This window comes from Corylus avellana, chromosome 9 (genome assembly GCF_965113065.1).
Source record: "Corylus avellana chromosome 9, dhCorAvel1.hap1.2, whole genome shotgun sequence".
NCBI lineage: Eukaryota > Viridiplantae > Streptophyta > Magnoliopsida > Fagales > Betulaceae > Corylus > Corylus avellana.
In genome coordinates, this window is record NC_142498.1 from 16,526,710 (window position 1) to 16,598,798 (window position 72,089).

General features: G+C 34.3%; 4 protein-coding genes, 1 long non-coding RNA gene and 3 pseudogenes across 8 annotated transcripts in view; 4 read left to right on the forward strand and 4 right to left on the reverse strand.

Moving 5' to 3' along the window:
- LOC132190317 (RING/U-box superfamily protein) overlaps positions 1-3,998 on the reverse strand; it is a 4,635-nt gene extending 637 nt beyond the window's left edge. The window contains exons 1-2 of one of the 2 annotated variants that reach the window (XM_088510500.1): positions 3,360-3,998; positions 1-1,039 (exon numbers count right to left, since the gene is read on the reverse strand). The exon at positions 1-1,039 is cut by the window's left edge and continues 637 nt beyond it. In XM_088510500.1, the coding sequence (XP_088366626.1) occupies positions 3,374-3,910 (537 nt within the window). In that variant the 5' untranslated portion in view covers positions 3,911-3,998 and the 3' untranslated portion in view covers positions 1-1,039; positions 3,360-3,373. Of the gene's footprint in view, positions 1,040-2,211; positions 2,533-3,359 lie in introns of those variants that run through there. The other variant, XM_088510499.1, reaches the window with a different exon arrangement.
- Positions 3,999-6,458: 2,460 nt separating this feature from the next.
- LOC132191127 (putative EG45-like domain containing protein 1 pseudogene) lies at positions 6,459-7,592 on the forward strand (annotated as a pseudogene).
- Positions 7,593-17,094: 9,502 nt separating this feature from the next.
- On the forward strand, positions 17,095-18,720 carry LOC148583867 (putative EG45-like domain containing protein 1 pseudogene; annotated as a pseudogene).
- Positions 18,721-24,407: 5,687 nt separating this feature from the next.
- Positions 24,408-25,774, forward strand: LOC132191141 (putative EG45-like domain containing protein 1). The gene is made up of 2 exons (XM_059606159.2): positions 24,408-24,507; positions 25,503-25,774. The coding sequence occupies exons 1-2, from the start codon at positions 24,408-24,410 to the stop codon at positions 25,772-25,774; spliced, it is 372 nt and encodes a 123-aa protein (XP_059462142.1).
- Positions 25,775-30,110: 4,336 nt separating this feature from the next.
- Positions 30,111-32,026, reverse strand: LOC132190446 (RING/U-box superfamily protein). Its single transcript, XM_059605436.2, has one exon. The coding sequence runs from the start codon at positions 31,781-31,783 to the stop codon at positions 30,308-30,310; it is 1,476 nt and encodes a 491-aa protein (XP_059461419.1). The 5' UTR covers positions 31,784-32,026; the 3' UTR covers positions 30,111-30,307.
- A 5,168-nt stretch (positions 32,027-37,194) lies between these two features.
- On the reverse strand, positions 37,195-40,124 carry LOC148583868 (protein FAR1-RELATED SEQUENCE 7-like; annotated as a pseudogene).
- A 5,082-nt stretch (positions 40,125-45,206) lies between these two features.
- LOC132189625 (putative E3 ubiquitin-protein ligase XBOS32) lies at positions 45,207-53,059 on the forward strand. Of its 3 annotated transcripts, none has more exons than XM_059604373.2 (11): positions 45,207-45,384; positions 45,457-46,474; positions 46,606-46,665; positions 46,876-46,947; positions 47,047-47,222; positions 47,312-47,472; positions 48,311-48,369; positions 48,451-48,497; positions 50,516-50,656; positions 51,414-51,505; positions 52,284-53,059. In XM_059604373.2, exons 2-11 carry the CDS (start codon positions 46,280-46,282, stop codon positions 52,796-52,798), a joined length of 1,518 nt encoding a protein of 505 aa, XP_059460356.2. In that variant the 5' UTR covers positions 45,207-45,384; positions 45,457-46,279; the 3' UTR covers positions 52,799-53,059. The 3 variants fall into 3 exon arrangements, with proteins under 3 accessions (XP_059460356.2, XP_059460358.2, XP_059460355.2); XM_059604375.2 differs by having other exon boundaries at positions 45,207-45,378; XM_059604372.2 differs by having other exon boundaries at positions 45,207-46,474.
- A 16,344-nt stretch (positions 53,060-69,403) lies between these two features.
- On the reverse strand, positions 69,404-70,937 carry LOC148583869 (uncharacterized). Its single transcript, XR_015909157.1, has 3 exons — positions 70,787-70,937; positions 70,094-70,122; positions 69,404-69,582 (listed from the first exon to the last, which is right to left on the reverse strand). It is a non-coding gene; the product is annotated as an uncharacterized LOC148583869 (long non-coding RNA).
- Between the last annotated feature and the right edge of the window lie 1,152 nt (positions 70,938-72,089).

Genomic DNA, 72,089 nt, shown 5'->3' on the forward strand with positions numbered 1-72,089 from the left:
ATTCTACCCTCCTGCCAACTCAACTAACTATACGCCCACCATGATGCCCCTCCTAAGAGATTGAGGAAAAGAATCTCCACGTTAGGTAACAATATTTTGGCAGGGGACCCTCAAACTCTAAGAGGACGTTAGCCTATATAAAGAGGCTAGGTGAACCTCTCAAGTATGCAATTTGACCCTTGGCTAAATTCTCCCAAAATACCCTTTTACCGTTCTCTAGCTAACTTGGGCTTGAGAGTGGTTTCACTTAATCCCACCGGTGAGCCCCTCTACCCCTTTCCCTTTCTTGCAAAACACTTCTCTAGAAGGTAGCCATGAAGTCATTGTAGATCCTTTTGCCAACAGCAGTATCCTAAAGAGTAAAGACCAAGTAATCTCTTGGAGCTTGGTGTGTTGCTTCTTTGTGCAATGATGGCCGCTCTTGACATCCGGAACGAATCTTGATTTCCTTTCACTGACTCGTTTGTGTGCCCCGCTGATATCACTCTGGTTGCCGACCTTTTTCATCCCCAATCCAAAAGCTGGAATGACAATCTGGTCTGTTCTCTGTTCGACCCTGCCTTTGCTGAGGGTATTGTTACCTTAACATTTATCTCACTACCCCTAATCTACCCATCTCATCTTGCAGACCACTTTCTCAATCAACACGGCAGTCTTAATTCAATAAAATTTTATTGAATCCAGGATCAGCTCAAGCTCTTGTTTTGGAAGATTGCTTGGTGCATCCTTCCCTAGTAAATACCCTTCTTGTGTCTCCCTAAAAATGATGTAACTTTAAAAATTACCATTGAATCAAAATTCAATAGTAATTTATCACAAAGCCACATCATTTTTTAGGGCCACAAGTTCCACCTTGGTCTCCATCACCTCCTGGGTTCCACAAAATTAATTTTGATACAGCTATTGTCGCAACGATCTGTTGGGACTCTGTGCAGATATGATGCAGACATGCACAACGCTAACCGTCCATGCTACCAAAGCTCAAAAATTCCACAAGCACAAAAACTTGACCGGTTCAGCATAAGCCATCATCTTCGACCTTAGAAAGAGTATCAATATTCTCACTCAGAAAATAGAAATCAGCATTCTTAAAAGATAAGGAGCCATTTAATGCAAATAAAACATTTTCTCAATTTCTACAATCCTTGGACAACCAAATCTTTCCAGCTTGAAAAATATCGAACATAAAGAAAGAAAATATTGTCCAGTATTTGTTCTTGTGCCAGAAGACAGTTTAAAAACAAGTACCACTGGTCGTCTGTGATTCAATGGAATAAAAAATTCAGCCAGTTAAGAGAAGCAATTAGAAAAGAGAAATCAAAAGATACCATCAACAAATACAAAGATCACACAAAGCTTAGTAATCCTTAATAAACTGGACTTGGTCCATCAATCTGGTCCTAATTCAACCCATTTACATATCTAAAACAACTACCATACATTCTATCCACACTAATGATCCAATATTCCTGCATTATAGGGCAACAAATGTTATGGCATTTCAAATCATTAGCAGTCTAGGAAAAGAAACTATCTAGGAACAGTACATTCTCTCTACTTAATGACACTGCATAATAACCAAAATTCCCACATCCAATATAGTTGGCTATTGTCTCATAACTTACCAAAAACAAACACAGAGTTCAGTATGTATTACTTATATACTGAATTCTTGAGAAAATACCAGAGTTCAGTATCCCATCAAAGAATCTGTGGACTTAATCAAATGAAAGCATTACAAAGAAAAACATGCTTAAACTACATATTCACAGATTCAATAAAATTCCAATGGCACGGAAAAATCACAAACTTTATCCACGTTTCAAATTGGCAGTCGAGAAAGAAAGTTTGGCAAGTTAATCTCTTCAGCCAGAGTTCCTAATCCTCACAAACTCCATGAACACATATATTCACTACTAACACCATATAAAGCCAGAAAACTACCAGGATAAATATTGGTTACTAGAATATCCTTAACTAAGCTCTTATCACATACACAACAAAAGAACAACATTGCAATTCAAATATATATTAGCTTTTGCAGACTAGTGTTTCTTTCAATCAATAGCAGGAGTAATGCACTATGCTTCTGTAGAAGAACGTTTTGCAAAGTTTATTTAGAAGAATAACTCATCATGCACAACGCTACTCCAAAAAAGGATCCCTACACTACACTGGACTAGCTTTATCTCATGGACAATGATATTGAATGTTTGTTAGCCATTCTTATTAAAAACCAGACTTACACTTGCAGAGATAAGTAAGTCAAATATATAAATACATGGATCAAAATTGCAATAACCTAAACTATAGGCTTTCAAAGTTTCTATTTTGGACAGTAAACTTCTCAAGTTAAGTTTCCTACTTCTGAGCAAATTACCCTCAGTCAAACCCATTACCCTGCCCAATGTGCCCATCTATTTTTGTCAACCTTAGTCATCGTACTTTAATTGGAACACATGATACACTTGAGAAGACTCACACCAATCATTTCCCCAGAAATGCTCAAGGAAAGACCTATGATGCTTGCACCTGGTTCACAGAAAACATGTAAGAACACCTTGAAGCCAATATCCGTAATCAAGCCAAGTAATTAATGTAACCGATCGACAAAGAACTTATTCTCCTTCTTTATTCTTTCCCTCAGCAAAATCTCATATATAAATGTAATTCCTATATAAATACTATGCAAAGCTTAAACATGTTTGATTAAACTTTGCCTTCCCTTTTCTTTTGTTTTCTTTAATAGTGAACCGAATATAAACGTAAAATGCCTCAATGTGGAAACAACAGTTTCAAAAAAGAACAAAAAAAATTCAGAGAAACAGACACTGGCAGTCATCAAACCAATTGCCCTCCGTTTGAATCCTCGTGACACGACGGAATAGAAAGAAAAATTGCAAACTTGCCCAAGAAAGGCACCCGATTTCTTAAGCCATACAAAACTTTCTTTTCACCTATTCTTTTCCTTGTGCTTTCCTAGATCCAAATACAGCTTTAAAGGCTCCAACGTGCAGCACCCAAGTTTTCCCCATGCATTCTACATGACAAAGGACTTGAGGAACATATGGCAAAAAGGAGTTCTTTCACCCTAATAGAGCTTTATAGCTTAACTTGGTGCTAAACAACGACAATCTAGTGATAAGAACTTAACTTTCTAATCTCAATTTGCATTTTCTCAGCAACCAAAGAAAACCCATCATAGGAAAAATTAAAAGAATCGAGCACAAAAGCAAATAAAAATCAAAACAAACATATCAACAAATTATATCTGAAACTATACATTAAGCGGAGGAAAAAAAAAAAAGCGAAAAAGAAATCACATTTGGTACAAAATCTCTTAAGTTTCCAGAACTTACAATAATTACAAGCCCTACCAAACCCCCCACGACTGCTTATCCTCGTCCTCCATACCCAACATCAAACCCTTAGTTGCCGCATTTAATCGAACACGAGCCCGGCAAATCGGGCAGGCGGCGACCTTGAGGAGCCACGAGTCCACGCACCTCTTGTGGAAGACGTGACCGCACGCGGCGAGCTGCCTGCAGCACTGGCCGTCCCTGAAGGCGTCGAGGCAGACCACGCATTCGTCTCCTTCTAGGGCGCCGTACTTCCGGACGTCCTTCTTCAATCTGAAGTGGGGGAGCGCGTTAAGGTCCTTGGGGGGGAGCCCAGAAGATGGGGTGGTGGAGGGAAGAGAAGAGCGGCGGTGGTTCTGGCGGTGGGAGGAGAGGGAGAGGTGGAGGAGGAGCAAGGCGGCGGAGGCGAGCCCTAGGAAGAGGAAGAAGAGGGAGGTGAGGAGGATCATGATGATGGCCTTCAGGAGGAGCGACAGGACCTTTGGATTTGCTTTTAATGGTGGTGGTACCACCGCCGGCGTTTGGTTGTTGTAGTCGTGATGAGGAGGCATTGAGATTCTCGGACGGTTAGAGATCAGAGAAAAATTAAGGAGAAAAAACAGGGGGCTGTCTGTGATATTTGTGAGAGAAGAGAGAGAGAAAGCATAGAGATGTGGACCAGATAGGAAAATATCTATCTCTTTAGACGCTATCGTCACCTTAATTTTTTCTGACCACTTCTTAATTACAGAATTTTGCTAATCAAAGCTTTAAAATGGAGTAATACTATTTAATGGGTTTTTTTTTTTTTTAATTATTATAAAGAAATAGAGGGATTATTATTGATAGCAAATCAACACTAAGCACAACCTTCTATAGAAATAATATCCGAGATAATTTCCAAAATACGATCAAAAATTTTCTCAATAGAACCTTTTTTCATGGTGAGAGATTACTATTTAATGATTATGATTTAAAGTTTAGGTACTTAATTAATGATGTATATAAATTTGACATTAATATGTTTTTAGAAATATTTAAATCATATATACGGTTAAATACATTAAATTTATATCTACAATAAAATGAACGTAATCGTATATCTTAAAAACGTGACGTCGTTTGAGAATTTGAATTTTGAAGAATGTAAATAATTAGAAATTCGATAGAATTTTTGGGTTTGGTTTATTTAAGGTATTTTGTAAAAATTATTGATTCTTTTCGAAAATATTCTTATATCTTTTCTGTTTTTTTTTTTTTTAAAAAAAAAAAAAAAAAAAAAGGAAAACTCTCCATTTTATAGGTAGAGCTAGATTTTGAATGGTTTGTATAACCATGAGGAAATTCACCTTTGAAGATTACATCAATAAATGTTTACGTTAAAAATTAGCTTGAAATAAATAATTCAACATATCATTCCTACCTAGCAACAACGTCAAATTTAGGAGGACTTTAAAAAGATTCTAGTTTTCCTTATAATATTACTTTTTGAGTAAAAAAAAGACAATCATGCTATATCTAGGAATTAATGACTTTGACCACCACTTTCAACAATATCTCATTTATGTAAAATGACAAAATTGCCCCCTTAAAAGTAACTAAATGGATCCCTTCCATTTCAATGGAAGAGGATCCGTCACCCTCATTTTTAGCCTCTTCCACACCTGGTCTTTTATATACTTTTTTTTTTATAAAAAAAAAAAAAAAAATTGACATGTCCACACAAAAGGGGGAGAGGGATTCGAATTAGTGACCTCTGCTTCAAAAGGCATGATCCTCAATCGATTGAGCTACCCCTTGAGAACATGTCTTTTGTACTCTTGAATGCCTTTGATTTTGATTTACCAACTAAAGCTAACAGTTCCAAATACTTACCATATCTTTGCCTTGTCGAGATACCAAAAATTTTGAATATTCAATCTCTATCCTCCCAATTTGTACTCTTGTTAAAAATGATTGAGGTTTTTGCTCTATTAAGTTTCTGTCAGGGACGGAGGAAGGTGGGGACTGGCTGGGGCCAGGGCCCCCCAAATGACAATTTTTTTTTTTTTTTTAAGGTAAAAACAATTTTTTTATGGTTAATTTTTTTTTGCTAATGGGCCCCTGCCCATTAAATTTTTTTCAGCCATGGCCCCTGCCCATTCTCAAGGCTGGCTCCGTCCCTGGTTTCTGTCCTGACGCATTTTCATACATCTTCAGCAACCCCTAAGGACGAAGGATAGAGAGTCTGCCTCATTGTAATATATTTGCGTTGAAAAAAAAAAAAAAAAAAACCAAGTAACTAACTATCATCAACGGAAGAAAAAAATGTGATCAAGTCTGGCCCCTTTTTGGAAGTAGGGACACCCATTGATTTTCATTTCCTATCTGCATGCTCAAGAAGAGAGCCCAAAGCTAGCTCATTGCCCACTAGTCCGCCATTTACAATAACAACATTGTGCACAATTCATAATAAGGCAAATCCATCTATAGGCAAACTCTATCATTCTCTTCAAATCCTCTAGAAAATCTCGCTCCACCCTATCGTAAGCTTTACTCATATTCTAGTTTACATAGAGTGAAGTGTCTCATATTTTCTCTTACATGTGATCATTAACATGTAAGATCATAGAACTTTATATATGTGCAATATGTGCATGGGTCATGTTGAACCTAGGTCTAGTTTGCCATATAAAACCTTGTCCAAAGACTAACGGTCAAAACAGTTAAAGAATTAAAACCCATGAAATTGTTAATGACTAACGGAGACAAACGGAAGAGTACGTCTACTTTTCCATTAAAACTCATGAAGATAGTTGAATTTCAAGTCATAAAATTTGATAATGATCCAACGGTAAAAAAATGTAAAGCTCGTGAATGTCTATAACAAATAGTAAGAAAGTTTTGAAGATTAGAAACCATAAAAATAGTATGACCATTAGTTAAAAAATAAAAGTATGTTGGTAACATCACAACAATTTTTCTAAAGCTAAATTAGTATGACCACCACTTATGATTTTTAAACATGTTATATATATAGGAGTTGCATATCACAAGTTCTATCAATATATTAACAGTAATATTCTAAAAGAAAGAGTAGAAATTAAGTAGTAGTTTTTGGTGCCACAAGATAGTGTGCTCATGGAGATGCATAGCTTCATTTTGGTAGGCATCATTGCAAGCTTTCTCTCGGCAGCTTCAGCAGTCCCTGGAATTGCCACCTTCTACACAAGCTATGTTCGTAAGTATTTTTAAATAGATTTGGTTAAGTTGCCCTATAAAACATTATACGAGATTTAAATACGTCATAATATAGTGATAAAGAAATGCATGTGTACATGTATTTAGCGAATTATCTAGTGTTTTTTTTTTGGTAATTGCCATATAATGGAGGAGTGGACATTGCAAAAAATTGTTTGGATTGTTTAGTTGATCAATAGTTGTTTTATTGGTTTACCATTTTCTTATATGTCCATATAAGATGAGGAGAGCAGATTCGAACTAGTGACTTCTATTTTATAAGGCATGGTTTCCAGCCGATTGGACTATCCCTTTAGGACTTTATTGGTTTACTATTGTAGTGTGGGTAAAAGCATATCTTTTTAACCATTGTTCATGTTAGATTATGTTTATCTCTTTTACGTTGTTTTTTGGGTAGGATTAAGTTTATCTCTTTTAGGAGTCTTCTTGACCTCGACAGCGAGTTAGGTTGTTGAGTCATGAGTTAGACCGATGTAAGTCCTATTCATGTGGGTTTCATTGTATTACGTTCTTTAAATATTGTATTACTATGGAATAAAATAAATCAGTCAAAAAATTATTCAACTCTTGTGTTTGTAAGCGTTGAGAGCACATCTAATTGCTCATACAACAATAAATCAATATTGTAAGGTAATTATAAAATAAAAATATAATTTAAAACCTTTCCCTTACTCAAATATGTAGAACATATGAATATTGCCACGCTAACCCAATTGTCATTATCATGTGTCTTTTTTGCCAGCTTCCGCATGCTACGGCAACCAATACAATGGGGTGATGATCGCGGCAGCCGGAGACGCTATATGGAATGGTGGGGCTGCATGTGGCAAATTTTACACCGTTAGATGTACGGGAGCCCGGAACGCTGTACCGCATCCTTGCAAGGGTGGCAGCGTGACTCTGAAGATTGTGGATCACTGTCCCGGATGCCCATCAACCCTCGATTTGTCACGAGAAGCGTTTTCCAAGATTGCTGATCCTGTGGCTGGAATTATCAACATTGATTATCGTTGATGTGCCTAACTTTCACTCTAGTGCTACCATAGCACAAAAGTGTGTACTTTTTTGCTATTCTATTAATGAAAAAAAAATAAAAGCAGTGGTCTGACAATGAATAAAAGAAATTGAAGGGACTTTTGGATTATTTTTAGTTATACAAAATACGTTTTTTTTAAAAAAATTAAAAAAGGTTATTGTTAGCTGAATCTATGCAATGCTAAATATAATTCAAAAAACATTTTTTTTGACATTTGGCTCGTAAAAGGTCGTCAAACATTTCTTATATTTTTATGTAATTTGAGGGAAGATAAAGATAAACGATGAAGATGAGCCGCAAAGAAAGAAAGGAAGTGTGTAAAAATAAACGGCTTTCAAGGGCAAGATTGAGATTTAGTATAATTGTTTATTCGGATTGCTTGTAATTTGGACATACAATTGTGAGAGGACCCAAATTATGAGTTCCACTAATTATCGGGTCTACCTACTTGGGGAAAATGTTCGGACAACCTAGATCTGTTAGGGCAAGTAAAAACATGTTTGAGATTGTATTTGAGAAATAGAACTTCTAAATCAAAAAGCGTGTTTTGGTAAAAGTTTTTATTTTTAAGCTTTTGCCAAAAGTGCGTTTTTTTTTTTTTTTTTTGACCCTTAAAAGCGCTTTCAATTTTTTTTACCAAACAAGTACTATTTTCTTCAAGCAAACTTTTTGGGTGTTAAACACATTTTCAAGTCCCTTAAACGCACACTCAAACATGCCCTAAGTCTCATAAGAAGTTTTTCCATAATTGACAATTTAGAAGTACAGGAGAGCGGCAAAAAATGATTTACACAAATGAAAAACGTAAATTACTTTACACCTCGTTAAAGTTATTTTTCTTAGTCAATGAAAAATATTTTAGGTATGACTAATATTTTAGGGTTAATTATACTTTACCCCTCAAAGTTTGAGCCGATTTTCAATTCGATCTCCAAAGTTTTAATTTTTATAATGCACCCCACCAAAGTTTAAACTTTTTTCAATTCAACCTATCCGTTAGTTACAGCCGTCTGACGAAAATGTGATCACGTGACGCGCACATGATCACTTATGCTTATTCCTTCCCAAAATGCCCCTAGTGGAGAAGCCACACGTGTGCAGCCTAAGATGCAGTTTATGAAGACTTATTATCTTCATAGGTGGAGATACTCAAAGCCGTAGTCCCGTGTTACAGGATCGCCGGCCTATTGCCGTTGCTATCCGACCGGTGCTTCAACAATATGAAGAATAATGGTGGGAATTAATTAAAAGCTGTTTGCTTATAGCGATTTTGAGAGAGTTGATAAGTAATTGTGAATTGTGATGGTCTTTTGGCAGTCTCTGCATGTTTCAGATACCAAGACGATGGTATCTTTGTAGATATGGCAAGCAATGCCATATGGAACAAAAGTGAAGTATGTGGGAAACAGATTATGTTGAAATGCTTTGGGTGTTTGAGAATATGTAAGTGGGATTGTCCCACATTTCTTAAAGTGTGAAGAGGGTATGGTTATTGGCATATAAATAAGCTTTTTATATAATTCTCAAATTAATTAAGAAAATATGAACGTATTAAGGCTTTAATGTGTAGATGTAAGTTATAAGCCGAACCAACTTAATCTTTATGATTATTTCCGTTATTTCTTATTATTACGTTTTATATTATGTGTTCTTACATTGGGGCTACAGACCTTGTGCCAAATCTGTGTAACTGATCTTCAAGCCTTTTCTGCTACAATCGTTGATTGTTGCCCATCATGTGGTGCAACCTGAAAATAAATGGATGCTCCCTTGAATATTTTGGAGGTCCATGTTGTCTTATTTATAATATACGATTATAGTGTTGGTCTTACATTATAAATGACAAGTGCTCATACATGGGAACTAGTTATGACCGTATATACATATGAAAAGAACGGATATATGTACATATGAATAGATATTGTGATGCGCATTGTGCAATATATGGAAGGAGCCATCAGGTAGAGCTCACAAGGAAATAAGTTCCATATAGCCGTTGGAGGAGAATCTCCTTATAGCTATTAGAGAAGAGTAACACGTTGAACATTATACAGTTGTCGTGGGATCCCGTGATTGGTGTTGTGTGTCTGGACCAGGAGTTGGTATCATAGTGTACTTGCTTACAGCCCCCCGCAAGCTGATGGGGGAGCTAAGCACCATAAGCTTGTCACGGAGAAAAAGGAAACGAGAGGAGGTGAGACCTTTGGTGAAGATATCAGCGAGTTGGTCATGAGTGGACAAGTAGCGCACTGAGATATCTTTATTGAGAACTTTCTCGCGGATAAAATGGTAATCCACTTCAATATGCTTTGTCTGGGCATGATAAACGGGATTGGAGGCAAGAGCTAAGGCACCAAGATTGTCACACCATATTTTAGGAACAGTTGGAAAGGGAACACGGAGTTCCTTAAAGAGCATACGGCGCCAATAAAGTTCGGCAGTGAGCATGGCCAAAGCTCTATATTCGGCTTCAGTAGAGGAACGAGACACGACAAGTTGCTTCTTTGCACACCAAGAGATCAAACACGAGCCAAAGAAAACACCAAAGCCGGTTGTGGATCAGCAATCATCTTGGTTACCAGCCCAATCAAAGTCACAAAAAGCCACTAAACAATGTGGGTCTTTTGAAAAACGAAGACCATGATTGGGCGTACCCTTCAGGTAGCGAAGGACCTGCTTTGCAGTTGTCCAATGTAGAGTGGTCGGGGAGTGTAAATGTTGACAGAGTTGATTAACAAAGTAGGCGATGTCAAGTTGAGTAAGAGTACAGTATTGTAAGGCACCGACTACCTGATGATAGATGCTGGGGTCGGGTAGAGGGTCGCCAGCTGAGGAAGAAAGCTGTGAGCCTGACACACATGGAGCTGAGTAAGGCTTTGCTCAAACCATTCCAATTTTGTGAAGGAGATCTGTGATGTACTTGGTCTGTCGTAGATGGATCTGAGTGGGAGTGCGAGCAGCCTCAATACCCAAGAAAAACGTTAAGTCACCAAGGTCCTTTAGAGGAAATTCTTGCTGTAGAGCATGGATGAGGGATAAAATGGCAGCCTTGTTATTTCCTGTGACTAAGATATCATCAACATAAACAAGTAAGAAAGTTACAACATTATGTGAGTGAAAAATAAAAAGCGAGGAATCAACCAAGGAGCCCACAAAACCAAGATGCTGCAAAGAAAGATATAGTCGATTGAACCATGCCCGAGGTGCTTGCTTAAGGCCATATAAAGCCTTATGGAGTTTACAAATAAAGGTAAGGTGATGGGGATCCACAAATCCTTGAGGTTGCTCCATAAAGACATCTTCATTGAGAGTACCATGCAAAAAGCCATTTAAGACATCGAGTTACTTGATGTTCCAGTCAAATTGAATAGCAAGAGTGAGTACAAGTCAGATAGTAGTTGGTTTAATCGCTGGACTAAATGTCTCAGTGTAGTCAATGCCACTTCTCTGATCAAATCCTTTAGCAACAAGACGGGCTTTAAATCTGCCAATAGTGCTATCAGGGTTTCTTTTAATTTTATAAACCCATTTATTGCGGATCACGTTTTGGTGTAGAGGTTTTGGACATAAAGTCCAGGTGCCATTTTTTATAAGGGCCTCATACTCTTGCTGCATAGCCAAACGCCATTCAAGTGCTAAGTTGGCTTGGTTGAAACGGGTGAGCTCAATCTCAGGAAAGACAACACTCAAGGCTTTGAGAGGATGTTTGGTACAATAGTGAAGGGTATAATCGGGGAAGGTCTTGGGTTTAATGGAGCCTGTGCGGGACCTAGTAGTCATGGGATGTAGGGGTTGAATTGAAGTAGGAGGAGGTATAAATGGTTGGGAGGGAGGTGTCTGATGTGGGGGTGGAATGTGAGTGGACGAGAGGTGGTATGGGATGGGGTCAACTGATGGGGAGCTTGAGGAAAAAGGATATGATGGGGACCTAGTAGGTGTGGATTGATGTATAGGAGTAATTGTGGCAGGTGGATTGGGTGGGGACCTAATAGGTGAATTTGGAGGATTTTGGGGAGATGATGTTTCGGGTTGGTGGATGGGAATAGGTGTGTCTGAGTGTGGTGAGGTGTTGAAATTTAAATTAAAGTCAGGGAGAGAGATCAGAGAAGGTACCTAGGTCGGAGCAATCCTAGAAGGAGACGGAGAAGTTGGTCGTGTATCCTTGGCTGGAAAAAATCCTTCATCAAACACAACATGTAATGACACATACACTCTTTTTGAAATAGGATCAAGGCACCTATAACCACGTTGGTTAGAGCTGTAGCCAAGAAAGATGCACATTTTGCTACGAAAGCTAAGTTTATGCGTGGAATATGGTCTTAGCAAGGGATAACATGCACACCCAAATACTCGTAAAATGGAATAATTAGGTTCATTTTGAAAAAATTTAAAATATGGAGACATGTGTTTAAGGATGGATGATGGTAACCGATTAATTAAATAAATGGCAGTTTGAAAAGCATCTATCCAAAAATGAGTATTTAGGGGGGATTGTGCTAAAAGAGAAAGACCAACTTGCATAATATGCATATGCTTGCATTCTAAAATACCATTTTGTTCAGGAGTGTGTGGACATGTCACCCTATGATAAATACCATGTGTGGTTAAAAAAGATGTAAATTGACGTGACATGTATTCACCACCCCCATCACTTTGAAATTGTTTGATTGTGCATGAAAATAAATTCTCAACAAGATTTTTAAATTGAACAAAATAATTAAAGACATCTGATTTCTGATGGAGAGGGTACATCCAACTAAATCGTGAATAATTATCAATAAAAATGACATAATATCGATAACCATTAGTGGATATAATTGGTGAGGACCATACATCAGAGTAAATGAGTTGAAGGGGTGAAATAGACTCACGGGTAGACTCAGTGAAAGGTAATTTCTTGCCTTTTCCTAATTGACATGAAGAGCAAATGTGAGTTTTAGCTAAAGTGCTAGAAATAGGGAGACTTTGAGATGTGACTAGGCGATGAACAATAGGATCAACCGGATGTCCAAGACGCGAGTACCACACATCAAATGTGGCATTTATTCCTAGAAAAGCGGTGAGACCACGACATTTATTCAATGCGGTTCTTTTCAATTAGATTGGATGCAAACCAGCTTCACTTGGTCCTTCCAAGAGTGTTGCTCCCGTTAGAATGTCCTTAATAAAATAAGAAGACCCAACTAGTATGAAATAACAATAATTATCAATGCAAAAACGATTAATTGATAATTGGTTGAGACTTTTGGGCAATGTAAAATATTTTTCAAGACAATATTTGAAAAAGGAGTTTGAAAAGTGGATGAACCTATGTTTTGGATTTGCAATCCATTACCATTACCTACTGCCACAGTTTCATCGTCTTGGAAAGGTTGTCGGATAGAAAGATTTTCAAGCTCAGAGGTAATGTAAGCATTAGCCCCACTATCTGCGAACCAAGGTTGCTCATCTTGATAAATATTGGATTGTGCTACCATAGCAGTTAATTGTGAAGGTGGATGCCTGCCTTGATAGGCATAGTCTATCCTATGGTAACAATCCAAGGCACGATGATTGGATTTGCCACAAATTTGACAAGGTGACATTGGAGAAGTACCATGGAAAAATTGTTGTTGGCTGGAAAATTGTTGTGGAGGTTTAATCTGCTACTGTGTAAATGGTGCTGCTGGTTCAAGACTTGTGAATGAGGGAAATTGATGGACTGCTACATATTTGAAGGATAGTGTCGTTGTGGATATCTTGGTCCATGAAATTGACTTTGAAAATTCCCTCTTGGAGGTTTTGGGCAGTATTGGGTGAACTTTGGGGCCCACCATATTTCTTTTTCCCATGGGATGAGATTGCTACTTCTTTTTGAGTGAAGAAAGCAAACTTGCTAGCGTCGGATGTTATGGTTGAATTTTGATTTTCAATCAAAATTTCATGGGTTAGCAACTCAGCCTGAAAATCTTCAAAAGTTAAGCTTTTATCCCTTGTAGCAAGGGAATGAAATGCGACAAAAGTATTATATGAAGAATTTAAACCATTAAGAATAAAAGAAATAAGATCCTCATCATCAATTTTATTTCCTATGATTGCCAATTGATCAGCCAAGGATTTGGCTGCACGAAGATATTCTGTCCAAGTTCGTGCACCCTGCTGCAAAGTTTGAAGTTCTCACTTCAGCTGGTTACCTCTTGATCGAGATTTAGAAGCACAGTTGTTGGCAAGATGAGTCCACACTTGGCACGCAGTGGTCAACCCATAGATTGTTGCCAACATGTTTTCTGCCAAGGTGGTGTTGATCCAACTGAGAATAAATTGATCCTTCTTTTCCCACAGAGCATGAGCTGGGTTGGCAATTTCCTTTTCCTTGTTTGTTGGGTCAGTGACAAAGGGAGGGGGTGATAGTTCTGAGCCATCAATTATTCCCATTAACTCATGGAATTTGAGCAAAGGAACAATTTGAGAAAGCCAACTCATATAATTGTTGGGACCTTCCACTTTGACTTGAACCATATGCATAATATTTGGTAGTGTAAAACTAGGAGCACTAGTGGAAGCCATAAAAAAAAAAAAATAAATAAGTAAATTTGCGTGAGCTCAATATGGCTCTGATACCATGAAAAATAAATGGATCCTCCCTTGAATATTTTGGAGGTCCATGTTGTCTTATTTATAATATACGATTACAATGTTGGTCTTACATTATACATGACAAGTGCTCATATATGAGAACTAGTTATGATCGTATATACATATGAAAAGAATGGATATCTATACATATGAATAGATATTGTGATGCGCGTTGTGCAATATATGGAAGGAGCCGATAGGTAGAGCTCACAAGGAAATAAGTTCCATATATATAGCCGTTGGAGGAGAATCTCCTTATAGCTGTTGGAGAAGAGTAACACCTTGAACATTATACAGTTGTCGTGGGATCCCGTGATTGGTGTTGTGTGTCTGGACCATGAGCTGGAATCATAGTGTACTTGCTTACACAACCATCAATCTTTCTCGAGGGGCTTTCTTTATAATTGCCGATCCAAATACTGGGGAAATCAAGATCCATTATTAGATATTTCCATTATGAAATTTATGGTTATTGTTGGGTATTTTGGGAGACTTTGGCGAAACAACATGTGTCATATCAGTTTTACTCTTAAGCACTAATATTGCTCTTTGATTTCAAATCACCTATTATGGGTCACATTGCTTGCATTCTTCGGGCTCATTTTCTTCTTGTGCAGTGTAATATGTAAGTTATATGCCCAAAACAATAGTAAAGACAGCTCAGAATCATCACCAATGGGCTATTCGTTTAGTAGTCTCAAGAAAATCTTCTTGAGATTGCGCACATACTAAGACATGGGTTTAATTCTCCGTGAAGAATAACTAACAAAAATCCGATTAATATTAGTTACCTTGAGAACCACTAATGTACTAGTGGAATTAGGTCAAGTTATAGTTCAATTGATTTTAAAAAAACGCCTACAATTTTCGCCGTCTAGATCCTCCTAATCAGTTCTCAGCGAACTAGTATTATTATGGTCATACTCAGACAGAGTAGTTAGAGTTGGCTTCTCCCCTTCCCCGATTAAAAAATTAAAAAAAAAAAAAAAAAAAAAAAGGTATAGCTTATGCTCACTTTCACTTTCACCAATAATTATATTATTACAATTTTTGATTTGTAATACTATGAAGAACAAAATTTTGACGTATCCAAAGTTTTTCCCGTTGATCGAAGAGTAAAGTGCATTTAAACCCCAAGGGGTTGGCCCAAGTGGTGAAGGCCTTGGTCTTGGAGGTTTGCTCCCTTCAAGGTCTAAAGTTCAACACCTCTTGAGTGCAAACAATCTCTTAGGGTCACATCCCCTGATGAAAACCAACGATTTACTCAATTCTGTGTAGGGAAACTTCTGAAGGTGCGGTTAATGAAACCGAGGTTTACTCTTCAGGAATGTGTCCAAAAGGTCATGCCTTGTAGAGCTTCCCCGACATATATTAAAATAATAATAATAATAATAATAAAAAGAAGAGTAAAGTGCATTTGAATTTTTTTTAGGAAAAAATCAGTAGAACATAATGATGATTTGTAGAACATAGACCATACTCACCATACAGCTTTTGTTTGAAAGATCTGTCTCTTCTCTTCGGGTTGCTTTTGCTTTGGTTGGTCAATGATGGCCACCATCTTACAAAATTCACTGGAAACCTAAAAGCAAAATAGACCCACTTTGCCAGAAACCAACTTGTGGAAGAAAATCAGTGGTCCTAAACTGACATGTCCCTTTCAAAAGCACCCTGCAAAATGTTGAACATAAATGCTATGAAATTTATTTGAATAAGAGCCACCAGTAGTAGGCTGCTTCTTTTATTGAATTTGTTTGAAGGTGGCCTATTGAAGAGATTTGTTATTTGGACGGTATTTGAAGCCATCAATCAATCATCTTGTTCCAGTATGTGAATGCATCATATATTGCAAAAAGTATTTTTAAAGCACCAAAAAGATAAAATGTTGGACATTAGTTCAAAGTATGAAATTAAATCACTATAAATTGAAAGAAAAAATATATATATTAATGCTTTGATATCAAAAGGTTAATAAGCTCCACTTGTTTCGGCATCAAATATATCCTAAAAACCGTGTTGTCTTTTTTAAGTGTATGACGAAGCATAAAATATTGGTCAACTGAAATTTGACCCTTTGCGAGGTGTAATATGGTTTACGCTTTTTATCTGCATAAAAAAATATATTGTCAGGCAACTGCATTGAATCTCATTCCCATCCACAAAGGCTTTTTATTTTAACACACTTTCTTCCTTAGCAAGGCGGAACTAGCCTATGCCTTGAGGCCACTAGCCTACAACTCTTTTTCATAGAAAACTTGAAATTAGAGTAATGCTACATACTCATCTCCTATTTCACTCCCATGTCACTTGACCCATGTGGCATTCCTCATCGGCCCTTGGTTTAGCCTTTATTAAAAAATGAAAAAAAATAAAATAAAATCAAGACCAATGATATGGGAGTGATATAGAAAATTAGTATTTATAATTTCTCTTAAAATTAAATCTGAATTTTAAAAAAAGTACTATTTAAAAAAAAAAATTTAAGCCAAATCCGACATGTGTAATGCATAACCCTTAGACTTTATATTAACTCATATTAAATTTGGGATTTTAGATGAAATAGAGAGGATCCTTGTGCAACGAAATGGGACGACAAAGGGGTGTGGCATAAATACTCCCATTTTGTTGGCATTTTGGGGGTAATATTAGGATTAGGGTGTTATGTACCAACCAATTAAGGAAATTAATAACCTTAAACTTTATCAAAAGCAGATATAACGACAGTTTGACATGACCTGGATTTTTTGGGTTTAGTCCTATTTATAAGGAAAGATGAGCATGTAAAATTATAAATAACAGTAATATTCTGAAAGATTAAGAGTAGAAATTAAGTAGTATTTTTTGGTGCCACAAGATAGTGTGCTCATGGAGATGCAGAGCTTCATTTTGGTAGGCATCATTGCAAGCTTTATCTCGGCAGCTTCAGCTGTCCCTGGAATTGCCACCTTCCACACAAGCTATGTTCGTAAGTATTTGGGAAAATTTCACTTTGACCCCCTGAACTTCTAAATCTTTCATTTTGGACCCCTAAACTTTTAATTATTCTCAATATGGATCCTTCCGTCAGATTTTAAATGTTACATGACATTTATACTCCTCCATCGATTTTACAAACCCCCCCTGAACTTTCAAATCTCTCATTTTGGACCCCTGAACTTTTAATTATTCTCAATATGGACCCCTCCGTCAGATTTTAAACGTTACTTGACATTTATACCCCTGACTTTTGTATAAAATTCCAACTTTCAAAATGTTTTTTTATTTTAAAAAAAATGAAAATCAATGACATTTTGGTCTTTTTCTGTATTTTTAACGGCTAAAATCAACGAAAGAGTTCTAATTGAAAGTAATTGAAAGTTCAGGAGTCCAAAATGAGAGATTTGGAAGTTCATGAGGGGTTTGTAAAATCGGGTAGAAGTTCAAGGGGCCAAAGTGAAGTTTCTCCTAAGTATTTTTTAATAGATTTGGTTTAGTTGCCCTATAAGAAATTATACGACATCCTCTATATTTTTTTTTTAACGGTCCATATTCAAATACGTCATAATATAGTGATAATGAACTGAAAATACGTGGCATTGGCGTACTTATCAGAATTATGTGAAGTTTTTTTGGTAATTGCCATATAATGGAGAAGGAGATAATTGTTTGCGTCTTTAGTGTTATTTGTTGGGTTGTATAATTCATTAGTGTTTCATTATATTAGTAGTTGTTTAATTCAATAGTTGTTTTATTGGTTTACTATTTTTTACTTTTTTATTTTTGTCATGTCCATACAAGAGGGGGAAGCAGACATAAGTATGGTTTTCAGCCAATTAAGCTACTCTTTAGGGACATTATTGATTTACTATTGTTGTGCGGGTAAAAACATATCTTATTGACCATAGGTCATGCTATTTGGGTAGGATTAGGTTTACCTCTTTTAGGAGTCTTCTTAATCGCTTGTTGACAACGAGTTAAGTTGTTGAGACATGAGTCAGACAATTGTAAGTCCTATTTTGTATTACTATTGAATAAAATAAATCAGTCAAAAAATTATTCATACATTGTATTTGTAAGAGTTGAGAGCACATCTAATTGCTCATACAACAATAAATCAATATTATAAAATAAAAATATAATTTAAAACATTTCCCTTACTCAAATATGTAAAACATATTGATATTGCCACGCTAACCCAATTGTCATGTGTACGTCTTTTCTGCCAGCTTCTGTATGCTACGGCAAACAAAATAATGGGGTGATGACTGCGGCAGCCGGAGATGCCATATGGAATGGTGGGACTGCATGTGGCAAATTTTACACCGTTAGATGCACGGGAGCCCGGAACGCTGTACTGCATCCTTGCAAGGGTGGCAACGTGACTGTGAGTCTGTGAAGATTGTTGATCACTGTCGTCCCGGATGCCCATCATCAACTCTCGATTTGTCACGAGAAGCGTTTTCCAAGATTGCTGATCCTTTGGCTGGAATTATCAACATTGATTACCGTTGATGTGCCTAACTTTCACTCTAGTTCTACCATATAGCACAAAAGCGTGTGCTTTTTTGTTATTCTATTAATGAAAAATTATAATTAAAAAAAAAAAAAAAAAAATTGGAGGGTCTTTTGGATTATTTTTAGTTATACAAAATCCGTACGTTTTTTCTTTTCTTTCCTTTTTCTAAACAATACACGGGAGATGATTTTTAGTTATACAAAATACCTACATTTTTGGAAAAATCGTCAAATATTTTTTATATTTTCATCTAATTTAAGGGACGAGAAAGAGAAACGGTGAAGATGAGCCGCAAAGAAAGAAAGAAACTGTGTAAAAATATAAAAAGGCTTTCAAGAGTAAGATTGAGATTTAGTATAATTGCTTATTGGGATTACTTGTAATTTGGACAAATAATTGTGAGAGAAGAATAATTATGAGTTCCACTAATTATCGCTGTTTGGGCAGATGTTCAACTCGTATTATCATCATTTGAACGAAGAGTAATCTTTTTTCTGAAGAAAAAAAAAAAAAAAAAAAAAAGGCCGTAAAACATTGTCTAAAGACTAACGGTCAAAACAGTTAAAGAATTAAAACCCATGAATTTGTTAATGACTAATGAATACAAACGGAAAATGAATGTTAAAGATGATATTTCTTTTCCATTAAAACTCATTTAAATGCTTGAATTTTAAGTCATAAAATTTGATAATGATCAAACGGTCAAAAAATGTAAAGTTGTTCCCAAGAGCTAGCTCAATCAGCTGGGACCAAGCCTCATAAAACGGAAGTCATTAGCTCGAATCCCCCTCCCCCTCTTGTGCGGACATGTAAAAAAAAAAAAAAAAGGTAAAGCTCATGACTGTCTATAACAAATAGTAATAAAGTTTTGAAGATTATATGACCATTAATTAAAAAATAAAAAGTATGTTTCTAATATCACAACAATTCTCCACGTGTTACAAACATTAGAACAAGAGGAGATTGAAAGCATGCATCGATGTGGTACCAAAAGATTTTAACCGCATCTAGGATAAATAAGTAGGAACTTAATGAATCGTGATAGAGTTAAACTCTTTTAACCAAATTCACAAGTTGACCAAACCTATCTCCCACGTAACTTTCTCAAAAATAAAAAAAAAATAAAAAATAAAAAATAAATAAAGAAAATTGGGTTGTTCTATAGCTAGTTGGCGCCTTATACATGTCATGCGCCTCTGGGTGTCATGACTACGCTAGAGACTTGCCAAAGTCTCATAGGAGGCGCCACCACCTCCACACTCACATATGTGGCGTCCATCAAGAATGTGTGATACAACACCACATCCAAACAAGTAGGGACAATGGAACCAATAAAAGTTTTAAACTTATCCTCACTCATTCTGTATCTTTTGTTGTTATACCATAAAATGACTTTCATGAGCACTCTAGAGACCTACCCAAGTCTCATAGGAGATAGCTCATCCACGCTCATATATGGTATCCATCAAAAGTGTGTGCAAGGAACACCCCATCCCAACAGGTATGGACTATGGACCCATTAAGAGCTTTAAGCTCACCCTTAATCACGCTGCATCTTGTACTGTCTTACAGCATAAGGATGGACTCATCACTAATCTTCTCAACAAGATAGTTAATAAACATAAATTGACAGTACCATACCGTGATCACATGTGACTTCGTTTCCCATTAAGCCTCATTTATGGGATCTCCAATCATAGATGTTGGGTATTAATCATAGTGTCATAATTTAGGTATCAGTCATATCCCCCTCGATGCTTCTCTCACTAGCCTTCTTGCTAGTAACTTGGTCAAATAATCTGCATAATTCTTTTATAACCTCACAAAGTCCATGGACATTACACTGGTCTCAACAAGTTGCCTCACAATATTGTACATTTTCTTATTATAAATTATTTGCTCCTTGCACGATCTATGGTAGCCTGAAAATCACAAAAACATATAGGTGGAACTGTATTAGCATTTAAAGGAAAATAAATTAAGCAATAAGCTCTTTAGCCATTCATCTTTAGTTCCTTCCTTTTCTAAGACAATTAACTCTCACTGCACTGCATAGTAAACCTTGCTATGAAAGTCTTTTTTGAGGACTTCCAAGGGATAGTTCCTCTAGCAATAGTAAACATATAACCACTAGTAGGCTTTGCTCATTTGAATCAAAAATTCAATTAGCATTAATATAATATCCTTTAAATATAGCAGGATAATTACAACATAAAAAACCAAAACTAATTATGCCCTATAAGTATTTCAACAATTTAGAGATGACATCATAATGCACAATGCCATGATTATGAGTATATCTACTCAATCTACTAACAATATATGTATTATGTAATACCAAGGTATATACATTTTGTCAAAACATCACGCTACCAATAATTTGTGCATATTTTTCTTCCAAAACACCATCACCATAATTCTTAATCAAGTATGAATCATATGGTGTATACATAGACAAATAATCAAAGTGCTCAAATCTTTTAAGCATCTTGGCAAATTAATATATCCAATATAAAATAATGTAATCATTATCTCTAAAAACTTTAATGTCCAAGATGACATTAACTTTACATATGTCTTACATATCAAAGTTAGATGCGAGAAATTTTTTAACTTCATGCATAACATCAATGTTAGTTAAAAAAAAAAAAAAAAAGTAATTTGTCAATATGTATAAACAAATAATGACAAATTCATTATTGTAAAACTTGCTATGTATTTACCATTCATCAAATATGCATTAGAAAACATCACCTTGTCAAACTTGTTATGCCATTTTTTAGGAGTTTGCTTTAATCTATACAAGGATTTCACTATTTTGCACACTTCATGTTCTTGACCGGGGATTACTAGTCCCTCGGGCTGCTCCATATAAATCTCTTAATCATTTAGAAAAGCAACTCTGACATCCATTTAATGTACAACACATTTATAAATATAAACAATGGCAAATAACATTCTAATAGATGCAATTTTAGTAGCCGAAAAATAATTATCAAATAATCAAAATTTTGCCTTTGCTTGTAGCTTTTAGCTACCAAGTTTGCCATGTACTTAGCTACTGTATCATCCAGTTTAAGCTTCTTCTTAAACACTTATATATAACCAATTGATTTGATCTTAGGAGATAACTCAACAAGTTCTCAAGCATGGTTAGACATAATTTATTATAATTCATTATTTATAGCTTCTAACCAAAAAATGCATCAAATAGAGATTTAATGCTTCATCATAATATATTAGATCATCATCAACAAATTATTAGAAGCAACAGAAAATTCATGAAATAATATTTTCCTTATTTTTCAAAGGAAACACATGTTCAAGGAAAATAGCATTCCCCTTTTTAGATTCAATAATAGTACTGCAATCTAAAACATCACTATTGATAATAAGGAATTTATAACATGAACTATTACAAGCAAAACCAATAAAATCACAATCACAAGTTCTAAAACCAAGTTTTTTCCTTTTAGGTTCCGATAATATAACATTAGCCAAATATCCTCACACTTCGAGGTATTTTAAACAATGCTTATAAATGTGACAAACAAAATAATGGCTTCCCCCCACACTTCGAGGTATTCCAAACAATCCTTATGAATGTGACAAACAAAATAATGGCTTTTCCCCACACTTTGGCAGATATCCCAAAATTGACAATCATAGCATTCATCGATAATTTCTTCCAATATTCTAATTTCTTTTCATTCCATTGATGTAGTCAAGATTTACATGTATAAATCTATCATGTGAAACATTAATGGAATAAATCAATTAATCACAGTAAGATATATTTCCAATAATAGCACACAAGTGCTTTAAGAAATGACTTCAATGAGCTCATCTTTCTCTAAGTCTGATATGCCATTTTTCACTTATTTCTTTTCTCTCAATTGACAATTTTCTTTCAAGATAGTAAACAAATATTTTTCAACTAGAACTCCAATAAATATGCAAAGTATTAAGCTCAACCAAATAATAATGAATTATTATCGACTTACTGTCATAAATATGCCATTAGTATCATTATTACGATTATCATTATTACGATACAATAAATGTCTCAGATAAGAAGTGAGCCTCAATAAGAACATCAATAATGACATCCATGTCATCCTCCATGAAGAACAAAATTTTGATGTATCCAAAGCTTTTCCCACTGATCGAAGAGTAAAGTGCATTTGAATTTTTCCTAAAAAATCAGTAGAACGTAATGATGATTTGTAGAACATATAGCTTTTGTTTCCATTTGATTTCAAAGATTTGTCTCTTCTCTTCTGGTTGCTTTTGCTTTGGTTGGTCAATGCTGGCCACCATCTTACAAAATTCACTGGAAACCTAAAAGCAAAATAGACCCACTTTGCCAGAAACCCAAATAATTTGTGGAAGAAAATCAGTTGTCCTAATCTGACGTGTCCCTTTCAAAAGCACCCTGCAAAATGTTGAACATAAATGCTATGAAAATTATTTGAATAAGAGCCACCAGTAGTAGGCTGCTTCTTTTATTGAATTTGTTTGAAGGTGGCCTATTGAAGAGATTTGTTATTATGGACGGTATTTGAAGCCATCAATCAATTATCTTGTTTCAATATGTGAATGCATCATATATTGTAAAAAGTATTTTTAAAGCACCCAAAAAGATAAAATGTTGGACATTAGTTCAAAGTAAGAAATTAAATCATTATAAATTGAAAGAAAGAAAAAATATTAATGCTTTGATGTCAAAAAGTTATTAGGCTCCACTTGTTGCGGCATATTCTAAAAAATGTGTTTTATTTTTTAAGTGTTTGACGAGGCATAAAATATTGGTCAACTGAAATTTGACTGAAGAAAATAAAACGAGGCGTAATATGGTTTACTCTTCTCATATGTGTAAACAATATATTGTTAGGCAAAGGCATTTGAATCTCAATCTCATCCACAAAGGCTTTCTATTTTCAAACACTTTCTTTTTCCACAAGGCGGTACTAGGCTATGCCTTGAGGCCACTAGCCTAGGCCTATGACTCTTTTCCATAGAAAACTTGAAATTAGAGTTACGCTACATACTCATCTCCTATTTTACTCCCATGTCACTTGACCCATGTGGCATTGTTCATCAACCCTTGGTTTAGCCTTTATTAAAAAAAATAAATAAATAAAAAATAAACTCAAGGGCTAATGAGCATTGCCACAACAGTCCAATAATATGGGAGTAGTATGGGAAATTAGTATTTAGAATTACTCTTAAAATTAAATCTGAATTGTTGAAAAAAGTACTAGTTTTTTATTATTTTTTTTTTAAAAAAAATTAAGCCAAACCGAATCTGTGTAATGCATGCATGACCCTTAGACTTTATATTAACTCATTAAATTTGGGATTTTAGATGAAATAGAGAGGATCTTTGTGCATCGAAATGGGACACAAAGGGGTGTGACATAAATACTCCTTCCATTTTTTTGGCATTTTGGGGTAGTATTAGGATTAGGGTTTTATGTACCAACCAATTAAGGAAATTAATAACCTTAAAATTTATCAAAAACAGATATAACAACGACAGTTTGACATGACCTGGATTTTTTGGGTTTAGTCCTATTTATAGGGGAAAATGAGCATGTAAAATTATAATTAACTGTAATATTCTGAAAGATTAAGAGTAGAAATTAAGTAGTATTTTTTGGTGCCACAAGATAGTGTGCTCATGGAGCTGCATACCTTCATTTTGGTAGGCATCATTGCAAGCTTTCTCTCAGCAGCTTCAGCTGTCCCTGGAATTGCCACCTTCTACACAAGCTATGTTCGTAAGTATTTTTAAATAGATTTAGTTTAGCTGCCCAATAAAAAATTATACGACATCTTCTGTATTTTATTTAACAGTCCATATTTAAATACGTCATAATATAGTGATAATCAAATAAAAGTACATGCCATTGGCGTACTTACCAGAATTATGGGAGAATGCTTTTTTGCATTCTACCCACCATCTCCCCAGAATTATGATGAAGTGAAGATGGTGAGGAGATGGTGGGTAGAATGAAGTGAAGCATGCATTCCTCCAAAATTATGTGGTGTTTTTTTGGTAATTGCCGTATAATGGAGGATGGGACAGTGCAAAAAATTGTTTGCGCGCATTGTCTTAGGGATGTGTATATATATATAATATATCAATTCATTATTTGTTTTAGTGTTATTTGTTGGGTTGTATAATTCATTAGTGTTTCATTGTTTTAGTAGTTGTTCAGTTGATCAATAGTTGTTTTAATTTATTGATTTACTATTTTTTTATTTTTAACATGCCCACACAAGTGGAAAAACTGGAGATTCGAACTAGTGATTTTTATTTTATAAGGCGTAATCTCCAACAAATTAAACTACCCATTAAAACTTTATTAGTTTACTATATATTGTAGTGTGGGTAAAAGCATATTTTATTGACCATAGGTCATGTTAGATCATGTCAATCTCTTTTACTTTGTTATTTGGGTAGGATTAGGTTTATCTCTTTTAGGAGTTTCTTGACCGCTTGTCAACAGCAGGTGAGGTTGTTGAGTCATGAGTCAGACAAAATGTAGGTCCTAACCATGTGGATTTCATTGTATTCTTTAAATACTATATTACTATGGAATAAAACAAATCAGTCAAAAAAATTATTCAAACCTTGTACTTCTAAGAATTAAGAGCACATCTAAGATAATTATAAAATAAAAATATAATTTAAAACCTTTCTCATACTCAAATGTGTAGAACATACCGATATTGCGGCGCTAACCCAATTGTCATGTGTCTTTTCAACTAGCTTCTGCATGCTACGGCAGCAAAAATAATGGGGTGATGATTGCGGCAGCCGGAGATGCCATATGGAATGGTGGGGCTGCATGTGGCAAATTTTACACCGTTAGATGCACGGGAGCCCGAAACGCCGTACCGCATCCTTGCAAGGGTGGCAGCGTGACTGTGAAGATTGTGGATCACTGTCCCGGATGCCCATCGACCCTCGATTTGTCACGAGAAGCGTTTTCCAAGATTGCTAATCCTGTGGCAGGAATTATCAACATTGATTACCGTTGATGTGCCTAACTTTCACTCTAGTTCTACTATATAGCACAAAAGCGTGTGCTTTTTTGCTATTCCATTAATGAAAATAAAATAAAAAGCAGTGGTCTGACAATGAAAAAAAGAAATTGAAGGCACTTCTGGATGATTTTTAGTTATACAAAATATGTTTTTTGAAAGAACAAAAAAAAAAAGGGTTGTTCTTTTCTATTTCTATGCAATCCTAAAAATGGTTCGAAAAATATACGTTTGACTTATAAAAAAACTGTCAAATATTTCTTATATTTTTATGTAATTTGAGCTGTAGAGGAAGAATTAAATTGTGTACGAATAAAAGGCTTTCTGGATAGAATTACGTATCCGGATTGCTTGTAATTTAGACAAACAATTAATTGTAAGAGGACCATAATTATATGGTCCACTTGCTCGGGCAGGTGTTCGGATAGTCATATATCTGTTAGGGCAAATAAGTCTCATTAGGAGCTTTCTTATAATTAAATGTCCATAGGTATGTTAAAGTTATTTTTCTTGGTGAACGAAAAACATTTTTGATATGACCAATATTTTACGTAGCTCCAAACTCTTGAAAATGGAAAACCCTTTACTAGAAAATATTTTACGCCGAAACAAACATAATATTTAGAATTTAATGTGGAAAGTGAAAACCATAAACCAGGGCAATTGTATTGACTTTTAGCCTTAGCTCCCCGTTTAAATCAGGCAACTCCACCTCTAAAGATCTCAATATTAACAGAACTTTTAAGAATTATAAGCTTTTTTTTTTTTCTTTTTTTTTTTTCTTTTTTTTACACCTCCACACTAGGGAAGGAGGAGGGGGAATTCGAACTAGTGACCTCCGCTTCATGAGGCGTGGTTCACAACCGATTGAGCTACCTACTGGGGACAAAACTATAAGCCTTTCAAACTGTCAAGAATCCTTGAAAGAGAGAAGATATATTTTTATAGTTCATATTTTATTTTGTTTTTAACAAAATGCATAGTGTCACTTCATTTAAATATAGTGTCGCTGGCAACATATAAACCATAAAATACGCGAAATCTTAACTCTTAACTTCTGCTAGAATTGTGCAAGCTTTAATACAAAATAAAAACTCGGACTGATAATGATTTGATATGTAAATCAAGTTAGGTTAAGTGGATAATAAATGAGATTAAATTGACTTCAGAAACTGCAAGCAATGAATGATTTGATATGTAAATCGAGTTAGGTTAACTGGATAATGAATGAGATTAAATTGCAGTTGTTGCAGCAGTGATCAATGATGAGAATGGAACCATTAGTGCAGTTGCTACTCAGAAACTAGGGTCCACGGATGGTTTGCAGGGTGAAGCTCATACAACCCTTTTGGTGGTTCGTTTGTCTGCTTATATGGGCTTGTGTCCTATCTTGGTGGAACAGGATTCTCTCCTTATTATTTTAGCTATTAATAGTTCTGCTCTTTTTTCTTCTTGGTATTTTTTTAACTGTATTTTTTATATTAGTTTAGCTCTTTCTTCCTTTCAAAGTTGAAATGCTTTGAAAATGTCTCGATACGCCAATTTTATGGTGCATACTTTAACTAAATGGGCTGCTTCCAATCATGTTTTTGGAAGCATTCCCACCTAATCTATTCTCTTTTTCATTTGGATCATAAATTGAAAAAATCCTCCCCTGCAACCTTTTTCCTTATATATATATACATTGCCTTCAAAAGTATAATTCTACATATGGCAATAAGGCCCGGCCTGGGAAGGTATATATTGCTTCACGTACGCCTGAATTAAACTTGCTAATCAACTTTCGTCCTTGAAATGACTTCTTACCTAGTGTTTATTTTTTTAATTTTTTTTTATCTAATTATCAGCCTAGATGATGAGAACCGCAACCGCTTACTTAATTTCGATTGAGCCATACCTTGACCCAGTCCCATTAGAACGTAAGTGAAACTCAAAGTAGTTTACACTACTCATGCATAACGATTCTTATTGCTAGAGTTGAATCTATACTCTAATGTTTACCTAACTACATAAAAATTGCCTTAATACCACTTAGCCATCACCCTTGATGGTTTCTTACCTAATTAGTACACCTAATACATACTTAGCTTCAAGGGTTTGTTTAGTTTTCCAACCACAGAATTGGCTTTGTACGAACAAACTCATAATGGAATTAAAAATAAAGACAATAGTAAAATAAAATAAAATACAGGCAAAAAAAATTTTGATGGTTCAATGTTAAACACCTATTCCTTAATGATATTTTAAATACAAAAGATTCTTATTGATATAAGAATTGAGATATCTGAAGATAATATTAAACTAGATTTAAATACTGGGAGATTATTTTTACTCTTGATCTGTATAAAAGAGAGAATAAGAAATCATATAAGAATACTTCAAAACATGAGGTGAGAAGCCGCTCACTTAGCTAATGCATGTACACTATAATTGGCTCATCAAGAAACTTTTAAGGCATTCCATTTCCTTCATCAATTAGAAAAGAAATAAAAAATTTAATTTAATTACATAAAAACTAAAAGATTACAATAATATATTCTAACATTATCTTCTCTATATTGTTATTTGTAATTTACTCCCAGTCCCAGCAATTGTCAATTTCACATATATATCCTAGATCAGTGGCGAAATTTACCATTATACCCTAGTGGTGCTAAAGTGACCTGGCATTTCTTTAGATAACAAGATATTTGTCAGGCCTTCATTGTCCATTAAATGGTATCCACAAGAAAATTTTAAAAAAAGTATTGGCCATGATACTGGAATAGAGGCTTTTTCAGTCCAGTTGTTTTGAACCCAGGAATGGTGATAATACAAAAATAATAATAATAATAATAATAATAATAATAAATAAATAAATAAATTATCCAAGGGAATAGGATATAATTCTAAAATAAATATTTTTTTTCTAGCCATTGATTTTTTACTAAAATTTCAAGTTTTTATATAAAAACATGATTTTATCAGTTTATGTAGTACTATTCATGTCCAAAAATTATATTGCAACTCAAAATTAGAAATTCATATGTAAAAAGAAAAAAATAATGTCGGTTATGCTAATCGAATCGGACCTTCATTCAACGAATAAAAGTCATCAATTATCGTCCCCAAGAGGTAGCTCAATCGGTTCGGGACTACGCCTCATGAAGCGGAGGTCACTAGTTCAAATTTCCTTCCCACTCTTATGCGGACATGTAAAAAAAATACAGTCATCAATTATCGTGTTAGTACTAAACATTTGAGCGATATCTTTTTCAATGTCATTTTATTTTAAAGTATTGTTTTGTCGGTGTTCATAGCTAAAAAAGCTTGCGTAATAGTTTTTATTGAAATTGGAAGATTCAAGATTAGACGAATCAATTCATTGATCCTCAATGTATAAATCTAGATAATGAAATACATTGTGCAAAGAGTGTTGAATAAAAGAAAATTATTAAAAATAAATAAAAAACTAGGGCACCTAATTTTTTTTTTTTTTTTTTTATAAATATTTTGTTTTATTCTTTAAAGAGTAGGGCACGATTAGGTGGCACAAATTACACAAGACAGCAGCGTCCAACCGTTCCCCGTGACCTTATTAACATCAGCCATTAATGTTTTAGTCCCTCAATACGTTACCATCTTTGCAGATGAAAAAATTTGCCTACATTTAATGCCAACAACAGCCTGTAACCAAAATGACCTCTCTTCCCTATTCAACATAAATTCATAGAAACTTGTGTTCAATTCCAATTTGAATTCCTCATTTTTTACATTTATTATATGCTTCTGCATGATTCCAACTTCTTTCTATCATAATCAATCACATGTGTATATCTTGCTTTTAAGTTTCAAATTATCTTTCTGATCTCCATTTGTTCTGCTTTGAATTGGAATTCACAGTAATTATCTGATCAAATTGTTAGTAATTTAAGAAACCCCATATGAAATCGACAAAAATTCAACAAAATCTTGTGTTCAATTCCAATTTGAATTCCTCATTTTTACATTTATTATATGCTTCTTCATAATTCCAACTCCTTTCTATCACAATCAATCACATGTGTCTACTTGCTTTAAGTTTCAAATTATCTTTTTGATCTCCATTTGTTCTGCTTTGAATTGGGATTCACAATAATTATCTGATCAAATTGTTAGTAAAGGTCGGTAATTTAAGAGACCCAATATGAAATCGACCTAACTGGGCTGGTGACCAAACAACCCAAAACTTATTTAGGGGAGTAAAAAATTTGTTGTAAAGACACAAACAACAACACACAATTCTAGAGAAAGAAAAAGAAAAGTTATTTGGATACTTTTCTTAGGGCAATCATTAAGGAATATGAAGTTGTAACACATGAATATGCTGCTATAATAAAATTTTGCAGTGAAATGCAGAAACTTTTGTATTCAGATCTCTTTCACACTTGAAATATTTTGTTTCTATTCTCTACTGCAGATCTTCCAATGTTGGCTTCCATAATAAGGAATCAAATTGAAAGTTGATCTAAGAAAGAAAATCAAAGAAAAAAAAAAGAAAAGAAAGAAACACTAAACAGTTGGAGCTTCAGATGAGTGAACAACCTTGTTCTGTTTTCCCATAAGCCAAAGCAATGTCCGCCTTGCAAAAGATGGTGTGTTTGATATTTGAGAGTCCAAACTGTTACTGCTCTGCCTTTCCCCATCACAACCCAATTCACTCCCTCCATTCTCCCACATCCCAATGTCAATCTCAGAAATACTTCTCCTCCCACAACAATCCCCATTCTTGGCCTTCAAATCTTCAGCATCAACAACACTCTGCTGCACCGGAAACCGGAATGAAACCGCCCGCCTCGACGTGTCTGCGGCGGCGGCAGCTGCATTCGACTTCTCCTTCTTCCCTCTTAGCCAAATCTTTGATACAGAGAAGCTCTCTCTTTTGTTCCCCCTCACAGCATCGCCCTTGCCAATGCTTGCACCTTCACAATGTTCAACATCCCTAATTGCTTCAAAAGCATTGAACTTGAATTCTCTTCTGGATTCACAGTCACATTCAGATATTGCAGTCCTGTGGCCTGGTGTTAATGGCAGAGCACGCTTCTTACTTGGCTGCTTCTTGATTTTGGTACTAATGGGTACTTGCAACGAAGAATTCTCATCCATTACATACTCAAATGATCCCATAGAGAAGCACCTTCTTGCATCCACTTTGTTGTTGCTACTACCTTCACCACCAACACCACCATCCACATTCCTCAACTTCCCAAGCTTAACAGTCACTACTTTTTCATCTGAACCCACCATTTCTTTTGGACTGGCTTCATCTTCTTTTGCAGCAAACTCGCAGGATTTATGTAATAAATCGATCCGGGTAGACCCCAATTCACTGAAATGATGAGAACCCAGAACTGAGCTGGTTCTGCCAAGAGCAGCCTCTGAAACAATCTCTCTAGAGCTTTCACTTCCAGATTCAAGAACAAACACAATGGGTGAGCAGTTGTGGTTTGGGGAGAAATCAGGGAGCAAGCTAGCTCTACAAAGAGGGCAAGTGGAGTGGGATAAAAGCCATGTGTCTATGCACTCCATGTGAAAGGCATGGCTGCATTTTGGCAACAATCTGAGCTTGTCTTCAGGCTCAAATTCACAAAGACAGACAGCGCAGTCAAAGGGGTTCTTCAATCCTATAATTGCTTTGTAATTGAAGACAGGGAGGGTGTCTATGAAGGATTGGTCCACCCCAGCATCATGGAGGTGGAAGAGTTGCTGCAGTTGCCCTTGAAGAGCAGTCACACTCTCCAAATCATCTGGGTCTCTATTTTGGGGTCTCATAAGAAATCTAATAAGCAGGTGAAGCAAACCAGAAACAAAGAAAATGATGGCAAGAATTATAATGATGAGCAATATGCTTGGACTCACCCTGTTGTTCAAATTGAAGATATCTGACTGAATATTGGGTGGTGGAGGTGGGATTGGCTGAGAAAGGAAATATGGTTGTGAGGAAGGAAGAGAGTTTCTTTGTTTGAATCCCAGGAAAAGGGAGCCCATCTTTTCGAAGGAAAAATATGAGAAAAACTCACCCCAAGATTGCAGCTTTCAGAATGAATCAATCATGTAGTATGAAGAATTCCATGTGGTTCCAACAAACCCAAGACCAAATGGAGAAGCCCATCAAGAAAATTTACCTGTTTTTTTCTTTTTTCTGTGGAAATGAATCTGCAGAGTCAAATGGGGAGAGGGAAGTCGATTTTCAATGTGAGTTTTAAATGGTGGAAATAAATGGTGACAGAAGGTGAGATTTCAAAAAGAGCAACCAATAAATATACCCACAATGGAAAAAATAAATGAGAATACCATGTGATTAGATTAGCTAAATAAACATTAGTAAAACAATAAAAGGAAAAGACAAAAATAATTGAGATGACTTTGCAGTGATGATTTCATCAAATGCAAGACTCTTCTATTTTGACTTCAAAGGAACCCCTGCATCAACTTCAATGCCCATTTAATATCCCAACTACAAAAAAATAAATACTAAATTACTCTTCTGAAGAAAATTGCCCAATCTTTTTCATTTGATTTTGAAATGTGAACCCATTGGGTTTCCCTTTTTCCCCTTTTCTAAAGTTTCTTTTCTTTCTGATCACATTCTTTTCAGCTCTTCTATTCCACTCCTACTAATCTTGTGGGTAGGACAAACTAAGTCAAAAGTATGGAGAGTGGGAGAGCAGAATATTTGGAAAGAATGGAAGCTGAAGCATAGGATACGGAGTTCTTTGAATATTTAAAAAGAGAGCCAGTTCTCTGGACCCCATGGCCCGGGAAGTGGAACTCTTTCTGCCCCCTTTCTCACGGATTTTTGGTACGGGGGTTTTCTTGCTGCTTAAAGAGGACTCAGTAATTGAACCAAACCACCCACATAGAAGAAATGGGGGGTTCTCCAAATTACACTTTCTATGGTTATATCTTTGTGAAGAGTCTGCAACTTTCCGTTGGGTTTTGTTTCCACCTTTTTTTCAGGTAACTGTGCAGGAGTTAAATATTGCATTGTCAATGAAGGGGGCTCCTTGGAGTAGATGTTAGTGGAGCAAAAGTATATGTGTATGGATTAATAAAATGTAACATTAATGTGGGAGAAGAGGAACTCAATCACTCAAAACTCCAGCTCCTACATCTTTAACCCAAAGACAACCTCAACTTTCTAGCTATTTTATTGTCTTGTTGGTCTAAGCAAATCCCAACCTGCCTGTCTCCTTTGAAGGACCATGCAATATTGGGATTCATGAGGCCTATATATGCCTAACCAATATATATATATAACCTCTGGATTCCCAATTTCTTTCATGTAAATCCGGGGAATACAACAATGTTTATTAAAGAGCAAGAAAAACATATAAGGATTCACCGTAATTACTAACCTGAATTACGATTTGAGCAGATAATATGACATACTGCATATAGAATCAACTTGTCCAAATAGATAGTTTGGACAAGTAAATCCTATATTAAGGTTTTTCACTTTATTTATTTAAATTGTTAATAATTCGGACGGATAAGTACTGTGAATCCATTTCAACAAAAACTACCTTTGATTCTACGCATAAAATTAGGATGTTTTTTTTTTTCAACAATAATTCCACACGTACCATCAATAATTGTGAATAGATGTTTTCACAGAACCCCTCTCATGGCTAGGTAGATTCCTATGTATCTCTTAAAACTTCTGTGGGAACACAACGCCTCTGGCCCTCTACTACCGTTTATAATTTTTAGTGCTCAGGCCATTAATAAGGTGTTGGAGCTTCACGTTACCATATCATGTGCAGTGGAATCTCAATGGAATGATAATAATAATAATAATAATAATAATATTAATAATATAAAAAATAGTAATTAATATGATATTATTAATCGAAATCTATAAAATTAAACTTTTAGATTAAATAGTATTATATCTTAATATGTTATAACAAAATACTATTTAAAGACTCTCACATATTAATCTCTTCAAGCAGTATAAAACCTGATGATCATAGAATTAGTTCCTTCAAAGAATTAATTTTTTTAAAATAAAATAAAAATAAAAATTGAATAGTTCCCTTTCCAACAATCCTAAATATATAGCTATGTCACTATTAGGGGTGGGCAGATTAACCATTCACCACCTATCGACTGCTTACTGACTGTCACCGACCAAGTTCCGGCAGTCAGTAGACGGAATAAAAGTACAATTTCGACATCGATTCGATTCGGTATGTGGTAGAAATTTTTTATTTGTCTGTTAACCGACTTAACCGAATTTTCAAGTGAATTTGAATTTTATTTGGTAACTTTTCTTATTGTGTATGTCGAGTTGTCATTTTGGTCCATATTCCATAAATTTACTTTTTCTTTTTATTTATAAAATATATTCCTTACTGATTATGTAGTTATAAGGAAGTTGATAAATCTTAACATAAAAACTTGTGACCGACAATTAATCGACTACCTATTAATTAACCGACTAATTGATTAACTGAAAAAGTCGAAACTATTAATTGTCGGTATGAAGTCGGTTAATTAATTGACTTAACCCACTTTTATGAATCAGTAGGCGAAAATGCCCTTAGCGACACCGACCAAATCGATACCCACCCATAGTCACTGTAATGGCTTTATCAATGTTAAAACCTCTCTTGCAAAAAGGCGCACGATGGTGGAAAGGGATGAAGAGAATGTACCTTATCAAACATGTGAACTTTGTTCCCAATAATTCCATTAAATTTTATAATAAAATATGAAATGAAAGAGAATATTGTGAGGAAAAAAAAAAGGGACAAGAGAATTTAGGATAGTTTGATTTTAAAGGCATACGTTCACAACCCAGCTTACATACAGCTCAATGTACCTACAAACACTTTAATGCTTAAGTTAGAGAATTTAGTTGGACGATTTAGCAAAGAGTTAATAACTAGGAGATAAAATGGTACAAGGTAAGTAGGTTAGATCTAGAAGGTATCAGAGGTTAAGGGTTTGATATGAAAGTTGGTGGATCGATCACGTTGGGTGAAGATATTTCCTCCTCGGTCTTCCTTACTGATTTCTTTCTTTATGGTGTAGATCTTTCCTTCTTAGGGTCCCAAGTCCATGGTAAAGAAAGATAATCAAAGAGATTCATGTAATGATACTTTTTCTTATACGGTCGACTTTTCGTGTTTGTTCTCCGTCAGTCAAGGTGGCAACTGGTTACACTACAGTCGGCCAAAACTCCTTCAAACGAGCAACCCGCGAATATGCCACCCTCGGGCTCCACGGCCCCGAAGGCAAATAGGCCTCAATAGGCTCCCATAGACCCCAATAAATCTAATGGGTGGGTGATATTTCTCGGAAAATGATTCTCTACATTTTAAATTCTCTCTATTTCCTTCATTTAGTGTATTTTGAAAAGTAATGTTGTCTAAAAGTTAAATGCACTGCTCTTCAAAATGCACTAAATAGAAGAAATAGAGAGAATTTAAAATGAAGAAGATTTTTTTTTTCTCAAAATACACTAAGAAGAAATAGCGAGAATTTGAAATGGAGAGATGCTTTTCCGATATTTCTCACCACCAACTACTAAAGATTACCCAAAAGGCTACATTACTTATATATATATATATATATATATATTATCCTTATTTATACGATAGTTTTTGTCCTACTGAATTGGCCCTTCATTAATTCTGGAGAGAGAGAGAGAGAGAAGTGAGAAAGAGTTGTAGCGCACTAGCTTGTGCATGAAAGAAGTCAACTGAACACAACACACAAAAAATGGTCACGATTTAGGAAATTGAAAAGCAAAAAGTGTCGTGATGTGTTTTGCTGACATAATTTTGTCGAAGACATTGTTGGCATGCACCCACCACCTTGAGACTGAAATGCATAAAACAACAAAATACACAAATGCATGCAAATGGAATTTTAGTCCACTTTGAGATTTGGAGTTGTCGTACTTTATAGCCTGCCTGCCTCCTACTTTCCCTTGGGCGGAGGATAAGGGGATCTCATCACACGTTGACCTTCCCAGCCTACACAGGCCACTTCATGTAATAAACAAAAGGCAATCCACACATTTTTTGCATCATGTTTTCTCACCTCCTTCTGTGTGTATTTTTATTTGAGACCATAAGATATTGACACAACAACATGTTCTACAAGAATCAAGATTGGACAACTCGAAAAACAAAATGAAAGGATGAGACAATTTTTCGCTCTCGTATTTCTCGACCTAACTTTTATAATTACTGTCGCAGTCATTTGCTAATGCTTTCGGCCGTTAAAAATATTAACAAACAACTAAAACTACTTTTATATCTACGTTACATCAATCAAAAAATAAAAATTACTTTCTAAATAGCATTAGAAACGAGTTTGATCGTCTTTTATTGTTGTATGAAAATTTGTATACGGCATTGAAGGATTGTGAAAATTCGTATACGGCATCTAGCTGTCCAAATTGTTACCAATTTAGGCTACAATTGTGAGATAATCTATATAAGATTTACATGTCCAAATAAATTTTAAGTTATCCAACTGTTAATCGAGACATATAAGTCTCCTATAGTATAGACTATATATCTCACATGTAAATTTTATCTCCTGGTCAAACCCCACTAAAGCACCATAGCCGTCCGATTTGGACTTGTTATGCTCCAAGGGAGTCCAAACAATTTAGTTGTTTTCAACCTGGCCCCATTATATAAAAAATAAAAGTAGGACTAAGTACTAATTAAATAAGCCAAACACTAAGTTTTGAATTAGTCATCAACTATCCAAAAGGGTGATTTTAAAACATTTTTTTAAAGGAAAATCGTGGTACATGCAAATTAATATGCAATGCTTCCTACTACTTTTTGTCGGTGCATGGGAAAATTAATACAACAATTTTCAGAAAAGTGAAAAATTAGGTAGACATCTTCTTAATCCCCAACTAATCAAACTCACATGAGTCTTTGTTAACAACTCTTTTGTCCCGTTTGGCTTACAATTTCAAACGTTAGTTCTTGTAGCTCACCAAAACAAAGAAAAATAAAATGTCAAACCTTTGAAACAAATTAATAACAATTAATTGAAAAGCAGGAAATATATATATAACAATTGAAGAGGAGGACAATACATTATACATATATCTATATATCACCATATGGGCTTCCTGCAGCTAGCTGAAACACAAAAAAATATTTCATGATATAATGTGCAAGATGTGGACATTACAGAATTTGCGGAGAAAATGGGAAACCCCCATGTGCTTTGAGGCCGATTTATGTCCCCACCCATTGGCTATATATATATATATATATATATATATATATATATATATATATATAAAGACAGAAAGGTTAGCTACGTTTGTGTTTATGGTATTTGTCAATATCTTAATGTTAGGGAGAATGCCCTAAAATCTAATTTGGTGTCATGTATGATAGGCTTATCTCACAAACCTAGCCAGGGCATAGTCTTATATATGGTTTTGTAACATTCAAATCATCTTCCACATTCGTCGTCTTATTTTGTAAGGTGTATCCACTCTTTACTTAGCTCGACTGTCTCTTCAAAATGTACGAATCAAGAATTATTTTTATATCAAGCAAATTAAAAACTTTCAAAGCATGGTAACACAAAATTCGAATTGTTTTGAACTTCCTATAATTGCATGAGATTATCTTATTAATAGGGTTACAAAGTACTTTATACTCTTTATGCTCGTATTTATGTACTAATTGACTCTAATTGTAATAACGCATAGTCATACTCAATGTAGGCAATTTTGGCCTCGCATTTTCAATTTCTTATGCCGCTTTTGCGCTACCACCCTCTCAAAATATTGAAACAATTGGACTATATCCAAATATAATTTTAAGTACTCCCAAAGTAAATGTATTTTTCATGTGACTCCTTGTCCATTTTGTTTTCAATATGTATAGTACCATCCAACCAACTGAGATCCTCAAGGTTATATGTTTGAATCATTTTCTCCCAAGCATTTTCAAATTCAATCTCATCCCCATATTCAAACATACAAGTTTTGAAGTCTTGAATAAAAAAAGAAGTATCTTTCATCAAATTTCTTAAATGTTTCCCATTTTCTATTATGTGCTAAGTATATAACCCTTGTCAAGTGTCTGATATCACCATAGCTAATGCTTTTTCCATTGTAGCGTTTTGATTTATAAAGATCCATCGAAGTTTCTTATTAGAATGTGCATCTAAGAAACTTTTAAAAAGTCATTTAAATGATTATGTCGTTTCATCATAAAGAAGTATACTCCCAAAAATAAATAGGGGCCTCAACTCTATATTAGCATTGTAGTAGTGGCAAAAGTCATCGATCATATCACCAAAATAAACATAGTCAATGAACATTCTAGTATCAGCCCAAAAAATATTAATTATTTGTTATTCATTATCTAATTGTACTACAAAGTACAATGGTGGATTTTTAGTCAATTATTCTCAAAAGTACCTCAATAAGCAACCAGCTTCATCATACATTAATTCTCCAGTCATCTCGTTTGAAAATGGTTATTTTGATCAAGTTCAATGTATCCAATATTTTCCCTCTCACGTCCTCTCTACTCATAAGCTCATAGGGGTTATGATGCAGCATGACTTACTAGGTTGTAGTGAATAACAACAATAAAGAACATATAGGTATTTTAAGATCTTGATTCTATCAGAGAATCTAAGAAATCTTCTCTAAAACGCTAGATACTCTATAGGTTTTGAAAGAAAACAGAAGAATGCTCAACTTTGAGGCTTCTTATTAAACAAAACTCATATATAATCAACAACTGCGTTCTAGGTTCTATAAAACATGTATTTATAGGCCTACAAAGCCTAAACCTAATAAGAATACGAAATATAGTTGAAATTTTAATTCTACGAGGCCCGTCCGGACGGGACATACCCCCATCCGGACGAGAACTAAATAAAAGTGCATAAATTAAACATAGCGTCGTCCAGCTTTCCAATCTTCCCTTTGTTGCCCCTTTTGACCTAGTAAACATCGGAATTAACCAAACCTCGTGAACCATGACTTTGTAGATCTTTGAGTTAGCTTTCCATCGCTGTAAAACTTGCTCCAATCAGAGGTCAACTATAGATTTGGCATTTTTAGTAAAATTCGTCAGACGAAAATAACATAGGTGTCCGGACGGTCTATGGATGAGCTTGCAGATGAGGCTCTGATCTGCATCATTCTCCCTCGGTTGGAGAGAATTCGACCTCGAATTCGGACGGATCTTTCCACGATCCTTTGGGTGCCCTGTCAACTCGTTCCATTCTCCCATTCTCAATGTCAAGACAAGGCAACACCCCCCTAGAGACGTGATGCGCTTAATTAGTGGGAGACTGTGATGATTGTTTTGAATGCCCCGCACACAACTTTGCAATACAATAGCGTTGTCGTGCTCTCCTTGTACCCTTGCCCTTCCACACGCCACGTAAATACTCTTGAATGGGTCAATCACCGCTTCCTTTGTGAAAATAAAATGCTTACCAACCGCGTAAAACTCATCATTGTTATGAGAATTGAAAAGGATGTTATCTACCCCAAGGAAATCAACATACCCACCCTCTTCATCATTAAAATCGGGCACTTTACCTAGAAGGTCTTCATCAAGCTCATGAAATATGGACACCACATCACAATATGCAATACTATCCGCAGGTTCTACCTCTTTCGATGGTTCATCTTCTTCAGGATAGATGTCCAAATGTATGACAGATTCTTTCCCATGAGCGTATTGTGTACCACATGCCCCCGTCCGAACGGGAACTAAATAAAAGTGCATAAATTAAACAAAGTGTCATCTAGCTTTCCAATCTTCCCTTTGTTGCCCGTTTTGACCTAGTAAAAATTGAAATTAACCAAACTTTGCGAAACATGACTTTGTAGATTTTTTAGTTAAATTTCCAACGCCGCAAAGCTTGCTCCAATCAGATGCTGGAAACTATAGATATGACCTGTTTGGTAAAAGTCGTCAAACGAAAATAACATAAGCGTCCGAACATTCTCCAAACGTACTTGCAAATGAGGCACTCGGGTTGAGGCTCGTCCGGACGAGCTGTAGACGAGCTTGTAGATGAGGCTCTGATCTGCATCAGGTTACTATAGGAAGGATTTTAGAAGCACATGCTAAATCAATTGCAAATAAACAGAACTTCATATACTTTTTTTTGTTGCAATTAGATCATGCAAGTAGTTTCTAAAAATGAAGAAATTGATTATGTTCAACCACAAAATTAAAACCCATATACTTCTCGGTCTCTCGTATTACTAAAACAAACAATTGTATATGACATTTAGTCCTTCTTTCATCTCGATGACGATTGTAAAGATTATCACACTTGTCTGCTTTTCGAACACCATCTTCCGTTGTTACTTTCCCATTTGACTTACTTTTATTCATGAAATGTTTCCTAACATCAAAAACCATTTGCTTTAAATAATTTTTTCAATGCTTTCATGTTTCCTATAGTGTATTAAATTTAATACCAACTCACGGTGTCCAATCAATGTGGGTATCCATGCTTTTCGGTGCAAAAATATTTTTCTGTCACTAACAAACAACAAATAAAAATCGCAGCATTATACCCATTTAAAAACACAAGTAATAAAAATAAGGATTTAAATAACTAATTGTACCCATTTAGCCACCCTAAAAATCTCAATTTTATTTTTTTAATTTTTTGTGGCAGCCTCATCTCACGGTCTGGATCATGATTTTTTTTTTTTTTTTTTTTTTAGCCTCAATTTTGTTCATGGCAACTCATGGTTTTCTGGCCCAAAAAAATCATGGGCTGAAAATGTTTCTTCAACTCCAAGAGAGATTGTACGAGGTTCTCAACCCAAGCCCACATTAAAAAAACCTTGAGCTTGAATTCTGGCCCAACGCACATGCGGTTTGTTTTTTGAGAAGCCCACGTGTATACAGGAAACAACACTATGTTAATCTTCATTACAGAAACAAGAAAGCATAACAATTTAACTTAATTTCCTTTTGTTTTACTGCCTTTTTGTGTGGGTTCTTGGAGGTTAAATCTATTGCAACCCCTCCACCACCACCATTCACGCGGATCTCCACCACTTTCGCCCATGAGTGTATTGTGTACCACATCACATGCATCGCCTCAAAATAATTTGATATTGCTAAATTTTTGCCTCACAGGCCTTGAAGGAGTATGTTTGATATTGTGTTTGAAAAATAGAGCTTTTAAGTTAAAATGTATTTTTTTTTGCGCAAAAGCTTCATTTTTAAGCTTTGCCAAATGCGTTTCGGCCATTTTTGGACCCTTAAAAGTGCTTTCAATTTTTTTTACTAAACATGTACTTTTTTTTTTTCAATTGAACTTTTTGAGTGTTAAACGCTTTAGAACCCTCAAACGCACACCCAAACAGTCCCTTAATCTATCTAGTTCCCTCAGGGTCTGTTTGAATGTACATTTAAGAGACCTAAAAGTGTGTTTAACACTCAAAAAATTTGTTTCATACCCGTTTGGTAAAAAAAAATTAAAAAAACTTTTAAAGATTCAAAAAGCCTAAAAATGACCAAAACGCACTTTAGGCAAAAGCTTAAAAATGAAGCTTTTGCCAAAAAAACGTTTTTTTGGCTTAAAAACTATATTTCTCAAACACAATTTCAAATATGTGCTTAGTCTTTAAAAACTCCTTCCGAGTTCCATGTAATGTTTATAATTACACATGCACGTAAAAATACCAACTTTTTTATGTATATCATATAGAAATTCCTTAGATCATGATAGTGTAGAATTCCTAGAGTATTTTACCACATAGATTTCCTCAATTTCTTATAATTTCTATTAAATTAAACAGTTAGGATCTGGCTATATTAACATTTATGACTTCTAAAATATAGTAAGATATGATAACTATTAAATTAATAAAGTTGACAAATAATGATATGACAAAATCTCAATTATATATAACTGAAATAATAGTTAGACTTTGAGGAAGTAAACCTGGTAGAATACATTAGAAATTAACATGAGATTTTACCATATCAACATTTACCATTCTTTTTTATAAAAAAATGAATAAAAATTATAATTGTTGAGGTTAGGTGATAACTGTTGACTCATTCACAATTTTTTTTTTTTTTTCTTTTACTTTGAAGAGTTAAAGAATTGAAATAAAATCTACTCAATATTGACCGAAAGGCACAAGTCACGCAAGATCTTGATCAAGCCTATCTGTTTTTCTTTATCTTTGTTTCTTTGTCCCCCTCCTCCTTGCCTCCATTATTCTTTCTATGAAAAGATGATAATTTTTGACGCACTCTACCAATTCGACACTCATTTAACAGGAAATTAGTGAATTATGATCGACAAGTTTGACCTATTTAATTAAATGGGTCGAGTTAAAATTGACTTATATAGTCTTACACCTATGCATCGACACAATTCAAACTCGACACGCGATATAAGAGCAAACAATTTTTTACACAACTTACGAACCTGACATGAAATTAGCGAATTAGAGTTGAAAGTTCTGACTCGTTTACTTAAATAAATCGAATTAAGATTGACATATCAATACACAAATACGAATTGTCATGCTTACGGAGAAGCCTTATTGGCCAAGTAAAAGAAGCGGCTAGTGCTTGGCCTCATTATCATGTGAAGTTGACCTTTTCTTGTGAGGATGATTGATGTGTTAAACAATTTGCAAGTTGGCCTCACCAAAAACCACGTACAAGAAACCTTTTACTGTGAACAAATTTTGCTAATTTATTCATAGAAGTAATTATCCATCGCTTTCCTTCTTTTCTTTTTTTTTTCGTCTTTTCTTATTTTCTTTTCCCACTAATCACTTGCAAAATATAGTTCTTAATTATCTGTTGCCTTCAAAAATGCGTAAGAGTGGGAGGATGACAACTACTGGTACTATATAATTTATGTGTGACACCATCACAAATTGCATTGTAAATGTTCATTAATTAATAATTAATTTCCAGTTTAGAGGATATTTATAGCGAACAAATTTTTCTTATTAATCCAACTCATTTTCTTCTCTTAATTTCTATTTTCTTAAACAGTCATTTTCAAAATGCAGTTTCTTAATTGTCTGTTGCCTTCTCGCAACCATAGGAGGATGACAACTTCTAATATATATAATTTGTCTGAAAAGTGTCGGTGAAGGCAACATGCATTGTGCAATGTCCCTCTCATATTAATAATTTAAGCAATGTTCCATTCAAATTATCAAAAATTGCAATATTTCTCTTCATTCTAAAAATAACAAAAATATCTTCAATGAAAGTTAAAAAAATTAACCCCAAGTAGTTGGGCCTAGTGGTTTAAGTTTGTGGTCTTAGAGAGTATTACCCTATAGATCTCAGGTTGGAGACCTGCTAGGTGCAAACTCTCCCTAATGTATAAAATCAGCGATTTACCTTGATCCGTGTAGGGAAACTTTCGAGAGTACAGTGCACAAGTCCTAGGTTTACTTTGCAGATGTGTGTCCAGAAGGGCCCTGCCTTATTGATGTTCTCCTTCATTAAAAAATTAAAATTTTAAAATTTTAAAAATGGTTACCTGCCATAGATCTTCGGTAGGTCACAAGACCCACGATGACCGTGTGTCCTTCACCAAACCCACCGCCATCGTAAGTTGCTTTTTTGTTTCTTTTTTTTTTTTGAAAAAAAAAATTAAAAGTACTTTTTCTTTTCGGTCGACAAAAGAGTACGTTACAATTTTCTAATAGTTTAAGAAAATATTGTTTCAATTGAAAGTTTAAGAAAAATATTATAAATTGCACGAGAGTTTGAGGAGAGTTTGTTTACTTTTTCCATAAAATAAATATACAAGTGGCAAAGATTCTTTAGTCCCCACCACAAACATATACAAAACATAATTTAGGTCATCATCATAGTTTAACATTGGTTGACATATAATTCGAGTTTTTGCTACTTTATTGAGGACAACCCTTCTTATTTATTCTTCTTGTTCATGCTGGCGTGAAACAATTATTAGGAACATGATAAAAGTGGGAAGGATTATTAGAGGTTGCCTGGCTTTTTTGTTGTTGTCTAATATACACTATAATGTCAAATTAAAGCTTGAAATTTGTCATTCCATTAGGCTATAATTAGATTTAAAATATCATGGGTTAGGTTTGGTGGAAGAAATTCCTGGATGTATCCCTAATATTTTTTTGTTTAGAGAAAATAATTTTAATTAGGTCGTAGTGTAAATTTGATATTTTGCACAATCCAATAAAAACATACACTCCGACTTGAAATATAAAAAAAAAAAATATAATCACTCACAGGAAATAATTTTAGTTCTCTTTGACAAAATACCTATTAATAAAATCACCGGAGTTACCGTCTTGGTTTGTTTTGGAGGGATTTGGATCCCTTACAATTTCAAAATGAGTGTAGATCCTCAAATTATTCAATTCAGCCTATTTATATGTATCGAAACGCTTGAAAATTACTACCTATTAAAAAGATAGCATGTTATAGTTGAGAATATAATATATTTTCCTTAAGTTCTTACTCTTTATGTTGTAAAAAAGTGTTGGGCAAAACATCATCTTTTAATCTTATGAAGAAGAATTGTCTCTACAAAAGTGAAGAAGAAGTCATTTTAGGAGGATAATTCTTTCCAGTTAGCTCGATAAAATGCCATTTTTTTAATATGTGATATTTTTCAATTGTATCGATGCTTAAAAATGGCCTAAATTATATAATTTAAAAATCCCTAATCCCCACTTTATTATCTTTGTTAGATTTAAAAATTAAAAGACCCCATCATAATTCTTTTTATAGATGTGGTTAAGGGTTTGGTAGAGGAAGATGAAACGGAGGTGGTTCGTGTAACTATTTTCAACCAACTTCTACCTTTTTTCTAAAAAAGAAAAAGAAAATTGCTAGTATATGATTCACATGTTATTTGCAAAAATAGTTTTTAATGGTAGTTACGATTATGTTGTTAAAATATTTATTTGTTTATTTTTGTCTTTTGTTTTATGTTTTTAAAATAAAAATATTAAGAAACAATTTAAAATATAACTATTTATCAAAACATAAATTTTTTTTTTAAAAAATCATTATATTGTACTAAGGACAGAAATTTCCTCCAAGCCAGTACGGAGAAAATATTTTCTAATCTATGTAAAATAGTGTTAAGCGTCTATAAATATTTAAAAGACACATTAAATTTAGTCTAAATTAATAAACTACTATTAATGAGATTAAAAATTTAATGTACCTTCTAAATATTTATAAATACTTGACATTATTTTACATGAGATCGAAAAATATTTCCTCCGAACGGATTTGAAGGAAATTTCTATAATTGTAATAATCAGACACTTAAAATTAAAACAAGTCAAAAAAGACGTTACTTTCAGTTAGAACCAAGTTTGAAGTCAATCTAAGCTGGTGAAAAGAAGTAAAAGAATCAAGTGTTGGCGGATGAGCCGTGAGGATGAACGAGGCAGCTTAGCTTGCGGTGTGTACTAGGGAATTTTCCCACCGCATAGCGCGGGAGAGAGAGAAAGGAACAACACGAGAAAGGAACAGGAACACACATGATTGGCTAATATTCTCCAAGCAGAAGATACAAGCTTTTGTTACCGGACTTTGTTGGTTGAGGAGGTTGCTGTAAGAAGTTCTGTACCCAATAAAATATCTCCCACTTCTGATATTTATTTATTTCTTTCTTTCCCATTTTAGGTAAATTTCAGTCAGACGATATATCGAATCCAGAAGTTTGATTAATCTCTTCAACATTGTAGATTTTGATTCCTTGAGGTATATGTGGATATGGGTATTGGGAAATTCTTGCTTTTTTGAAAAGTAACCAGAATTTTGGAGGTGGGTGTTGGATATTTTGATTCCCATGGGTATTTGAAAAAGGAATTTTACTTTTGGGGGAAAATTTGGAAGTGGGGATAATAGATTTTGACTCTTTTGGGATTATGCAGAGGTGGGTATCAGAGATTAGGATTCTTTGGGAGATATCGCTATTGGTGGTTGACATTTGGGATGAAAAAATATAGAATATCTTTGAGATTGGTTAAGAAAATGGGATTTTGTTGAAAAGGAATTTAATGTGGTTTGTTGCAACATGTATGTTTGTTGGGTTTCTCGACGTTCACGAGGACTTGTAAGTAATCTATAAACAATCACATCATGGCCAATTTTTTCCAATGGGTAGTTTCAGAGTGGGTTGTTCTTCATTTGTCCGAAATAGAGTGTGTATGCATAACAAAATAAGAACAGTAGCTCTCTCTTTCTCTCTCTCTAGGAACAAAGATTTACAACCAATTCTTCTGCATGTATTTGAGAGACTTTGTTTTGGGTTGTTATTAGTTTGGTAGGTCTAAGTAATTTTGCTTGGAGATTGAAGTATTGCTTTTCACTTTTCCTTCAAATTCTTTATGTAAGTTCTCGGATAGATTATGATCAATGTACTTTGTATAGTCCATTTTTAATGATTAAGGGAGGTGAGCTAGGAAGAAATCTGGTTTGTTTTATTCAATAGTCTTCAAGCGCCATGAGGTTTCTTAGCATTGTGGGGAATTCATTCGGATGTTCGGCATCCGGGGAGCGCTTAGTTTCAGCAGCAAGAGATGGGGACCTTCAAGAAGCCAAGGCATTATTGGAATATAATCCTCGTCTTGCAAGATATTCGACTTTTGGTGTTCGTAATTCCCCTCTCCATTACTCTGCAGCTCAGGGCCACCATGAGGTATTCTGTTACTTAATTTAGGACAGAAACTATTCTTAAAGAGAGGTTGAAGTTGAGCCTTTTCTTTTTCCTTTTTAATGTAACAGTTTTAATCCTAATATTAATGTGATTGTATTTTTCCTTCTGTTTAGATAGTCTCTCTCTTGGTTGAGTCTGGAGTTGATATTAATCTCAGGAACTATCGTGGTCAGGTAATATTGATCCTCTAATTTGATTGATTTGTTTTCATCTTTGAATATAGACAGTCATTTAAGTTTCTTTGTCCATTTTGACACTCGGATGGAAAAGGAGACTTTTTTTTTCCAAATTTTTATTCGAGCACTTGCATTATTTTGATATCAAAATTTATTTTTTATTCCTTTGGGAACTAATTGATTTGTATTCTATATATTTGTGAACAGACTGCTTTGATGCAAGCCTGTCAGTCTGGTCATTGGGAAGTCGTTCAGATTCTGGTTGTTTTTGGAGCCAATGTGAGATTTTTATTCCTAGCCATTTTCCCAAATTTCATTACCTTGAGTGGATTAGAACATTTATGGGATAAGAGTATGACAAATTTGTGGGGAATTTAGATTCACAGAGCGGATTATCTGAATGGGGGTACTGCTCTCCACTTAGCTGCTTTGAATGGTCATTCTCGGTGCATTCGTCTCGTCCTTGGAGATTACATACCTAGCATCCCCAATATCTGGAATATATTACAGAAAAGATCAGGCGGTGAAGAATCGACCTTAGAATTTGATGAGGGGTACCTTAATCTCAAAGTTCTCTAGCACTTTTAAGTTCTCTTACAAGTATGATTCTTTATTTACTTCCTTGTTCCATCACTTCCACCAGTGCTCTCTGTCAGGTAATTAATAAGCCTGCTGATGGAGGCATCACTGCTCTCCACATGGCGGCACTGAATGGGCATGTTGACAGCGTGCAATTGCTCTTAGACTTAGGGGCTTCTTTTTCTGAGGTCACTGAGGAAGATGGAACCACTATTGATCTAATAGGTAACTCCTTTAGCTTATGCCTTTTTGGTCGATAATCATTGCTGACTATTTGCTTCAGCAAATGTGGACTTGTTTCTAATTGGATGGTAAGAGTAAAATATCTTTGTAGTTTGCAACTTCCGTTGTGTGTTTCTGTTTGCTGTTGGCCATAGGTTCCTCCATCCAACCCCCATGGTGGTCTCCTTTTCTTTTATCCACTCGGACTAAGACATAACTTCTACTTGTTCAAATAACAATTAAAATTAAGCAGGATTTCATTTTTCATGGTCTAAGGCTTACGCGATTGACACAATTCTTCTAAATGAGATGAGTTATAGTTAGTACTTTCAGTTCCTGCTGCTTACAGTTATCCTGTTTACTCCTGCCCTGTTCTTCTATAGAGGCTTTTAAACCAAAAAACTACTCTATTTATATTTGAATTAGAACCCTGTTGATAATTGGAATCGAATTTTGAAATAATGTTTTTGGTCTATTTTAATTGAAACCATTATTTTTATGGAAAATTTTGGTTCATTTCTTTCAAATTTTGTTTTTCCATTTTTATTTCTTAATAGCATTGTACTGAAGATAATATATACATGTGTCATATAATGGTTCTGTGAATTAGATTGAATGGTGAAAGGAATTCAAGCTCGATTTTAAGTTTTTGGATGAACTTTTGTCTGTTGTCTTCCTGCTATATTGCAGAGAGCAATAGCATAATTGTTATAGCGTGATATCGTAAATCTCTAGTGTCTAAAATCAATATATTAACCTTACAGAAGAGGGGGGAAAGGCTACCTCCTAAACTTAAAAGTGAAGATGTTCTCAAAAGTGTTTGATTTTTTGTCACTTGTAGGTGCTGGAAGCACAGCTCTTCATTATGCTGCATGCGGTGGAAATGCACAATGTTGTCAAGTACGTTCTTAATAACTCCAAGTATGAATATGTCATCAGTATTTATGCTGAAATTTTCTACTTTCATTGTTTTTGGTTCAGATTTTAATTGCCAAGGGTGCGAGTTTGACTTCTGAAAATGCAAATGGGTATGCATTTACATCTTATGATTTTATTCTAGTTTCAAATGGGAATTGTTCTGTTTCTTATGGCTGTAAGCTTTATTCATCTGTTATTTAATTAGGCTTTAAAATCCCCTATTCATTTGAAATTCTTAAAATAAAGGCATGTTTGGCATGTCCTGTAAGGCTTCATTAGTAGTTTGTAAACCATGGAGACGCAAATCCATCAGACAATTTTCTAGTAATTAGCTATTAAAAAATAGAAAACATGTAGAAAGACATCTCATAAACTTCTAATATATTTTTACCCTTTCATTATGCTGGTGATTAGATTATTCCACCTTTTTATAGTAGACCTATTCAAGATAATGAATTTTTGCATTATGTGCTACCTAAAATATTAATGGGGGTTATAAACCTCATGGTATGACCAAAAGAGGCTCTAATTGTTTTCTTTTTTTTTTTTATTTCTGCTTTAGATTACCTTGGATATGTGTCCATGTTTATGCTTATGTGTATGTATTGGTGGGATATATCATGGAGATTTATGTACATTTAGCGGGAATTTTTGTCCTTTTGGAAATCAGGTTTGTTTAGATGGATAGTCCACAGCTTTGACAGTAAGCTTATGTGCTCAGGAAACTTTACTATTAATAATGTTAATGTTGATTTTGGCATTACCACTACAAATAGTGGAAAGAAAAATCACTTGCTAATAAGCATTCAGATGTGGCGGATCAATGTAGAAGGTGCCAATTGGTTTGGTTTGTAACATCTCTTAGTGTCTTACTGGAGGCCTAGGATCAGACCCTGCTTCCATGTAGGACATGTCAGGGGTTTAAGGAATAGGGAGAGATCCCCAATTATGTACCCTACCATTGCCATTTGATCAAATAAATACAGATATGTTTATACAAAAATAGCTATGACGTGATTACTTGAATTATGCTATATTGGCTATAGAGATGGACTGAAGTTCTACTAGATACTTTGACTTGTAGGGAATTATAAGTGGGATCAATTTGTAATAGTGTGCTAATGACATCCCACACAGGAAAGGACAAAAGGTCCCACAAGAAGACGATGGAAGGGTGCTCCTCCCTTTATACAAGTCTAAAGTCCCACATTGAAAAGGCTAAGAGAATCCCACAATTTAAATTCTTTAAATTGGGAAGGAAGGTGCTCCTCCCTTCATACATTTCCCACATCAAAAAGGGATAATTAATCCCACAACTGAGCTTCTATAAAAAGAGAAGCTCAGGTCTGTTTTTTATTAGAAGAACTTGAGTCGTGCCTTTTCACGCTGAGTGTCTTCTCTTGTGAGTTAATAAGTTAATTTTTTTTTTTCTCTTTCTTCTAAACATTCAGATTCTTTAATCTTTTGGTTAAGAATCAGAACTAATCAAAAAATTTGGCCGGCCTCGGCTTGGGATTTATAAATTCTTGCTGAGTGTGAACCAAGTTCGAACAAGAAGAAAAAAAATGATCCGAGTTCGAACATGGGTGGTTTAAGCTCGAACCTAGCTCAAGCCCATATAAATATTCAATGAACCAGTTTGAACAAGTCAAGTTTGGCTTGGCTCAGTTACAGCCCTAGTTGTTGTGATTGTTCTTTGTAATATGCTTGTGGATTAAAAATTGCACCTCTTAACCCCTTTTCTGTGGTAATATTTGCATTCATGCAAGTCCTACTGATGACAACGATAAGGTTTGTGGTGGTCTTATAGTAGTCAGTTTACAAATTCAATTGTGAGTCTAGAATTTTTGTGTTAAAACTGTGCTTGGATCATTCAGTGTGTTGGTGACATATCAAATGCATCAATTTTCAATGAATCCAATCTAAATGATGGATCTATGCCGCCATTTATAATGAAAGAAACAATTGCAACATAACGATGGATGCCCAGGTGCTCTATGTCCTATGCTGCATCATGAAGACCCAGTTCAGGACAGCCTATGTGTTTCTTTGGTTTAAGCAGTATTTATGTTATTTTCTCTTCATGATTAGAATTGTCTAGTTATGCCTGTTTGTTTTCTGTTCGAAGATGGACTCCCTTGATGGTTGCACGTTCATGGCATAGAACTTGGCTTGAGGAATTCCTTAGCACAGAGCCAGAAGGGCGGGTACAAGTTCTTCCTTCACCTCATCTATCTCTTCCCCTCATGAGCATTTTCAGAATTGCTAGGTGAGTAAAGCTTGTACTGTTCTTCTATTTGCTATTTTGGGTTACCTTATTGAACGATGGTACTAGGCCATGAACTCTGACGTTTCAAAATTGCAAGTCGGCCCGCACCAGTTCAAAAGAATGTATTAGAATAACTGATCATGAATAAAAACTCCCACAGCCCCCTAGGCTCCAAGAATAATAATTGCTTTCCACTTCTTTTTTTTTTTTTTTTTTTTTTTTTTTTCATTTCACCTTAATTAAATGTTTTGAGTTGAAATTGTTTCCCAGCATTAACTCTTAACTAATTTTTACTGCCTTTGTTGGTTCAAGTCCTTTCCATTTTTATTGTCATTTTGATGTTGGAGCCGGTATGACCTCTTTTAACAAAAAAGATCAAACTAGGCTTTTTTGGCCATTCAGACATGGCTTTCATTAGCTTCTTCCAGCCGCTGAATTTAAAGAGATATGGTTTTAAGGCCAATTTACCTGTTGTGCGAATCAAAGACATGCATGGGGTTAAAGCAAAATCTACCATTTAATTGAAATACTATGATAGTTCCATAGTTGAGTTATTAATGACTCAGCCTGCTCATTGTAGCAGTTCAGAAACGCAGTCAAATTTCATATGCTTTCTTATGTTTTTATTCTGTTTCTTCTTTTTCTTTTGATTGTGGAGAATGCACTTATGCCATCCAGTTGTGATGTGGGAAAGGATAGCAACACGCCGATAAGTTGAACCTTATTCTCATTTTTTCCTTTTTGGCACCATTTACAGAGAATGTGGATGGAGGACTAGTGAATCTTTACCCACATGTCAAGATCCATGTGTCGTCTGTTTGGAAAGAAAGTGCACAGTCGCTGCAGAAGGTAGATAACCTTTAAATCTAGCAAAATTTCCCTAGATATATTTTTTTTCTTTCTCTCTGTTTCCTTGTTTATGTACTTAACATATCCAAACTGCTAGATATATAGAATTATGGGAAAAGAATGTGTTACTAAACCTTGTTTGTTGACTATTGATAAATGGTTTTACCTGAATCTTGCTATTATGGTTCATCTGGTTGCCAGAATTTTACAGTGGAAAAGAGATGCATAATCTTTGACCAACCTCTTTTCCAACATACCAGATGAATATATGTTCTTGCGACCACATAAGTGGATCAGGCTGCCTGGCTGTGCTGGTGGTAGAACTAGTTATTGAAATTATATTGGAAATCTTAACAGAAATAGTAGATATTGTCGACCAAAATCACATCTATCACCCACACAGAGAGCATGTGAGAGCTCAGTATGTGAAATATGGGACCTCCAGCATGCAACAATGAAAACAAACTCAGTTAAAGCAGCTACAGAGTAGCATGTGATTTTTATTAGTTACAGGAGAAGTCTGAAATTTAAAGTCATCAAATGCACGTTAACCATGCATAGCATGCTCTTTAAGGTACATATATTCAATGCTTTGTTGATTTATCCACATATAACAGGAATCCTCAAGTCCTGAGCAGATTTCTGAATACTAAATCAGTTTAAATTCTTCTTCATTGTCATGCCAATCTCTGAGTCCTTAACATCTCCACTTTGTATTCTACTGATCTATGCTATAAATCCATTAAGCACTGACAGAATAACATGTCTCATGGTACAGGTTGTGATCATGAGTTCTGCACACGGTGTGCCTTGTACCTTTGTTCTACAAATTGCACCTCAACTGTTGCGAAAGGTCCCCCGGGCTCAATAGCATGTCCTCTCTGCCGGCATGGCATAGTTTCATTTGTCAAGCTTCCTGCAACTAGACCAGTTGTCAAGGAGATCGCCAGAACAAGTTTGTCTCTATCATTTTGCACGTGTTCAGGGGAAGAACTAGCGGCCTCTTCACTAGAAACCCCGTTTTGCAAGCCCAAGCTTCGTTGCTCCCGAATTTCCCCTCTAGGATCCTCTTTCCGCTCCCTGAGCTTCCGTAGGTTCCCGTCGATGAAAATCAACTATAGCATTTGCAGGGAAGCTCCAGACATTTGTTGTTCTTTAGTTCCCTGTACCGTAAACCGAAACTTGCGGAGTCACATGACTAGGTGCTCAAAATCAGGCTTTCGGCGATCTGCCTCTGCAGGCAGAAGGTCTTGGCGCTCTGCTCTAAATCAATATGAGACTTCTGGTGGCTGATTCTGAAAGTTATAGAATTTTATGTTATTCCACATTTTTGTCTCCCCCTTCCTGCTTCTCCATGCTTAAGAATGAAGTTCCCTTTAGATAATGATTATTGGGTTTGTAAATATTAATAAACGCCAGTTACCAGCCATGGAAGGAATGTTGAAACTCTCATAATGTGTCAAACCCATGTACATATCATTTCCCTGTTTTGTTGGCAGGATGATGGAATACAAAAATGAACTTGGGAATCTCAGAAACTGTTTTGTGGAGGAATTTTGTCTTGTAATTGCCAAATTAGTCTCTGATTGTGGAGATTCACTGAAATACTCGGCCCTCTTTTCTATGGTACCAATTACCAAAGCCTCAAGTGATTCTCCTTGGTTTCTTTTTTTTTTTTTTTTTTTCTTTTCACTTTTCTTGAGAATTTACTGTACTTTTGAACATGGTTTTGAAAAAAGCATTAGGAGCATGCACAAAACTCCCAATAAGCTCTTAATTGTCAACACATGTTTTCACTGCCAGTGTGGAGAGCAGGTTGAAAGAATAGCGATGCACAAACCCTTCTCCCTGAGCCATGCAATGTTTCTATTGAGGGCTGCAGTATCTAAAAACCAAGGGTACACCATTAAATTTCTCACCAAATTTATTTATTTATTCTTTCTGTCTTTCTAGTTAAAAAAAAGCATGATGGGGCTATCAAAGTGGTTTTTCTACGTGTGCATGACTATAGTAGTACATATTCGCTGGTTGAAAGATGTATAGTAAGATAAAAGTTAAATAATTGTAACTATTCATAATTATAGTAGAAGTTGTATGGTCGTATAATAGTTATAAATATCAATAGTTCAATACAATGATCCCACAAGATTTATGGGGAGAAATATGCAATTCATAAGCAACAATTTTTTTTATTATTATTTTTTTTCCTTCAAGTTAGCATTTTATTTTTTATTTTTTATTTTTGCCATTTATTTTACATTAACAAATACATATTTTTAATTATCCAAAAAGAAGTAAATAAATTTTTATTTTGTGACAAAATAAGTGACTAGTTAATTTATGAATAAGTACAAGAACAAATAAAAATTAGAATATCAGCACAAGAGCACATATATTCAAACAAAAAATATTCAATCATATCACATGGTACAACATCTAAAAGCCATCTAAAAGCCATGGGTTCAAATTTTAGTTCCATTTATTTATCCTTCATTTAATTAAAAATATTTTAAATGTTAAATCTCAACTAAAAAAAATAATAATAAACTCACACGTAAAGAAAATTTTAATAAATAAATTCAACTTTTCTATATTAATCTTAAGAGAAAATTATATTTTATCCCTTCAAAGTTTAAGATGATTTGCCATTCGACCTCCAAAATTTTAAATTTTTATAATTCGATTAATATTATCTCAAAATTTTCATATTACCCCTAAGTTTTATTTTTTATTTTTATTTTTTATAAAAAAAATTAAAAAAAATTAAAAGTACAAAAATGGTCAGATGGCTAAAGGGGTGGCTACGGCCACCCTCAATATTTTTTTTTTAATTTTTTTTATAAAAAATTAAAAAATTAAAAATTAAAGACAATATAGAAAGTTTTGAATAGAATTTGTCAAATTGTAAAAATTTGAAACTTTGAGAGAGTAATTGCCAAAATTAAAACTTTGAAAGTCCAATTGCAAATTGCCCCAAACTTTGAAAGGATAAAATATAATTTTCCCTAATCTTAAACTTCTAAAATAAATAATGATTCAAAAAGTTGAATTCACCGATTTGCCCTCATAAGCATAAAAGCATTAACGGATCAACTTTGACACAACGTGGAGATTGGAGTACCAAATGGTCAACCACATCATGACCAAAAATTCCTCACCAACACATGCCCTACAATTATTGCGTACATTTTTTATTTGATAGCTTCCAACATTTTGGCGATATTTTTACTCTCTTTTTTATCGTAATGAATCTGTTCTTCTTAAATCGTAATGAATAGTCTCATGATCATCCAGCTACCTAGCTAGCTAGCGGTGGTATCATATGTGCATGCTTTTGGTTCGAGAAGGTGACTCGAACAAATTTAACAACAAAAACCAAAGTTTGTCTGATTTACGTACGACGTCTTATGTTCTTAAGACATCAATCTTAATTAACGATACTTTCAACCTTACAAAAACAGAGAACTTTTATTTCATTTACGTGACCAAATGCAAGAAAAATACAAACTGCTCATAATAGTTGAGCTCATTGACTGCATAACATGTCTGAAGCCACAACAATTAAACAAGAGACAAAGATTCTGTAATGGAGTCCGGAGATCATGAATATGAAGAAGATCATCATCAACTGCCAACTTGTTTGCTGGTGACTGCTTTAATTAAATCTCATAATAGTAAATCGATTGAAATAATACAAAATTACAAACATATCTAGTAAAGCTCAGGAGGAATAGACTAAAAACAATAGTATGGGAGGATTGGCCAAAACGAAAATAAAAATTACAAACAAAAACAGAATAGAGAGCGGCCATAATAATATAATAAAACCTAAAAAGTCTTGCAAGGTCAAGAAAAAAAAAAAAAAAAAAAAAGAAGGAAAAAGCTCAGTCAGGATAGCACCATCAAAAACCTACCCTTTGTGGTGGAAGTCATAGAGGTGGAGTATCCTCCCACAGCTCTCAGAAAGAGAGAGGAATGGCTCCATGGGAGAGAGAATCTTGAGCAGCAAAGAGCAGGAGATGAAGAAGAATGTTGAGAAAGAAAGAAATGACATTAAGGTGCATGCGGGCTTGAGGTGATGTAAATGTGCAAGAAGAGATTTTTGGTGAAGAGATGGATGCATGGGGCGGACTGGGGAGGTATATATATATAAATAATATATAATATATGTGGTGAAAAAAAAAAGAGAGAGAAATAAATGAGAATCAGAAAGGACTGACATTCCAAATACGTGCTAAAAGGAAGAAAACAGTCTCTCTCTCTTCTTCTTCTTCAGAGGGTTTGCCATTATTATCACAAGAATAGGGAGATTGATTTGAGAGAAGGGGGGGTGGGGAAGTACAGGGAAAGCAGTGTTGGTAATGTGACTTAACCATCTCTGTCTGCCTTCGAGCATCTTTTACCCTCTCAGTTACGTTAATTCAAAAGAATAAGAAGCATGGGGACTCGGGATTTCAAGGTTTTTAGATAAAGGGTTTTTTTTTTTTTTTTTATGACGTTGTATAAGTATGTCAACGTTAATGTTTTATGTATTGATGAGTTTTATGTTATATATATACACAACAAAAATTATATTTAGCTCTTAAGTTTTTATTTGATTTGGATTTACCCCCTAAATTTTTAATTTCAAGAATGAAGTTTTTAAATTTTGTTTGAATTTTAAATTTGTCCTTGTCAAAGTTAACGTTTTTCATTTGCCACTTGTGTCTCATTTGTCACGTATACCAAAGTTCATGTCAACACCCAATATCAATATCAACATCAACGTCAAAGTTAAAAGTTTTCCCTCTAATACTACATATACAAAAGATTAAGATGAAGAAGAAGATGATTTTTGTTCTTAGAGTTGGATTTTTTCTTCTTCTTCTAAGGATGACATGGTGTGCTTAATTAAATGACATAGGATCGATTGATATTTTGGAGGCATGCTAGGTCTGAAGCTTTGGTAGAAATCCAAGCTAGGCATTCTGAAATTAGCTTGGGATCTAGTGACAAACCTATTTGGATTGCCTCAAGGAGAGGTCCCTATGTTAGTTCTGATACATGGGAGACTTTAAGGGAGAAAAAAGAGTAGATTGAGTGGTGGAAGCTAGACTGGTTTTCCCTTGCCATTCTTAAACAAGCTTTTATCTTGTGGCTTGTCATAAAAGAAAGGCTGGTTACAGGAGATAGGTTGCTAAATTGGGGTTATAAAAGAGATGTCCAATGCTCTTTTTGTAGAAATCAATTAGAGAGTCGTGATCATTTATTGTTTGAATGCAGTTTATGCTATATAGAATCCGGAGGTTTTGTATGTTCAGATGTAGAGTGGCTAACCCTCCTATTATATGGAAGGATATTCTACAATTGGGATACAGTAATTGGGGGATGTAAAACTCTTAAAGCTTTGCTTTATCGTCTAATTTTGGGTTATGTTGTGTATAATATATGGTGCACTCAAAATGAACTCAAGGATGCAAGTCATCCAAGCAAAGAGGAGCAGATTTTGAAGAAGATTTTGTAGGAAGTTCAAATCAGAACAGTTGGGAAATGAAGGTTTCCAAAAACATATGACATATGACACTATTAATTTTGAAGGAGAATTAAGTGACAAATGAACCTATTTAAAATTTAATCAAAACTTAAAGACCATATTATTGAAATTAGAAATGTAAGAACTAAATTCAAATCAATTTTTTTTTTTTTGTTGCTAAAAAACAAAATTGCAGTCCTAAAAGAATTAGAGAACGAGCTGTCTTTTTCTTTGCCATCTTGCTTGCTTTATTGTTTGTTTTTTTCCTTTTTATCTCGAGGGTATACAATAGTCCTTACAAATTTGTCTCTTTATCATCCTCATGCTCTGTTCAATTTCTTTAAACGTGCGTACTCCATAAATTTCCTTGAAGTGTATACTGTTTCCAAGTCAAAAGATTTTCTGTGAAAGCATTAATTAGAGCTGATCATGTAGTAAATATGGACAAGTCAAATTAGAAATTTGTTTGTTTTTAATTTTTACTAAAAGGTCAAAATATTGGATTGAGATTCAAGAATTCTTTTTAAATTTAAAATTCTAAAATTCATTAATTTCAATCGATTATTTTATTTAAGTGTTTGAAATATAACAGAATCTTCTCTAGTCTATTTTGAACTAGAAAATATCCAGTTTGTGACTAGCCACAAATGAGACATTTGTCTCACTAACAAAAAATAATAATAAAATATTATTTCATATTAAAAAATATATATATAATAAAATAATAAAAAAATAAGGGATGGTTGGCCACCCTATTGGAGATGGCCGGACCACCCCAGTTGGGGGTTGGGGTGGTTTCGGCTACCCCAACCACCCCCGTTGGGCCTGGGGTGGCTTCAGCCACCCCAGACCGGCCGTCTAGGGTGGCCGAAGCCACCCCAGCCCCCAACTATGGTAGTTGGCCATCACTTCTTATTATTTTATTATTTTATTTTATATTTTTTTAATATAAAATAATATTTTTTTAATATTTTTTTATTAGTAGGATAAGTGTCTTATTTGTGGCTCTAGGATTTCTAAGAAGAAATCTTAGCCATGCACGGGATATTCTCCAGTCCAAAATAGACTGGAAATGATCATATTCCGTCTAAAATAAACCATATTTCAGCATTTAATGAGAAAGTTACCCTAAAGGAATTTAACAAAACATGTTTCGTCATTAAATGCTGAAACAAGACTTATTTTAAACGTTTAAATGAAATGAACGGCTGAGATTATGAATTTAAGAATTTCAAATTTCAAGAAAATTCTATGAGATCTCAATCCTAAAGGGACTGAAATTTCCTCCAAACTAGTCTGAAAGAAATATCATCCGATTTATTTAAAATAGTGTCAAGTGTCTATAAACATTTAAAACATTAGTTTAAGTTATTAATGACCTTAAGGATTTAATGTACATTTTAAATGTTTATAGACATTTGACACTATTTTAAATGGGTTGAAGAATATTTTCCCTAAACTAATTTAAAAAAAATTTGTCCATTCCAAAATATGAACAAATAAATTTTAATATAATAAAACACTTACAAAAATTACGTCACTCTATATCACTTTTTCAATTACCAAACAAAACACTTTTATCAATATAAAAAAAATAATAAAAAAATAAAAACTCATTGGACTTTCAGTTGATTGGTCGAGCAGTTGATTGGTCTACTCATCAATCTTTGCAAACCCCCTGCCCCTACTCTTTACCCGGCGAAAAAACAAAAGACGTACGCAATGGCCATGCATGGCTGCATTTCATGCACCCATGCATCTCCAATATGTGGGAAAGAGGAATGATCAAATGCACCCATGGACATGGACATAACGAAGAATTCTCAAACATGTGAGTCTGGGAACTGGGAACTGGGAACTGGGAACAGAACACATTACAATTATTTACACACACGATGTCCGATGCTGGATAGACTGCAAAAACAAGATCTTTTGACGCTTTTTTAGAGGGTGAGAAAAAACATACAACAGCTTTGCGAGTAAAGTTCCTATTCTCTCTTTTCCTACCAGCTAGGGTTCCTATCTTCTTGCTGTGTTGTTGCTTCACATGTGGACGAAGGAGACACAGAACTACGTAGTAATTATTCCATATGCTTCCACTCTCCCCCTAAGAGAGTGCCCTCCACTTGAGATCACGTGTATTGAAGGTATCTACCTCAACAATTAAGATTATCTCCAATTTATTTGAATACTCAGTTAAGAAGTTGGTTTATATGCTATTATTTTAATAACAGTATTATTACAATTGAAATTGAATTTTAAAATTAACTTACTTTTACAAGTTTTTAATATGAGAGAAAATGAAAAAAAAAATTTTAAAAAAATTAATCTTAAATGTTGATTAAACTATACAATATATGCTGTTATTAAAATAACAGCATGTAAGTCGAATCTTTCAGTTAATTATATTGAAGGAATGTTTTTGTCCATTCAAAATGTTAAAAGACAAAAATACTTTTCCAATATAACTAACTAAGTATTATTCAATTTAAATAAACTAGAAAAGATAATGTTCCTCGCCTCAAAGGGTCATTCATTCTGATTATTTAAATGATCATTACTTATAAAATAGATAAAAATTTTGAATTTACTTAGTTTTGGAGGTTACGACCCTCTCAATGTAACTATTAAAAAATTAATTTGACAGAATCTCACCGCCAAATAAAAGTCTCATCTCCCATAAGAATGTTTCACTTAAAAAAATATAATTCTTCATTCATTCGTTCATTTCCAAACTATTAAAAAAAAAAAAAAAAAGGACTGGATTATTCATTGTTTTTTTTTTTTTTTTTCTCCTGCATCAAAATTAAAGAGTGTATTAAATAAAAAGGGAAATGGCGCGCGTGAGAAAAGAGATGGACAGGGATGTTGAAGAGTATGTCAGGTTTTAATCAATCATCACGACATTGGTGATGGGACAAGACATGGTCAATCCATCAGTCTCTGAGGTGCTGCTGCTGCTACTGCTCCTGCTCTCCATGCTGCTCTGTTCCACACTTAATTTCTACGTAATCTTTGAACACATGCCGGTGTATGAATGAATGCTGCGAAATACGTCTGCAACCATGTATGTGTCTTTTCTCATCTCCATCTCTCATATCTTTTTTAAGCCTTGATTTTGCATAGGTGTGTGAATGTCCTGTGGACCCTACCCTCTACCCCTCTACGTACCCTATATATCTGTTTCTTTCTTCCGTGCGGGCTCCACCACGGAGCACCTGTTCATTCAATGTCCCTCTCCTTTTGCATGTTCAACCCACGTGACTCATCATCCACATCAATCCCAGCTTTTTTTTTTTTTAACACATAATATTTCTCTTTTCTCTCTTTGCTATATTAAAATTTTGTAAAAACAAAAATGAGAATAAATAAAGAACTTGTATTTTATAAAAAATAAAAATAATATTTTAATTGTATAAAGAAAAATAGGAGTAAAAAATACTATTGTATGCATAGTGAAACCACCTTATGGCTTCGGGTAAGGTGGTTCCCAAAAAAATTTAAAAATTTCTTAAAAACGTATATATTTTTATAAAATATACCTCTAAAAATTAATTTCTTCCCCTCAATTTTTAGTTTTTTATTTCTTTAAAGTTTCACTCCCTAAACTAAAAGTTCTACTTCCACCCCTATTGTATGGTGTGTTTGGATTGAAAAACTAGGCTTTAATACTCGAGTTTACCAAACATTTTAGATTTAAAATTTTCATCTATTTTTTTTCTTAATTTTCTCAAACAAATAACATTATGGTCTCGTTTAGTTCGTAGAATGTCTAGTCCATTGAAAAATGATTAGCTACTATTAGGAATAGAAGAGTGTAGAATAGATTAACTATTCATATTCTTTTGTTTGGTACAATGCAATATATTGGTGAATTGAATCATATTGTAATCAAATTTCCTAAAATACCCTTATAATACAAATATAATTTATATTATTAAGGACTTTCATTATTTTTTTTTTTTAAAAAAAAAGAAAAACATAAACAACTTTACTATATATTTTTTTTTTAATTATGTCATGCATGTGGCCTTTTTTTTTTTTTGCAATTATGCTACAAAATTATTTATATATATAAAAAAAAATAGTTGGAGAAAACAGAATCAAACTTAGTCTTGAAATCAAAACATATAGTTGGAAAATGTACAGAGAATCAAAGGAAATCAAAAAACAAATTATATATTTGTATTTTACAAAAACCTTGCAGATTCTATTTTTCTGTAAAAAAAAAAAAAAAAAAACAGAGAAAAGGTACAGAGATGAGAGACGGAGAAACAGAATAAAAAATAAAAAGTACAGAAATAAAAAAAATAAAATAAAATAAAAAAACAGAGAGACAGAGAGAAGAAAATCAGAGAGAAACAGTACAGAGAATCAAAAAAAAAAAAAAAAAAACGATACAAGAAGGGAGACGAGACAGAAAAAAAAAAAAAAAAATCGTTTACACTTGTAGAAAAACTGTACTAGAAGAATTAAAGAGAAAAGAGAAAGAGAGATAGAAAAAAAGAGAGAACGGAATATAGAAACGGAGAAAAGAGAGATAGAGAGAGAGAAAGAGAGAGTGAATGAAATATAGAAGAATTACAGAGAGAACGAAATTTAATCCCACAAGTGGGGTTTTTTGTGGCAATTTACACGATTAATTTAATCTCACAATAAAGGATTAGCTAATGAGTGGCTTAGCTAACCCTGTGTATATAAGATTAGTAATTCTATATATGAGAATAGACTAATTCCAGGAATAGAGTGCTATCAAACAAAAGATTAGCTATACCTAGTGTTAGCTAGTCCAATCTAAGGGTTTATTCCGTAAACCAAACGGGGCTTATGTCTTTTTTATTGAAAAAAAGAAAAACATGGGTACCAACCCTGCCTTATGGCTTGGAAATAGGCTATTTCGACTGAGTAATGACATAAGGAGGCCTTATGTGTTTTTTAAAATCACCATTAAATTTGAGATGATTATTATTAAATTTTGATATATTGATGATTTTAAAAGTTACATTACATTTGGAATGACTAAGAATCCTCCTTATATGATTACTCGTTTCGATTACCAACATGAGGGGGTCATTAACGAGAATTTTATTACCTACCCCGAGCCAAATTCCGCCATCACATGCTGGTAGTCAGAATTTCGGGTCGTGGTGGGAGTCGTGTTATTGGGGTAAGCAATTTTTTTTAACAGCTGATTGGGTTGGGCCATAACTTCGTGAAATGTTTTTTTTTTTTTTTTTTTTAATTATTATTATTTATTTTATTTTTATGCTTTTGTTAGGGTTTAAAACTGAATGGGCCAAAAAAAACTGGGCTGCCTTCTCATTTTATCACTCTGTCAATGCAGATTGAATTAACATATTACACTCACTCAAAAACCCACCGTACGAGTATGATATTAACCGTACACTAGAAATAAATGAATAAGAGAAAAATATAAAAAAGTCTCATAGTAGCTTGTAATATAGCTTCCAAATATTCAAAAAGTATTAAAATAGCCTTCCAAATTATCAAATTGTATCAAAAATGCCACTTATTTTTTTTTTTTATTCCTATAATACTCGTATTCTTTTAACAAATAAAATAATAAAGTAATTGTAAAAAAAACCAAATGTTACGGAAGTAACATAGGGATAAAGTAGACATTATATTATAGTAGATTTATATTTAAAATAAATTAGATTTCATTTAGATTAGTTTTGTTATCAATATTTTTGTATTAGAGATAAACATGTGTCTATTTGTATTTCAATTATCTAGTTATTTATTTTAGAGTCAGGATTGCATTAGTTATCTTTCTAGGTTTATCTTCAGTGTAGGAGTTTTACTCCAAGTCTAAGTCATTGTAATCTTCCTATTTAAAGGATGATATTTTAATAAAAAGGGGACCAGAAAATTAATTCCAAACCTTGGGTTTGAAAAGGGTTTTTTAGGTCTCCTCAAAATCTAAAAGGTCTAGGTTCCCTTTGAATCTAAGGTCTAGGTTCCCTCAGAACCTATAATCTATAAAGGGTTTTTTTAGGTTTCCTCAAAATCTAAAAGGTCTAGATTCCCTTTGAATCTAAGGTCTAGGTTCCCTCAGAACCTATAATCTATTCCCGCTACGTATTCACGTAACACCAAACAATTTTTTTTTTTTTTTTAAAAAAAAACCAATGGATGAATAAATTAAAAAAATTGTTTTTTGAAATAAATAAATAATTAGTCACTAAAGTTGGCTTAAATTACAATTGCTTCATGTGGTATTAAAGTAAAATCAATTTGGTAGTTTGATGGGCTACTTTAGTACTTTTTTTTTTTTTTTTTTTTTTTTTGGAATATCTTAAGAACCGTACCTTTAATTTTACTTTAATACGATATGAAGCAATTTATAATTTACTCCAACTGCAGTGACTAATTATTTATTTATTCCAAAAAACTTTTTTTTTTTGTATTTATTCATCCATTGGTTTTTTTTAAAAAAAACAAAAAAAAAAAAATTGTTTAGTTTTTAGTTTTTTTTTTTAATATTGTTTGTTTTTTTTTTTTTTTTTTACAATTATTTTATTATTTTATTTGTTAAAAGAATGGGGGTATTATAGGAATATAAAAAATTAATTGCCTTTTTTATACAATTTGGCAGTTTGAGGGACTACTTTAGTACATTTTGAACATTAAGGAACTATATGGCAAACGGGCTAACGATTGGTAGTTTGAGGGGCTTTTTTATATTTTTCCCAATGAACAATTTATCTATTTAGTTAAATATTTGAGAGCTTTCTCTTGGAAGAAAAAAAAAGAAAAAAAAAAAAAGAAATCAAGTCTCACTTTAATTGGTTGATGAACATGTGTATAATTTTCAATGATTTTCGTCCACTGCTATTGAGCCCAGAGGACCATTATCAACAGTTCGAGGTGCAGTTTGTAGAACAAAGGTATAAAGGCACACCTTGATCACAACTTATTCCTCTTTTAATCGAGAATCATTATTGGTTTTAAAAGTTAGTTTTAAAATTGAAAAAAACTTACTCGAACCAAAGTGTTTAATAATAAACTTGGCTCGCCTAATAGCTTGAGTTTACATATGAATTTTTCCTTGGTGAGCCGAACTAAGCTCGGCTTTGGAAACTCTTCACGGGCTGAAGTTGAGCTTGAGTTTGTGATGAGCATAAATGAGCCAAGCTTGCAGAGGCACTATTTGTTCGAACTCATTAATAGTGTTAGAAAACCTAACATAGTTGCTATATATTGATCCATCTTGAGTTGTATAAGTACTTTTACTTATATTTGCTAATGTGCCGCCTGTGGCACCTATGTTATTTGATGCACTAGTGTGTATTTAAAATACAATTAGAACATAATGTTTATATTTACTTAATTGAAATCTATTCATCATATTTGAAGTGTTATGTGAGGGTTTCCCTTTAAAAGAACAAAAATATTCTCTGATATAGTAGTGTTAGGTGCAAAATAGATATTTTTACTTATTCCCTTATTGTACAATGTTAGAGAGTTATCAACTGATAACTCTCTCCATGTTATCAAGAATTCAAACAATCATTCAAGTGAAGATAAGGATAGAATTAGTTGAGATAAACCATTTGTCATTTGAATTTGTAATTTGAATTTGTATTTGTAATCTCTATGTTATCTTTTGTAACAGTTCTATTTATATATACAAAGCCTTAACCACAATTAATGGTAAGGCAGTACAACCCAAACACTAGAGTTACCAAATTATCACATGGTATCAGAGCCTAACCCAATTAATTGGCTGTGGCCCACCGTCACCCATTGTCGCACATGTTGGCTTGGATGTCCTCCCGCCACACGTGAGGGGGCGTGTTGGAAGTCCCACATTGCCCGGGTATTAAGGAGATTGTTCATTTATAAGGTGAGGGGAAACCTCAACTCTTGAGCTAGCTTTTGGGTTGAATTAGGCCCAAGATCCATTTCTAACCCAACCCTCTCTCCTACTTTATCTCCAACACCCACACCTAACCCCACCTTTTCTCCTACTTTATCTCAAATACCTACAAACCATACATCTGCCAACCTAGAAGCCCCATCCTCTTTTGAATCCGTAGAAGACCAAGAAACCCAACCTGCAGCAACCCATGTGGACCCCCCAGTAACATCTCATCACCCCATGATAACTAGATCCAAAAATAATATATCCACTCCCAAAATTTCAAATGATGGTACAGTCAAATACCCAATATCCCACGCCCTTCTTGCCACTGTGCTTCCGGAAATTTCAGAACCCACATGCTACACCATGGCTGTCAAGGATGAAAACTGGAGAAAAGCTATGAATCTTGAGTTTGATGCTTTGCTCAAAAACCAGACATGGCGTTTGGTACCTTCTACTTCAGCTCAGAATCTTATAGGTTGTAAATGGGTCTTTCGATTAAAAAGGAAAGCAGATGGTTCTATTAAAAGATACAAATCTCGGTTAGTTGCAAAGGGGTTTCACCAACAGCCCGGCATTGATTTTGGAGAGACTTATAGCCCTGTTATCAAGCCTACTACGGTACGCTTAGTTCTATCTATTGCTATATCTGCTAATTGGCCTGTACATCAGATTGATATCCATAATGCATTCCTCCATGGCCACTTATCTGAGGAGGTTTTCATGTCACAACCTCCTGGTTTTGCACATCCTCAACATCCAAATCATGTCTGCAAGCTCCAAAAGGCCTTATACGGATTAAAACAAGCCCCAAGAGCTTGGTTTTCAAGGCTAAGCACGAAACTTATCACTCTTGGTTTTCATGGCTCCTTATCAGATACGTCATTATTTATTCTCAAAACTGCTGCATTTACTATGTATATTTTGATATATGTTGATGACATTCTCATAACATGTTCAAGACCATCAGAGATACCCAAATTGATAAATGAGTTAAATGCCGAGTTTGCTGTGAAAGATCTCGGCCCTCTTAATTTTTTTCTCGGGATTCAAGTACTAAAATGCTCCACGGGTGTGTTTCTCTCTCAGCAACGTTACATGATTGATATTCTTAAACGTGCTAATATGCTTGATGCCAAGCCAGTAGGCACTCCTATGGCCTCCTCAACTCAGTTATCAGCATATAAGGGTGAATTATTTTCAGATCCAACATTATTTCGTAGCACTTTGGGTGCCTTGCAGTATTTATGTATTACAAGACCTGATATCTCATTCTCAATAAATAAGTTATCTCAATTTATGCATCAGCCACGTCTCTCACATTGGCAGGGAGTCAAACGCTTACTTCGGTATCTCAAAAAGACACTTCACTATGGGTTACATATTCATAAATCTTCAAACCTTCATCTTCAAGCATTTTCTGATGCTGACTGGGCAGGTGACAGGGATGATCGTCGCTCCACTAGTGGTTATTGTATTTTTTTGGGTAATAATTTAATTTCTTGGAGTTGTCGCAAACAACCTACTGTAGCTCGTTCTAGTACAGAAGCCGAATACAAAGCACTTGCAAATGCAGCAGCTGAAATTATCTGGATTAAATCAGTGCTCACTGAACTTGGATTGCAACCCTCCAAACCTCCCATTCTTTGGTGTGACAACATTGGGGCCACTTATTTGTCTTCTAATCCTGTTTATCATGCTAGGACAAAACACGTTGAAATTGATTTCTATTTTGTTCGTGACATGGTACGCCACAAGACACTTGACATTCGCTTTATTTCAAGTAAAGATCAAGTTGCAGATATATTCACCAAACCCCTCTCATCTTCACGGTTTGCCTTTCTACGTGACAAGCTCACCATCGATCCTCTACCGTTGAGCTTGCGGGGGCGTGTTAGAGAGTTATCAACTGATAACTCTCTCCATGTTATCAAGAATTCAAACAATCATTCAAGTGAAGATAATGATAGAATTAGTTGAGATAAACCATTTGTCATTTGAATTTGTAATTTGAATTTGTATTTGTAATCTCTATGTTATCTTTTGTAACAGTTCTATTTATATATACAAAGCCTTAACCACAATTAATGGTAAGGCAATACAACCCAAACACTAGAGTTACCAAATTATCACATACAAGAGCTGGCGTCATAGTTAGGACGGTAAAAGAGTCAAGAGCTGGCGTCATAGTTAAACTCTTCACGGGCTGAAGTTGAGCTTGAGCTTGTGATGAGCATAAATGAGCCAAGCTTGCAGAGGCACTATTTGTTCGAGCTTGACTCATTTACCGTCCTAACTATGACGCCAGCTCTTGTACAATAAGGGCATAAGTAAAAATATCTATTTTGCACCTAACACTACTATATCAGAGAATATTTTTGTTCTTTTAAAGGGAAACCCTCACATAACACTTCAAATATGATGAATAGATTTCAATTAAGTAAATATAAACATTATGTTCTAATTGTATTTTAAATACACACTAGTGCATCAAATAACATAGGTGCCACAGGCGGCACATTAGCAAATATAAGTAAAAGTACTTATACAACTCAAGATGGATCAATATATAGCAACTATGTTAGGTTTTCTAACACTATTAATGAGTTTATAAAAGGCATTCATGACCTATGTTTATAGTAACAACTATGTTAGGTTTTCTAAAAAAAAGACATATATAATAGGAAAACATAGCTGTTAAGTTAAACACTTAAAAGGACATTTGATTGCATTATCTTCCATATATCATATAAATAGTTATATAATTTCCATATTATTGACCCAATGCATCACTTTACTGCAGTACTGAGGACTCCAACCACTAGAGTGGAGATTTCACCCACCTATTATAATATTTCAGCACTAAGAACTTCAACCACCAGTATGTTGAATAATAAACTTAATTTTAACATTTAGTTGAGTCTTTTCATTTCATATTTTCATATGTTATGAAGTGTCTTTTCATTTTATATTCTCATATGTTACTAAGTGAGTTGAAAATGTTGTATTTTTTAGTTTTTCAAGAGTTATTTTACATAGAAGTTACATGAGAGTTATGAGATGTAAATGAATGAAGTTATTGTGAAGAAGGTAGAAGGGTTATTTGTATCCTATAAATACTCATGTAAGCAAGTTATTTTATCAAGTTGAATAAAGTTGAATATTCCTCTTCCTATTTTGTGTTATCTCTTAGTAAGTGTTATTTCCAATTTTTAACAAATTGGTATCAGAGCCATAGTTAATTGATCCTAGAGAAATGGCCAATTCAACCTTCCCATTTCAATTCCCTCACATTTCCAAAGACAATTTTGATAATTGGTGCATTCGCATGAAGGCGTTACTTGGATCGCAAGATGCTTGGGAGATTGTTGAAAAAGGCTATAATGAGCCTAGTGATGAAGTTCCTTTGAGTCCTAATCAAAAAGAGGCTTCTCAAAGACTTCGAAAGAAGGATCACATGCTCTCACTCTTAATCATCAATGTTTGGATGAAGCTATGTTCGAGAAAGTGGCGAATGCAACCACCTCCATCGAGAAAGTGGCGAATGCAACCACCTCCAAGCAAGCATGGGAGATTCTTCTAAACTCCTATCAAAGAGTTGATAAAGTGAAGAAAGTTCACCTTCAAACATTAAGAGGTGAATTTGAAGTTTTGCGAATGAAAGAATCCAAGTTGATTGCGGATTATTTTTCAAGGGTATTGGCCATAGTGAATCAAATGAAGAGATATGGAGAAAAATTGGAAGATGTTCGAGTCATTGAGAAGATCCTCCGTTCCTTACAACAAAAATTTGACTATATCTTTGTAGCTATTGAAGAGTCAAAAGATTTAGGAACCATGAGTATTGATCAACTTATGGGATCTCATCAAGCCCATGAAGAAAGGCTCAACAAGAAGAAGGAAGAGCCATTGCAGCAAGTTCTAGCTATGAAGATCTTTTTCAAAGAGAAGGAAGAAGAGCAAGAAATGAATCAAAGAGGACAAGGACGAGGACGCGGTCATGGCCGTGGTAGAGGAAGAGGCCCACGTAATTGGAACAATTACGAAGAAAAAGGTCAAGCATCAAGAGGATGAGGATAAGAAAATAATTGGAAGCAATATGAAAGAAACTATGATAAATCTCAAGTTAAATGTTATAATTGCCAAAAATATGCTCATTATGCTTGGGAGTGTAAGAGCGATGCTAACAATGTTGAAGAGGAATCCAATTATGTTGAAAACGAGAAAGTGGAGCCCACTTTGTTGCTTGCTTATAAAGGAGAAGAAATGTAACGCCCCGATATTTGGACTAGCAAATATCGAAGTCGTGACGCTGCAACTTTAGAAAATACAATCTTACAGCGGAGTATGTATATTTTTTTTCTTTTTCTATGACCTAGGAATAACTTACACAACACAGTTGAACTGACTGAAATACCTCGAGGTGATATATTATTAAATAAAATAGAAACATGGTTTTCATTACAATATATAGTACCAAATATATGCCATAGACGGCACCTAAATTAACATAGTAATATCTATTAAGTTTACACACATCACCATACATAATAAAAGCGATTAACATAAATGAGACTTGCTCCATAGAGTAAGCATAAATCCTGCAGCAGATGGTCTATCAACCATCAAAACCAGTAAAAGGACCATCGTCCTCACTTTCTATCCCTGCATCAAGATCTATGTAAAGATGACGTTATCATATTTACATAGGCAAACAAGTGAGTAATCTATTTTCCTAGATATAAAGACTAAAAAGACTAATTTGAACAAATAAGATTAAAGACTAAAATATATAATAATGAATGAGTTGTGAATGCAGCGTAATGACAGATTAGTTTGTGTTTTATGATAATCTTTCTTCAGACCTCTTCTCATGAGCTCTCAGCCCGCTTACGTTCGTTATGTCCCTCACACTTTAGAGGTTTACCTGTTTGGTGCTGGCAACTACACCGCCCTAGCTTAGTTATATATTAGGCCTGTTGGACGGTTATATACCCCCATCCACTGAGATACCGACAGTTCCTCGCGGCAATCCACCCAGCTTGTTCTTAAGGTGGCTATCTTATCAGCCCATTTTATTAGACACATTATGCAGCAGTTGTATTGCAAAATTATATCAATAAGACAAAATAAGAATTCCTATAACAATAAAACAAAGCTAGTACTCAGTAAGTATATCCATACTTACTCTCCTTAGTGTAGTATTCTGCTCCACTTCTGCACATAATACATACATACAAACAATACTTAGTTCATCCTCCAATAATAAAATTGTTTAAAGACCCTCATCTTTTTATATTTATTTATTATCCGTCACTTCATCTTTATTTACTCATTTTATTATATTAATCTAAGATAGTCATTTATAACTAGTTAAATGACTGAATGTAAATGTTAAATGCATATTTCGGGGATGAGATCAAATGGTCCTTACCGCCAGAAATATAAACAGAAATTTAAATGACATAAAAGAAATGACTGAATGTAAATGTTAAATGCATATTTCGGGGATGAGATCAAATGGTCCTTACCGCCAGAAATATGAACAGAAATTTAAATGACATAAAGGAAATGACTGAATGTAAATGTTAAATGCATATTTCGGGGATGAGATCAAATGGTCCTTACCGCCAGAAATATGAACAGAAATTTAAATGACATAAAAGAAATGACTGAATGTAAATGTTAAATACTGTAAAGTAAATAATATATAGATAATATTATAAGTCCTTAATTGATTTTGTCCACTAGCTCTTTATTATAAATTCACTTGTATCCATTACTTTATTTTACAATATACACTTTATTGGGTCTTTAAACAATTAAATGAGGACAAGTAATAAAAGCAATAAATCATGATATTTATACAAGAAACACTTACCCAAAAATCCTTAGAAGTAAAACTCCACCAAATCTTCTCTAGGTAGCTAGTTTAGAAAAACACTTGAACACTACAAGAAAGATCTAGGCTATATGGTATTTGACTAGAACTAAGAAGTAAAATGAAAGGAGGAGCAAACAATTTTACTTGTTCTAAGATTGTAAAAACTTAAGTGAAAGTGAATTTAGCTAAGGCTCTATTTATAAGAGAATGAATGGTTAGGATTTATTTTTAAACCTTTGATCTAAGGGTTGAGATGGATTTAACCAAAAGAATGAACCTAGTCCATATTTCATGCTCTATACCAAATAGTATTTTCGTCCAAAATGAGGGCAGTGTATTCCGATCCATTTTTCAATGTCCAAAACTACTCCGATTGACATGAAATTTTGAGAGTAGATAGAGGACTCCGAGACAAACATTTTATATTTTTGGTTCGACTTCATCCGAGTTCGTTTGAGTCTATTTTTGGCCTATACAAAGTTTCCAATTCAACTTAGGCTTTAACTATTTGCATTCCCACTTGACCACTTGTCTTATTAAATCATTATAATCATGATATTTACTATAATCATCATTACTAGAAGATTTTAAGCTTTCAACAAAGGTGGCTAGCCTTGGTATCTTTCTTTAGCAGTTTTAATCTCATTTAGACAGTATGAAAATTAAGACACTGCTTTTTAGGCTAAAAAACTAAAAAGCTTCAAATTAATTTATGACTTCGCTAAACACCAATATAAATAATTTATTCACTAGATTGGGTTTGATTATGCCCATAAACATATTAGTAAAGCTAAATTTTTAGAATTGAAGTAATATACATAAGAGGTCAAAAATCAATGTAATATACCTTTAACACTAAATAGTTATTTAATATCATTAATCCACATATCATTGTTCTAATTTATCGATTATATTTTTAATCTATTTAATATTATTTAAATAAGAGTTTTAAAATCTAGGTCGTTACAAGAAAGATGAGAGAAGAACTCGTGGTATCTTGACAACGCGGCAAGCAACCATATGTGTGGAGACAAAGACAAGTTTGTGGAGCTTGATGAATCGGTGAGCGGAATGTTACTTTTGGAAAATATTATAGATCATGAAATGATGCTGCTATAAATTTGTGAGTGCGGATTCTGAAACCCTAGTGTTTCGTCACCAGATTACATTCACTTTAAATTGCTTATGCCCTTGATTTTTCACTCAAACAATAATCTTTCAAAATTTGGAACTAGGTTAAGGTTCAATTAAGTTAGATTTAAAATTGCTTTCAAGAATACAATTCCTTGTGGGATCGACC

What these genes read in the sequence shown, in the direction of transcription:
- LOC132191141 (XM_059606159.2), top strand. Translation starts at nt 24,408, where the DNA reads ATGGAGCTGCATACCTTCATTTTGGTAGGCATCATTGCAAGCTTTCTC. An exon ending in CTTCTACACAAGCTATGTTC is followed by an intron (nt 24,508 to 25,502) that starts GTAAGTATTTTT and finishes CTTTTCAACTAG; the next exon opens with CTTCTGCATGCTACGGCAGC.
- LOC132190446 (XM_059605436.2), bottom strand. Translation starts at nt 31,783, where the DNA reads ATGGGCTCCCTTTTCCTGGGATTCAAACAAAGAAACTCTCTTCCTTCC.
- LOC132189625 (XM_059604372.2), top strand. Translation starts at nt 46,280, where the DNA reads ATGAGGTTTCTTAGCATTGTGGGGAATTCATTCGGATGTTCGGCATCC. An exon ending in TCAGGAACTATCGTGGTCAG is followed by an intron (nt 46,666 to 46,875) that starts GTAATATTGATC and finishes ATTTGTGAACAG; the next exon opens with ACTGCTTTGATGCAAGCCTG. An exon ending in AGCATTTTCAGAATTGCTAG is followed by an intron (nt 50,657 to 51,413) that starts GTGAGTAAAGCT and finishes CACCATTTACAG; the next exon opens with AGAATGTGGATGGAGGACTA.